The sequence below is a fragment of the Pezoporus wallicus genome, unplaced genomic scaffold, assembly GCF_028554395.1.
Source record: "Pezoporus wallicus isolate ANWC-B61680 ecotype Strahan unplaced genomic scaffold, APGP_CSIRO_Pwel_v1 contig_9073, whole genome shotgun sequence".
In the NCBI taxonomy this organism is placed as follows: Eukaryota; Metazoa; Chordata; class Aves; order Psittaciformes; family Psittacidae; genus Pezoporus; species Pezoporus wallicus.
Genome location: NW_026642829.1, coordinates 65,416 through 130,045, shown reverse-complemented (window position 1 = coordinate 130,045; position 64,630 = coordinate 65,416). Strand labels below are relative to the sequence as shown.

General features: G+C 54.2%; 3 protein-coding genes and 1 long non-coding RNA gene across 4 annotated transcripts; 2 read left to right on the top strand and 2 right to left on the bottom strand.

Moving 5' to 3' along the window:
- Positions 1-497: 497 nt before the first annotated feature.
- On the top strand, positions 498-1,299 carry LOC130611534 (feather keratin Cos1-1/Cos1-3/Cos2-1-like). The gene has a single exon (XM_057432322.1). It carries the CDS (start codon positions 694-696, stop codon positions 988-990), a length of 297 nt encoding a protein of 98 aa, XP_057288305.1. The 5' UTR covers positions 498-693; the 3' UTR covers positions 991-1,299.
- Positions 1,300-4,261: 2,962 nt separating this feature from the next.
- On the top strand, positions 4,262-8,030 carry DLX3 (distal-less homeobox 3). The gene is made up of 3 exons (XM_057432326.1): positions 4,262-4,743; positions 5,079-5,269; positions 6,902-8,030. Exons 1-3 carry the CDS (start codon positions 4,425-4,427, stop codon positions 7,241-7,243), a joined length of 852 nt encoding a protein of 283 aa, XP_057288309.1. The 5' UTR covers positions 4,262-4,424; the 3' UTR covers positions 7,244-8,030.
- A 4,960-nt stretch (positions 8,031-12,990) lies between these two features.
- On the bottom strand, positions 12,991-15,737 carry LOC130611536 (homeobox protein box-5-like). The gene is made up of 3 exons (XM_057432325.1): positions 15,320-15,737; positions 14,247-14,440; positions 12,991-13,380 (listed from the first exon to the last, which is right to left on the bottom strand). The coding sequence occupies exons 1-3, from the start codon at positions 15,609-15,611 to the stop codon at positions 13,129-13,131; spliced, it is 738 nt and encodes a 245-aa protein (XP_057288308.1). The 5' UTR covers positions 15,612-15,737; the 3' UTR covers positions 12,991-13,128.
- Positions 15,738-31,284: 15,547 nt separating this feature from the next.
- LOC130611537 (uncharacterized) lies at positions 31,285-52,686 on the bottom strand. The gene is made up of 3 exons (XR_008975255.1): positions 52,517-52,686; positions 32,620-32,736; positions 31,285-31,378 (listed from the first exon to the last, which is right to left on the bottom strand). It is a non-coding gene; the product is annotated as an uncharacterized LOC130611537 (long non-coding RNA).
- Between the last annotated feature and the right edge of the window lie 11,944 nt (positions 52,687-64,630).

The following is a 64,630-nucleotide window of genomic DNA, read 5'->3' as shown; positions in this document are numbered from 1 at the left end:
CAGTGTGGCCACAAGCAAGCCCAGAGGAATGAGCCAGGAGCACATCCCCTGCCTGCACGGGATGCACCAGCCCTTGATGGGAGGCTTCTGCTGCGCTTACGTGGTTCTGCCCCGGAAACCCTTGGGCTTCTCATCCCGGCACTGACAGAAGCCTTCCTATGGCAAAGCACATGAGCCGGGAAATGAAAAGGCAGCAGTGCCGGAAACCGGGACACGGCCCCTGCCATTACCTGGGAGGGTTTGCATTTGCCATGGGCTTGCCAGGAAATTCCTGCTGCCACAGAGGTGCCTGTGGGCCTGAGGCACTGCAGGACGACTATAAAAGGCAGCCCAGGTCTGTGCTCCTCATCCACTTCTCTGGCCTCCTTCTCCTGGCAATCAGGTGAGTGCGAAGCCTCTTGTGCTGCTGCTTCCAGAGCAGGTCGTTCCTCCCCGGGGCTCTCAGCTGATGGGGGCTGTGCTAGCGCAGGCCTGGGAGCTGCTTCTCGGGGGGCAGAGGGAAGGGGAGAGAAGGGCTTGTGCAGAGAGAGGCTGGGACTGAGCTGAGGCGGCTGCTGGGCTTGGAGGTGGTCAGCGTGTGCTGGGCCAGGAGGTGCCTTGGCTTGCCCAGGCTTGGGTGCAGAGCTGCTGCTGCCGTGTCCCATCCTCTGCTTGCCCCTGCCCTGTGTCCAGGTGAAGCTCCAGCATCCAGACATGTCCTGCTGCAACCCGTGCGTGCCCTGCCAGCCCTGCGGCCCGACCCCGCTGGCCAACAGCTGCAATGAGTGCTGTGTCAGGCAGTGCCAGAGCTCCACCGTCGTCATTGAGCCTTCCCCTGTGGTGGTGACCCTGCCCGGCCCCATCCTCAGCTCCTTCCCTCAGAACACCGTTGTGGGCTCCTCCACCTCCGCCGCCGTTGGCAGCATCCTCAGCTGTGAGGGAGTGCCCATCAACTCCGGGGGCTTCGACCTCTCCTGCATCACCAACCGCTACTGCTGCAGACCCTGCTAAAGCTGCTGCCAGCATCCTCGGGCAAGGACCTCCACGACCTCACACCATGGATCTGCACAGGAGATAGAGCTTCACGGCGCTGTTTCCTTCTCCCACTGTCCTCTCCATTCCTTTCCTGTCTCCACCTCCCGCACCAGCCCCGTGGGGACCTCTTGGCCTCCCTCCCTCCCTCCCTCCCTCCCTCCCAGTGAGGGACAGGCAGACGGACACCCTGCAGGAGCTGCACCGCCTCTTGGTGGCTGCCCCTGGTGCTCCCTGGGAGCCACCTCCTTTTCTTCTTTACCCTCATTAAAGTTGTGCTGCATCCAAGCCTGGGCCTCCGAGTCCTCCTTCCTTCCATGGGAACTCTTCCACTCTGCTCAGGGGAAAAGGTGGCAGCAGGGGGAGATCTCCATCCCTGCAGTGGATTTTGTCCCTTGGTATCCTGGTGCATGAAGTGGTTTGAAGCCGTCCTTGACAAACGTCCTTCATCCCTGACAGTGTTCAAAGCCAGGTTGGACACAGGAGCTTGGAGCAAGCTGCTCTAGTGGAAGGGGTCCCTGCCCATGGCAGGGATTGGAACTGGATGAGCTTTAAGGTGCCTTCAACCCAAACCAAGCTGTGATTCTATGTTGATTCATGATCCAATAAAAAAAGGAGAAACATATTGGCTAAAAGGGAATCCTATGTGGGGGAAAAAGAAAATAAAGACATAAAAAAGAAATCCACATGGAAAAGAAAAAAACATGGAAAAACCTGGGCTGTGGGGTACTAAATACATAGAAAGAACATGTAAAATGCTACATGTAATAGATAAAGAAGTGATATGGAAAAGAAACTAAAACAGAGACACAGAAAGGTCAATTAAAAAGCGAAGTCAACAACTAGAGAATTGAAAAATAAAGACAGTGAAGGAGAGAAAAGTAGAAAGTTCTAAAATCCCAGCGATTTAAAGAGAAAATAACTAAAAAATAACAGTGAAGGAAAGCGCAGACAAAGAAAAACGTTTTAGAAGCGCAGTGAGGAAAGAGAAGAAAGAATTAAAAGGTCAAGACAGGAAAGGGGATAAATGTAGGCAGAGAAAGAACGTTTAAAAAGCAATAGCCATTAAGGAAGTAAATGTAAAACAAGTTGAAATAAGGACAACAAATCAGCTACACAACTACATATGCGACTATTTTATAGGTTCATAGAATTCCACCCTGGTTTGGGTTGGAAGGGACCTTAAAGCTCCTCCAGCTCCAAGCCCTGCCACAGGCAGGGACCACTTCCACTGGAGCAGCTTGCTCCAAGCCCCTGTGCCTTGAACACTGCCAGGGATGGGGCAGCCACAGCTTCTCTGGGCACCCTGTGCCAGCGCCTCAGCACCCTCACAGGGAAGAGCTTCTGCCTCAGAGCTCATCTCCATCCCCAAGGCCGGCCCTGCCAGCGCTGCCCCTGCAGACACCCCCGGGTACCTCCATGCAGCGACTTCTTCCATCCCCACTGTCCTGGTCCCCTCACACTGTTCCCTCCTCACAAGCTGCCCTCATCCATGAGCTCCCCTTTTCGGGCCAGCCTTGCTGAATAACCTCCAGCAGCTGGAGGCACCAGTGCCTCCCAGTCCCAAACTGGTTCAGGACCGCATGGACCTGCTCCCTGTTTGTGTCCCATTCCCCGGGTGCGTTCCCCCAGCCTGCAGCTCCCGAACCAGCTTTTCCTGCTGGAGGAACCCTGTCCCAGCAGGAACCAGCCCTGGTGACAGTCCGGCTGCTCCTCCGAGACCTTGGGAAACCTCCCCACGGGGGGGCCCTGCAGAGCTCGGAGCAGGGCTGGGGCTGTCCCAGACATTTCTGTCCCCTCTGAAAGAACTCTTCAAATCTGGAATTGATCTCGAGTTATTTCTATTTCTATTTCTAATTCTATTATTTCTATTTCTATTTCTATTTCTAATTCTATTATTTCTATTTCTATTTCTTCTATTTGTGTTAGTTCTATTTCTGTATTTCTCTTTCTATTAGTTCTATTTATAGTTCTATATTTCTCTATTATATTTTTATTATTTCCATTTCTATATTTCTCTATTCTTTTTCTACTATTTCTATTTTTATATTTCTTTATTTTTCTTTCTATTTTACTTCCATCATTTCAAATTCTATTTCTCCTGTTCTTTTTCCCGCTCCCTTTCCATTCGTTCCATTTCCCTTCTATTCACCTTTCGGATTATTTCCCCCTTTGACCCGCGGCCCGTGCGGTGCCGGCAGGGCCGGGACTCGAACCCTCGACCCCCGTGGGCGCAGTTCCCCGTTCAGTCCGTCAGATGGCGCCATTGCACCGCGCGGTGCTGCTGCCGGGGCGGGGAGGAGCCGGGAGGGCGCAGAGATGGGACAAGGGGAGATGGGAGGAAAAAGCCCCTTCCAGAGTTAAGGATCCGCTCGCAGCCGCCCCCCAGCCCCTCCCAGGGATAAGGAGCTGCCAACAGAGCAGAGATCCCCCCCCCAAATAAGTCCCCAGAGTTGGGTATATGGGGGGGGGGTCTGGACACAGCCCAGGGGTGGCTTGGGGACCCCGGGCTGGGTGATGCTGCTGGGGGCTCTTAGGGCAGCGAGGGGGGTGTGGAGGGGGTGTGTGTCAGGACCATGACTGGGGATGCGAGAGGGGCACAGAGGAGGAGAAGTGTCCTCAGAATCAGGGCTTGTCACCACCCGAGGTCCCCACAGGGCAGGTGGAGAAGGGCAGGTTGGTGGAGTACCTGGGGGACCACTCCATGGGGCTGGCTTGAGCACGACATTAAACTGGGGGACACTGGGAGAAGGTGGGACTTGGGGGGGGGGGGGGTTGGTCCTAAAATGTACCCCCCCAGCCACCCAATCCCAAGCTTGGATCCATCCTACTCCCTATCCCCAACCCTTCCTCTGCTCTACCCCCCAGCAAACACCCCCCAGCTCTGCTCTCCCTGCAAATCCCCCCTCAGCACCAAAAGTCGCCTTGCCAGAAAGCACCCCCTTGGCTCACAGTGTCCCCAGAGCCCCCGCCAGTCCCGTCCCGTCCCCCCCCTCCACTTCCCTCCCCTGCTCCCGCAAACAGGAGCCTGCGGTCTCTATTTATCCCTTCTCCCTCCTTCACCCACTCTTTGTTGTTTCTTGAGAGAGGGAAAGAAGGGAAGGAGAGGAAAAAAAACACACACACACAGAGGCAGAGAGGAGGCCGGAGCCTATTTTGCCTCCCAGGCAATATTTCTGGAGCCAATCGGAATGCGCACCCACCCTGCCCTGCTCCCTAATTAAAGGCTTTAAGCAGGCGGCCGGGGCTGGAGGTTTGGGCACAGTCTCTTGGTTGCTCCTCGCAAGAGCTGGTGTGGAGGAGCCGGCTCTGGGCAAGCCAGGCCTGACGTGGGCAGCCGGAGCCGCCGGGTTGGGGGGTCCCCAGCCAGGCAGGCAGCTCCCCCCCCCCCCCCCCATTGCCCAGCTCCAGCAATGAGTGGCTCTTTCGACAAGAAGCTCTCCAGCATCCTCACCGACCTCTCGGGCTCCCTGAGCTGCCATGCCGCCTCCAAGGACTCTCCCACCTTACCGGAGTCCTCCGTCACCGACCTGGGCTACTACACCAGCCAGCACGACTACTACCCGGGCCAGTCCTACAGCCAGCCTGTGAGCCACTACCCCTACCACCAGTTCAACCTCAACGGCATCGGAACCGCCGGCACCTACTCGCCCAAATCTGACTATTCCTACAGCCCTTCCTACCGCCAGTACAGCCACTTCAGGGACCAGCAGCTCCCGGCCCAAGAAGCAGGTAGGATGCTTGGGGAAAAAAGGGGCTGTATCCATCCCGCAAGTCCCTTGGGACAAAGGCAGCGAAGTTGCACTCCTCCAAGTGTCCCCAAGCCGGGGATGGGGTTGTTGTTGTGGGATCAGCCCCCTCTGGCATCCCCAGTGCTGCTGGGGGGATGCAGCGGGATGGATCCATGCTGGATGTGGCCATCAGGGGATGCCCCTGGGGATGGGGGCACACGGAGTGCGATGACCCTGAGCTGAGGGATGGGGTGTGTGTGTGTGTGTGTGTGTGTGTGTGTGCGTGCTCAGCGCTGGGACCCCTTCACCAGCCTCACACCTCCGCTCTCTGCCCAGTGTCGGTGAAGGAGGAGCCGGAGCCGGAGGTGCGGATGGTCAATGGGAAACCCAAGAAGATCCGCAAGCCCCGCACCATCTACTCCAGTTACCAGCTGGCGGCTCTGCAGCGCCGATTCCAGAAAGCGCAGTACCTGGCGCTGCCCGAACGGGCTGAACTGGCCGCCCAGCTCGGGCTCACCCAGACCCAGGTAAGGGCTGAGCCCCCCGGCACCCCAGTTCCCAGCCACAGGCAGAAGGGATCGGCAGGGCAGGAGCCGGGAGCGCCCTCCTTGCATAGCCCGAACCGGTGGGGTTTAGGAGGGGGGCTCTGTTCACAGAGCAGGGGCTGGGGGTCCCTATGGATGGGTGCTGCCCCCTTGCTTATGGGCGCAGGGGTCCCTGCTGCCACGTTTCCCCGTGCGGAGCAGATCTGCTTTGCAGAGGAAAAGGTGGAGAGGAGGGAAGGAGCAGAGAGAAGGGAAGGATCCCAGCCAAGCCCGCTCCCAGGTTTCGGGGTTCATCCCCTTCCCTCTGGAGCAAGCCCTGTCCCAGACCTCGCTCTGCTCCGGCACCGGGCAGGGTCAGAGGCTGAATCCTGCCCCTGTGTCTGGGAGAGTCCTGGGTCACCAACACACCCGGCACGCCGGGAATGTGGGACACCAAATCCGGATGCAGGACGGGACGTTTGGGACAGGCTGCTTGAGACACCCCATCCCAGCAGCAGGTCCTGGCCCTCTGCCTCGTGGGAGCACCTGGGGGGCAGACCCTGCTCTTCCAGCTGGATTTTCCAAGGCTTCCCTTAGGGAGCTCCTCCCGGGGCTCCGGCTCCCCCGTGCTGCTTGGTCCGGGCAAAGAGAAGGGATTTTGGGATAGGATCCACATTCCCCCTCGGATCTCCGTGCTGGGGTGACAGTTTAGGCTGGACGGGAAGAGCAGGGACGGGTGCTATGGGCTCCCCCTTACGATGTGGGGCCAAAGCCTCGCTTTTGGGGTTTGCCTGGCACGGGGACAGATCCTCCCCCCCCCGGATCTGCTGGCGCGAGGACGAGCCGGGTGTCACCCCCCCCCCCCCCCCATCGCCGCAGCGCGGGGCTCCCCCCGCACCCCATCCCATCCCCAGCACCCTCCCTGCCTGCGGGCCGGCACCGGCGCCCTTGTGCCGCCCTTGGTGCGGCGCTCCCCAGCGCCTCCCGGCCTTCCTCCTCCTCCCTTGGGCGATGAAGCAATCGGGGACACTCGGCAAAGGGCTGACGGAGCGCGTCACCCGCTCCCAGAGGGACATCCTGTTTGGGTGACAGCCACCCACCCCTTCCCCAGGGGCCAAGGGCGTCCAGCGCCGCCTCACCCAGCTCCAGGGACGCTCCCAACGCCCGTGATGCTGCAGTGACGGGCTTCCCCCGACGCCCGTGTCCCCACCAGGGCACCCTGCGATGTTCCATGTCTCCAGGGTCCCCGTGACACCCGTACCGTGGTGCCTGCGTGGTGCGTCCGGGTGACACCCACAGCCCGGTGCCTTCCTGGGTGTTTGGGGTCTTCTGGCAGGCTTCCTGCAATGGGGTCCCTATGACGCCCATGGCCGTTGACACCTTCCCACCCAGCACTGTGTGGTCTGGGGTCCACATGGGTGCCATGCGGGTGCCAAGCTGGGGGGGCTTCCCGCAATGCACCATGTCTGTGAGTCCCCATGGTGTGCCAAGCTCCCCGGGGTGCCCATGTCCCTTATCCCTTCCCACTTCAGTGGGGTCCATCCCAGGTCCGTTCCCCCCCCGCCTCGCCGTGAGCATCCCATTCAACCCGCTTTCGGTGCCGGGGGAACTGACCCCCCTCTCCTTCCCTGCCAGGTGAAGATCTGGTTCCAGAACCGGCGCTCCAAGTTCAAGAAGCTGTACAAGAACGGCGAGGTGCCGCTGGAGCACAGCCCCAACAACAGCGACTCCATGGCCTGCAACTCCCCGCCTTCCCCGGCCGTCTGGGACAGTAACTCGCACGGCAGCGCGCCGGGCAGGACCCCCCTCCCGCAGCCGCTTCCTTACAGCTCTTCTCCTGGCTTCTTGGAGGAGCACAACCCCTGGTATCACCCCCAGACCCTCAGCGGACCCCACGGACCCCACCAGCCACCACCGGCCGCCGCGATGCATCACACCTCCCCGGGGCCGCCCCCAAACACGGGTGCCGTCTACTAAGAGCCCGGAGCTGAGACCAGGAATGAGGGACAGTGGCAGAACTCCTTTGCCTCCTTTTTTTCCCCCTACTTTTTGGGTTTTTTTCTTCTTTTTGTTTTTTTTTTCTACTTTTAAAGCAAAAAAGGACACCCATGTACACACACCCCTAAATATACTCTTAGATATCCTATCCTTTCCCAGCTCATCTCAGGAACAAGAGGACTCCAAAGGGTTAAACTCCATAGCTACCAGCCCAGGGCAGGCAAGGAAAAGGTGGCAGCGAATTCTTCTCATGCATTTTTATCCTTATTCCATCACCCCCTAATAAAAACCAGCCCCCGAGGAGCCGCATCCCGATGGGAATCTCTCACTGGAGCTTTGCCTCTTGGGGCCACCCTGGGCAGCTGCCTTTAGGGGGGGCTCCCTGAGCACGAGGGGCACCCAGAGCACCCGCACCCAGGTCCGGATGGAGCCCGTGGGGAGGAGGACGCGTGCGGGTGCCCATCGCTGATGCCAAAGGAGCGGGATGAGCTTCACCCTCACGGCATCGGATGAGAGGATGAGCTTCACCGCCGGGATGCGGGGGGGGACCGCGGATACCCCACGGGAGCCAAGCAGCACCCGCAGCCCATCCGTTTCAATGGCGGCTTCGCGGGATGAGGACCGGCTCCGACAATAAGGTGGTTATTTAAGAATAAATCGAAAGTGTAAGGGGAGGGGGAGAAAAAAAGAATCCTATTTTAATATTTAAACAGTTCAGGAACGGTTTAAGTTATTTTGTAGAGAGAAAAGCTGTGCTAAAGTCTGTTTCCCAGCAGTGACTCCATCCGTGTCAGTTCAGCTCCCAGCGAAGCGGGGTGCCTGTTTTCTAAGCGAATCGACAGCACGTTTTAGAGGGGAAAAAAAAACAACAAAAAAAAAAAGAAAAAAAAGAGAAAGAAAAAAGAAATTTTACTATTTTTTAAGAGGATGATGCTATTTTTTTAAAAGCAGCAAGTGCCGTTTGAAGAAGTGTTCATACACGTTGTACAGTGCCGAGGGTCTTATTTATGTTGCCTTATATATAAATAGGGGTGTATTGGGGGGAAAAAAAGAGAGTGTACATAAAGGTTCGTTTGTATAAAGTTGATCCAAACCAAACTGGTTTTGCTCTGGTTTTGTTGTTTGCTTTTTGGGTTGTTTTTTTTAAGGAAAAAAAAGGGGAAAACACCCAAAATTGGGTGCTGGGAGCCCCCTCTAAGGACAAAGAGGCTTCCTCCGAGCGACCTTTGCTGCTTTCCTAGTGACCAAAAGCTGATCTCGAAGTGTGAATAAAAGTGGTTTGAATTTGAAAGCTCCAAACGTCGTTTTTGGGGAGGGTTTTTGATGTGCAGGGAGGAACTCCTGAGTTTTCCGGCTTGGAAAACATGGAGTTAAAGCCGGTGTGCCCTGGTTTAGGAAGCAGTTGGGGGCTTAAGGGAGCGGGCACCCAAGGGTGCTGCTGGCTCATCCCGGGTCCCACTTTGCCCCGCTGAGAGGGAATCTGGAGGAAGGGAATTTTACTCCTGGTTGCAGAGTCAGCCCCACTGCAGCCGGGACCTGCTTCCCTCCCCTGCTGCTTACTGGGACCAGTACACTGCTGGCCATGCAACAAACTGGGAAGGTGCTGGGCTGCCCCGGTGTCCCTTTTGGGGATGCTCATGAGCAAGGGATGGGACACACCCCCCCCCCCCCCCCCCAAGGTACCAATCCCATGGGGACGACAGTCGCAGAGATGGTGACTTCACCCATCAGTGTTCTGGGGCTGGGAGGGCTCCAGTGACCGGTGATAGGGACGGTCCTTGGGGCTGAACCTTGCTGATCACCTTGCCCTGCTGTCCCCGCTGTCCCCGGCATCATTCTGTGCCTAGGAGTGCAGCAAAGGGTCGGGGCTTGAAGTCCCATTATCCATCCCAATGTTGTCCTCACTGAGCCATGCATCCCATCCCCAACGATCCTGGAGGGTCCCCCCTCATCCCCACATGGCACTCGGTCTCCATGGGGTGGCTCTGAGGATGGTCCCTCTGCACCATCCAGGGAACCCCAGCTCCGCTGAGTGCTGGACACAGCCAGGATGCATCCAGTGGTGTCCCCACATCCCCATATCCCATGGCCAAGACCACACGGGGCCAACCTCACTCTTTACACCCATGAAGGTTTCCCCCAATCCCCCCATGGCTGCACCCCCCAGCTTCCCACCTCATCCCATGCATCCAGCATCGGGATGCCTGGGTATCCCCATCCAGCTGCTTCGTGACCCGGCTGGTTGCAGCACACAAAGGGGTGCTGCCAGCCCCCCATATGCTTGGGGTTGGGGTTGGGGTTGGAGGCTGTGTGCAATGCGCCCCAGAGCCGGCGGCGGGCAGACAGGCTGGAGACATGGGGGTGATTAGGGGGAGCTGCCAGCAAGAGCAGGGAGGAGGCAGGTTGGGAAGGAGGAAACAGAGCGGCATTGCCTGGAGTGAGAGGCACGGCGCGAGCTGGCAATGGGGTTTTGTTGGGTTTTTAATCTAGGGAAGGGAAAGGCAGAAGGTTCTGTATCCACACATGATATAGGAATGCTGGGAGCATCCCTGCCTGTGGACCGAGGTTCATCCTGCTCCCCTCCAGCACTGCCTGTGAACTGGGGTCTGCTGGCAGCTTGTGCAGCAGGGATGGACGCAGGGGTTGTTGTTGTCCCCTTGTTCCCCCATGGAATGAGTTGGGTTGGAAGGGACCTTAAAGCTCCTCCAGCTCCAACCCCTGCCACGGGCAGGGACCCCTTCCACTGGAGCAGCTTGCTCCAAGCCCCTGTGTCCAGCCTGGCCTTGAACACTGCCAGGGATGGGGCAGCCATAAGCTCCTGGGGCTGCAGGACCCAGCCTTCCCTCCCTACTGCCAAGCTCCATCCTCCTGCGAGCAGCTGATACCCCAGAGTGCTCCCAAAAGCAGAATGAAGCCTGAGAGCCAAAGGCAGGACCCCCAACACACACACCAGGGTGGGAACATCACCCAGATCCTCCCAGCATCCCTCACCCGGCCCTGGCACAGGAATGGGATGACCATCCTTCATCATCCTAACACCAGGATGGGGATGCTGGGGACATCCAGCCCCTTGGAGGGGATGGTGCCAGCACCTCTTTCCCCATTGCGCCACGCTGCTTCCAGCCCCTTGCGTCACCCTGCTGCCAACACAAGGAGCGGGGGCAGCTGCTCACCCACAGCCTGGCCTGGCATCCACGGCGTCCTCATCCTTTCCCAATCCTCATCCTCTCCCAGCTCTTGGCTAACCCGGCACGCGGCAGCCGGAGTGACACGGGGCAACCACAGCATTGCCACGAGCCAGGGCCCTGGCTCCATTCACGGCTCTGGAAAACAGGATGGAAACGCTTCCAAGTGGCCTCAGGGATCTTTGTGTCTACCCCTGTCCATGTCCCATCACCCTGTCTGGGCTCGGGACAGCAAAGGGACACAAGGTTCCCCCCTCACTGCCCAAATCTGCCCCGGTGCTTTGGAGGGAGCTGGTTGGGTTTCCAGCCCGTGCGGGTGGAGGGAAGAGGGACCCAAAGAAGCCCATCCCCAAGACATCCCCTAATGGGTTTTCTCCCATCCAGTGGGTTAAACCCTACCAGAGAGGGATGCCTGGGAGCTCTGGGCCTTTTCTGAGTGGGGACACTTTTGGCTGGTGGAGAAGAGGCAAAAGCAGCTCCAGTGATGCTGTGCAGGCATCTCCTGGGGCACCCTCCGCTTCAGCTGCAGAAAGGGTAGAACAACCCTCAAAGCTCCTCCTCTGCTCTCCAGACCCCATCCCTGTCCCCATCCCAATCCCATAGGAGCATCCCGAGCACAGGCGGGTGGCAGCAGGGGCCAGGGGTGCCCAGAGATGGGCTGGAGCAGGATCTGGGGTCAGCCATGGTTCTCCCATGTATGTTTGGGTGCAGGGGGAGCTGCGGGTGTCCCCATTGCGGGGTCCAGGCGCCAGCCACTGTCCCAGTGTGGGGTGGGATGGATCCTGGCTCCTGGAACCCATGGCTGCTGCTTCCCTCCCGCTGCAAGCCGGGACCTGTGAGCGGCTCTGGCTGCAGGTCCTTGGCAGCACATCCATCGGGAAAGCCGAGCGGGCGCCGCAGCCTCTGCCTCCTGTTTTCCCCATCCCCTGCTCAGCACCCGCCAGCACCCAAGCCACCTTTTGGAGCCAGGACCACACCGCGTTCCAGCCCCTTCCCATGGCTGGAGAGTAATTCCTTGAGGAAAGCCGTCCCTTCCAGCCCAAACCCCTGTCCGGGATAAATCCCACCCACAAGGAGCTGGGTTTGCCCCAGTCTCTGGATGAGCAGCGCAAAGCAAATCCATCCACCTCCCTAAAGCCTCGGTGGGGGTGATGGGCTCCATCCCTCAGGGGAATAAAGCCAAGGTCTTGCCCTGCACAGACCCCTGCTTCTGCTGGACTCACCCCCTCAACCCCACTTGGGACATCATCCACCCAGGCACCATGTCTTGGCCTCGGTTGGTCCTGGGGGGTGCTGAGCCCACAGCCTCCACATCCTCCACATGCCATCGCTGCAATGTACCCATGGGCATCACGGGACGCAGCAGGGGCCAGCCATGCCTGTGGCTCGGTGGGATCACCAGCAGCACCCCAAACCTCTTGGCTGAGGGATCAAACCCACTCCTGGCTGGCCTCATGCGCTGCTGATGGTGCAAAGCAAACAGTGCCATGCAGAGCATCACAACATCCCTCCCTCCCAGGCTTTTCCAGCTGGGATGGGAAATGTGGTCCCTGGGGCAGGAAGGGACCCTTGGAGTGGGAGGAATGTAAAGTGGGAGCATCGGGAGCGCAGATCATGTTTGTGCAATGGAGGAAACCTCAGTACGGACTCAGTGCCCCAGCAAATCTCTGCTGGGGAAACCTCAGCGCAGGTCCCATCCCCATCATAGGGGACAAGCACTGGCTGGGACTGGGAAAAGTGGGAAATACCAAGCAGGCATTTTCCAGCCAGGTTCTGGCCTCTGGAAAGCACAAAAGGAGGTGGGAGATGCACTGCAGGAGGGAACCTGCAGCGGAAAAGTATCCCCCCATTCCCAAAACGCTGCCCCTGCCAGAGCCAGGTATCGACTCCAGGGGCTGCTGGAGATATGGGGCAGGAGCCCAGGGTCCCCCCACCTCCCTCTGCCACCCTTATTAAGGCCAACATCCTCACCAGCTCCAAATTGCCTGTCATTACCCCATGGAGGCATCGAGGAGCCCCTCACGAGGAGCCTGCCCCGCAATCACTGCGATCGTGCCTCAAATCAGGGCAGCGACCGCGTGTCTGGAAACAGCAGCAGGTCCCACACGGGTGTTTGGGGAGGGGGGACGCAGCCCCAGCCCCCTGCTTCAGCGCTCCCATCCCCATAGGGTTGTTTTCCCAAGGGATGGGAGCCTCCAAGGACAGGACTCATGTGTCTGCTCCCATAGCAGGGGCAGAGCCGCAGCAGGCAGTGGCAGGTATGGAGGAGCAGGCGTTACAAGTGTACAGGTATTTATAGGGGGGGCATACAATAATGGACGGTGTTTATAAATAAAGCCAGGCTGGGGGGGAGGTCTGGGGACCCCCCAGCCCCTCTCCAGGCCCCCCCCTGCCCCCTGTCTATGAACGGAGGGAGCCAGGGCTGCGACTGGAGGCCAAGTCCTGTCCCACCGGGATGGTGGCATCAAGGTGTTGTGCAGGGGCTGCCTCACTTCGGACCACGATGGAGCAATTCACAGGTTCCTGCAGGCTGCAGTCGCCTTCCTCCTCCTCTTCCTCCTTCTCCATTTGTGGAGGTCCCCAAGGCATCGCTGGGCTCCCCAGTCCCTTGGGGGTGGCTGCAGAGCATCCCCCTCACTGGTCCTCCCAGTGCTGGCAAGTGCTGGAGCCACAGCAGCATCACATCATGGGGGCCCGGGGGATGGTGTCCTGTGGGTGAGGCTGGTACCAGGCTCCAAAGCTGTTCATGTAGCTGCTGGAGGACAGGGGGGGTCCTTTTCCTGGCATGGGGATGTCCCAGAGAGGGGGGATGTTGGGGGAGCAGGGGGAGAGGGAGGCGGCGTTATGGAGGTGCTCCCCATCAGGCGCGCTGGAGCCCTGCTTCATGATCTTCTTGTACTTGGAGCGCTTGTTCTGGAACCAGATCTTGACCTGCGGTGGGGGGGGGGGAGAGGAGAGAGGTGTCAGTGGGGAGGATGGGGTCTGTGGCCAGCACCCCCCCGCCATAAACCCCCAGCATCAATAATTATGGGGACCAGTGGTCCCCATCTCCATCTGCGCCAGCCCTTTCCAGGGAGCACAGCCAATTGGGCATGGGGGTCTATGAGATAAACCGGGCTCTGAGCCCATTCCCTTACAAGCCACCAGAGACTCCACTAAGAGAAGCGTTTGGGAAGAGGCACGAGGAGCCCACACAAACATGTGATACATGGAGAGCAAGCCAGGAGGCCCCAGCCATGCACATCCCCACGGCCCCCGCTCCGGGTCGGACTGTGGCCACCCAAACCCAACCGGGTGCTGGTGCTGGGGTGCGGCACGGTGGGGTGGTGGCCCCCGCTCATTCCTCCCCGCAGTCCCCCCCGCGCTGCCGGCAGGTTCCCACTTGTCTCCTCCTTCCCCAGCTTTATTAGCTCGCTTCGCCCCTGGCTCCGGGCTGCACCGCTGCCGCCTGCCTGTCTCTCCCCATCGCCTTCAAAAACCCACTCGCCCCATCCCACGGCCCAGGGCCGCCCAGCGCCGGGCACGGCCGGGCCGGCAGCCAGGCTGCGGGGCTGGGAAAGTCCCAGTGCCGCTGGGAGGTGCGAGCAGGAGCACCCCGAACCCGAGCCCCGGGGGCCCACCGGCGCCAGCTCCCCCGCCGCAGCACGGCCCGGCTCGGCAGCGTTCCAGCTGCACCCCGGCATCGTGACGCAGCCTCAGTGCAGAGTCGCTCCTGGAGCAGCAATGGGTGCGAGGCTCCCGTGGGGTGCACGGCCATGGGGCTGCGAGCATCCCCTCACCCCTCGCTGCGGCCGTACCTGGGTCTGGGTGAGCCCCAGCTGAGCCGCCAGCTCGGCTCGCTCCGGCAGCGCCAGGTACTGGGTCTGCTGGAAGCGCTGGTTGAGGGCTTGGAGCTGCAGGCTGGAGTAGATGGTGCGCGGCTTGCGCAGCTTCTTGCCCTTGCTGCTGATGCGCAGCTCCCCGTTGGCCACGGCCAGGGGCTTCTCGTGCTCTTGGGGTGGGAGAGGAGCCGAGTTAAACCAACACGCCGGGAGGTGAAAGAAAATAACCCAACAACCAACCCCAAACCGTCGCTGTCCCCGTCCCGTCCCCCCCCCAAGGCCCTGGGCTGCTGTGGGGTTTGCTTTTTGGAGGTTAGGTTTGGAAGGGGAAGAAAAAAAGTGGGACCTGCTTTTGCTTTGCTGGTGTGTTTTAAGCCACAGGTAAAGCAAAGGGGGAAGAGGAGGAGAAAGGGAGGGATGGGATTATCTGGACAATATAACTATGTAAGTCCAAAAGTGGGCAGGCCACAGGCCCCTCTGCCATGCACCCAACTTGGGGGGCAGGCAAAATGGGGCAACAAATGGTGCAACAGGAGAGTCCCCTACCCCAGTGGGTCCCTTCTGTGGGGATGGTGGTGGCCCCTAGATCAGCAGTACATGGCTAAGGTGGGTGAGCACAGGGCACGGAAGCATTTTGCATTACTTTGGGGAGAAAACAGTGGGGAATGGGAATGCAAGGGGGCAGGGAGCTGAGATTGCAGCATGTTGGTAGTGGGGCAGAAGGGGAGAGTCTGCCTGGGCCGGGAGGTCTCAGAGGCAGGACAAGAGCAGCCGCGGGCTCTGAGGCAGGATGCGGGCAGCCGGGGGTCTGATGCTCCCCATCCCCAGTGTTTCTTGCCACCACGCAGCCGCCCTTCCCCATGCGGCTCCAGCTCAGGGAGGGATGGACGCAGCCCCCTGCCCCGTCAGGCCGAGCCCCGCATCGCCGCTGCCCCGACGGCGCTTCCGACAGCTCCGTCCCGGCGCTTCCTGATAAACGCCCGTGGCCCCACGCCGGGTGGGTGCCCGGGAGCGGGTGCGCAGCGCCGAGCACCCCGCGCCCTCCTTACCTGCATCCTGCAGCCTGGCGCCGTGGGCCAGCTGGGCCGGGGGGTGCTGGGCGCCGGGGGGCGGGTAGGGCAGGTAGGGCCCTCCGTGGGGGAGCGGGGGGGCACCGCCGGGGTAGGGGTAAGGCCCGGGCCGGCCGTAGGAGGCGAAGGGCGCTGGGTCGTGCTGGGGGTGGCTGGCGGGGTGGAGGCCGTGCAGCGGGTAGTGCGGCGGCGATGGGTGGCCGAGCTCCAGGAAAGCGGCTTTGGACGGGTCGGACCCCAGCAAGCTCTCGGCTACGGAGCTCATGGTCATGGTGGGCAGGGCCGGGCCGGGCCGGGGCGCGCAGCCCCGGGGAGCCCGAGGAGCCGCACCGAGCCCCACCGCCCCCCGACGGGCTCCACGCTGCCGAGCGCGGCCCCGCGCCCGGGGGATCCCCCGCCCGCCCCGTCCCGCCCCCCTCGGGTGGAAGGCCACGCCCCCTCGTGACGTCATCCACCGGGCACCCCTCTGGTTGCCCCCCACCTCGGGGGCAGCCCCCTCTGTGTCCCCATCCTGCTCGCAACCCTCCCCGTCGGTTCCTTGGCCGGGAGCAATGCACCCGCCCCGAGGGGACACCCGGGGGGACCCCCGTGTCCTGGCTGGGTCTCCCCAGGGAGGTTGCCCCTTGTTGCTCCCCATATTGGGGTGCTCCGTGCTGGGGGGTAACCCCGTTCTCAGGGACCTTCCGGGATGGACGGCTACGTCCCCGCACATCGCCCTTGGGGGGACGGATCCCCTCGAAGGGGGACACGGGGCACCCCGGCGCTTGGGGGACAAGACACGGTGGAGCTGAGGCTGCTCGCACTCAGCTCACCTGTGCGGGGACATGGGACACGCGAGGGATGGAGACGGGAGGGACGGACACCGCATGGAGGGATGGAGGCTTGAGGAGGCCCTGCGCCTCCGCAGTGCTCGTGGGTGCTGGGGGAGGACCCCCGCGGGGGTGGGAACCCCAGAGCCACCCAGTCGGCGCCTGCCCCGGCAGACGGGAGGCCCCTTCCCCGGCGTCGGCAGCGCCCGGTCCCCGCGGGGCCCCGCTCCCGGCGGCAGGCGCCGACCTGCCCGGCCGCTCCCTCCCAGCGCCCCGGGGAGCCCTGACCCTGGCGGGGTGCGTGGGGCCCCGAGGAGTCCCGTGGCCTCCACCTTGGCTCCCAACCGGAGCATCGTTCCCCCCCCGGACCCATCGGGCTGGTTGTGCCATCAGCGCCTTTGGGGACAGCCAGCAGGAGCCTGGGTGCTGTTGGCAGGGGGGGGATTTGCACCTCCTCCCGTCCCAGATCTTATGCAAAGCCCTGGAGGGGGTCTGTGAGCCCCGGCTGCAGCGCAGGGATGGGTTGGGGGAACCAGCCCCAGCTGCCAGGTCTCCAAGAGCAGGGTTTGCCCGGGTGGAGCAGCCCCGAGGGAGCCGGTGCCAGGCGGATGGGGATGCTGGCAGGGAGGGTCCCCGTCCCCACCCTCCCTGGAGATTAAACCATCCCCAAAACATGCTTCCATCCGGCCATCGTGCCAGGGCTGAGTCACTCCAAGCAGGGGCCAGGAGCTCCGATGTTAACCGCCAAGCTCTGGGCTAACCCCAGGACACTTGGGGCTCATGTCCTGCCCCACATGTCCCAGTACAACAACCCTGACCCCCCTCTGACCCCCTGTAACTGGTGCCTTCTGCTCTCTCTCCCCATCCCAACCTCCATAAGGATCATTTCCAGCATAGCCAGACCCACAGACTGGCCCCTCGGTGCTGGGCGCAGGCTCTGGGATGCCCACGTCCCTTCATCCCAGCAGGGAGCTGGGCAAAGCACCAGTGTCTGTCCTCAGGGCTCAAAATCCAATGTAAACCCTAAATGTGGCCGTGGAGAGAAGCCCAAAGTGCCCAGGGCACCAAACTGCAGGGGCCAAAGTGAAAACTTCCCCAACCCCACCCAGGAAAAACAGGGGCAAAGCATCAAATAGAGGCAACAGGGAGAAATCCGGATGCTCTCCAGCACTGGCCAAGGCATCCCCAGGGAGCCCGGCTTGGCTGGCACCAAGGCCAAAGCACGGCTGCTGGAGTATCAAAGGAAACCTCCACTGATCTGCTTTTATCCCGGCTCCTCACTTTCCCTGCCGGGGTGACTCAGCTCTCCCCTGCTTCAGGACGGGTGCTGGCTTGCAGGGATGAGCTCCCGGCACCTCTGCTCCCTCCGGTGCTCCTCACCCCGGTGCTGAGGGTGGGAGGGAGATACTGGGACTGAGGGCTGCATCCCCGCCACTGCAGTGGCTGCCAGTGGTGGCACCAGATCCCGGGCTGGATCTGATGGGTTCAAATGCTCCCAGCCCTTTGCTATGTGATGGATGTAATAAATACCCATAATTACACGTAAATAGAAGTATCCCAAATATCCACCATGTACCAGAGGAGCCAGGGTCCCTGCGGCGGATGCTGGAGTCCCCATGGGTGGTTTAGGTTTGACTTCTGGCAAGGAGAAGGAGGATTCTCAGGGTCAAATCCCCTCTCATTGGGCAAGGTGTCACAGCTCTGTGTCATTGGTGATGCCGAGGGGATCCCACCCCTCCATACTGTGGGGCTAGAGAGGGAGTGGATACCCCTATGTGGGAATTTCCAAGCAAGCCCCATGGGGCAGCCCATAGCAAGCAGCGATGACACCAGATGAAAGGGATCCCATCTCCTCCTCCTCAGCTCCGTACAAGCCGAGTTTTGGGTCGGGGGTCTGCAGGTGCCACCCTCAGCATCCCTGTGCCAAGGGGACGCCCCATCCCTGATCCCACTACGGCAGCACAGGGACCGCTCCACCTGCTCTGCATCCCCTTGGGAGCCGGGGTAAGAAACTGGCACCAACCCTTCAGGCTGTGGAAAACCTCCCAGCTCCCAGGCACCGCTCACCCGGGGGCGGGGGAAGGGGGGGGTCTGGTTCCCAGCGGCTTCAGCAGCTCCAGGGCAGGAATTGATGCCGCCCAGGCACGGGGTCAGGTCCCAGCCCTCGTGTTTGTGTCGGCGTGGGCTGGCAGGGACGGAACGCGCTGTTGGAGCAGGGTTTGGGGTTTGGGGGGGGGGGAACCTGCTGCCAAAGCAAACACCTCGAGCCGAGTCATTAAATTAAACAAATAAATCACGGCCGCGCTTGGAGCCGACTCAAAAGTCTCCGTCTCGGGGCTGGAAGGTGCTGACAACACGCCGAGACCCACACGGTGGCAGGGAGCTTCCAGCCGGGACGTGCGGGATGCGTTCACCCGCCCGGTGATGCTCGGGATGCAGGAGCTCGGGATGCGGCTTCATCAATGCAGAGCTGCTCAATGCAGAGAAGCTCCGGATCCTTCCCCTGCCCGCTTGCACTGGGCGAGGCGGATGGAAGCAGGAAGGGGAGCAGGGAAGGCTGTGTTGGGGAGGGTACAGGGAAGCATGTGCCAGGTAACAAACCTCCAAGATGCAAGATAAAGGGAGATCCCAACAGCTGTAATTACACGCTGGAGATAGAGCCGGCGCGGGGAAAGCCTGAAGCCAAGTACAGGAATTCTGGGTTAATGGCAGCCCAAGGAGAAGTTAATAACAAGCCCAACAAAGTGGGAGCAGACAGCCTGGCGTCTGCCCTCCCACACGCCACCGCTGCCACACTAACGAACATCCCTGCTATCTCCAGCCCGTCAGGAATCTCGCCGGAGCGCAGGGAGCGGGATGCTGCGGTGCTGGCTGCTCCCTGCGCTTCTCCCCTGGGAATTCCGGCTGGTTGGCAGGAGCAAAAACCATCCCTAGGGAAAAAAGGATGAGGGGCTGTCGGGAGCATCGCCTGGGAGGGGGCTGGAGACCTGCCAGAGAAGGTAACAGTGCAGGGGAAAGGCTTTGCTCCATTGCACCCTCTTTCCCAATCCTACCCTATAGGGGAGCACCACCACGAGTGGGAGCAGGATTTGTCCCCTGGATGGTGTCAGACACCCCCGGAGCACTCAGGACCTGTTCCCCCGTGGCATGAATCACAGCATGAGCAAGGCAAGACAGGAGCTACTGATGGGGAGGTGACCTGAAGGTGCAGAGGTGGCCCAGGGGACACGCAGACATGGGTGGCTGTCATGGGGGGGGGGGGGTGTCTTGGATCTGGCTTCGACAGGGACCTTTTAGAGGGACACAAGGGAAGGGAAGGTTCACATCAGTATTGGTTCCTCCCCTTTAGCTTTGCAGAGCTCCAGCTTCTCCGGGAGGGATTTGAAAGGGGGGCTCTGCAAAAAGGATGCTCAAAAAGGGTTTGTCCCAAGCGCTGCAGCCTCAGCAGGAAGCCTGGTTGAAGCCCAGCTCCCTGGCCTGGGCTCGGGTGGGTTTCGTGGGTATAGCTGACACTGGTGCCATTAGATCAGCATCTCTTCCCTCCAGCATGGCTGTGCTCAGAGCCCCTGGGTCGCCCAGGCTCTGTGCCCTGCTTCATCACCGCTTTGAGTTGAAATCACAGGGACATTAAAATCCTTACAACCAGTGATCATCCCCCCTGCCCTCCCCACTTCATCCCCCCCTCAATAAAGCAAATAGTTTGTTTTAGACCTTACAATATTCCCCAGGACACCGAGCTGCTCCGGGTTTGGTTTTCACGGGGACTGGGGACTGTCAGCTGGAAATCCAAGGAATAAAAGGACCCTGATGTACATTAGCAGTGATCCACTGAGGGGCACATAGACCACCCCTGGTTTACATCACTAGGACAAGGGGAATGGCTTGACCCTGCCAGAGGGGAGACTGAGATGAGCTCTTAGGCAGAAGCTCTTCCCTGTGAGGGTGCTGAGGCACTGGCACAGGGTGCCCAGAGAAGCTGTGGCTGCCCCATCCCTGGCAGTGTTCAAGGACACAGGGGCTTGGAGCAAGCTGCTCCCGTGGCAGAGGTTGGAGCTGGATGCGCTTTAAGGTCCCTTCCAACCCAAACCATGATTCTATGATTCAACCCTTGAACCCTACTGAGGCAGAGGAGAGGAGAAAGCTCCCCTTTGTGCCATCTTGCTTTGGAGAGAAGCAAAACCGGTGCCGCCTTTGCTTCCCCACCGATGCACAGAGGCGAAAACTTCCACCAGCATCACCAAAACGTGACCAAAATCCTCAGGGGGTCTCTCCCCATCCCTGCTGTTCTTTGGTGAGTTTATTAAGTGCCTGGGATTAATTGTGGCAGTAATTTTCTGCCCTCTAAATTCCCCTCGTCACCGTTCCTCCCCTCGTTTGGGGATAATTATGCCCCATCTGGAAACCTTTGGGGAAGGTGTGAACCTGCTCGCCTGAAACCTGACATATTTCATCAATTATTCCATTCATTAGCCCCAGCCTCAGCGCCTTGCCCTGCTAATTTGACAGGAGCACCAGTTAAAGAGGCTTTTTAACCCTCATTCACTTCCCATCACCCTGAATGCAGAGAGCTGGAGAGCAGTGCAGCTGGAAGTAAGCTGAGACCTGTCCTGCAGGGATGGTGGCATGTCACAGCCCCAGACCCTTCATCTTCCCTTCGGTCATCACTAATAAAGCTCTGCCCTAGCCAGTAAGGATGCTGGCTCAGTGAAAGCATTGGGTTTGCTGTTTGCAAGCCCAGAAAATCCTTTGGGGTATTCCAAAAAGGTATTAAAACCTGAGTGAAATTCCATCTCTTTCTGTTCACATGAAGCTCTGTGGATTTCATGCTGGGATTTCACTTGATGCCTGCCCCTTCTTTGCTGGAGTGGTGCAAAATTGCCTGTTTCTGATAGAAAATTGTGCAGGAAATGGGGCAGTTCAATAATGGGGAATAGCGGTCTGGATTCTTCCTTTTTCTTCAGATAACTTGAATCCATTGTGCATTTAAATAATGACCAGTATTGGTTTGGATTGGGTGTTGCAGATAACACTTTGGAGGCTGATTTTCCCTTCAGGGCGAGCCTGAGATCTCACCCAGGTTTCCTGCATGGTTTCCTTGTGTAAATGGTCTTTTCCCTTCCTGTTGCAGGCTCTTCATTTGGGAAGCTGTTATTTGCCTTTTGGAGAGACCCATTAAGGGCTTGCAACTTTAATAACATAACAAGGTGATTGGTAATGGTTAGATGCAGCACTTAAACAAAGAGAACATCAAGTACTGGCCTCTCAGTGAAGCATTTGATTCAATAAAGCTGATTATTTTGGCTTAAAGCAACCTCTTGCAGGCACACATTGTGAAGGGAGAAACTTGATGAACTTTGGGATTACGACTGAAATGAGCAGCATCTCTTTTACCAGCTGAATAACTGCCCCAGTGCCAAACCAGGGTGGGGAATGGGGGTTTAATGCTTCCAACCATGCCTGCTCCCCATGAAGGCGCTTCCTACCCCTCATCCTCCTCATGTCAGCTGCTTGCAGGGGTTTATGTGCCTGGAGCACCTCCTGGATGAGCTTTCAGCTCCCTTCAACCCAAACGCGTCTGGGCTCCTCTGATCCCCCCATTCAGGAGCATGTGGGATCCCCCAGGTCACCCCCAGCCTCTCCAAGCACTGAGCAGCTGCATTTGCAGTTGGACACATGCATGGGAAGGGGAGAGCGTGGACAACCCCACATCCTCCGCATGGGATGCACGGTGCCCGTCTCGTGCCGCAGGGACCTGTCAGGGCTTGCAGGTTGGGGGAGGAATTTGCCAAGCCTCTAAAGAGCCGACAGGAAGGGCTTGAGCTTGCAGCTGACTGCACGTTCTGTCCTTGCCAGGGAGCCCTTTGCCCCATTGATGGCAAAAAAATGGCTTTGCTGCCCAGGTTGTGACCATTGAGAGATGGGAATTCCGTGCTCCCATTGGCAAAGAAGGAGGGGGAGCCCGGGCCTCCCCTGCACCTCCTCTTTGCCAAACATAGATGTGATTTCGTCATGAATATTCATCAGGAAGTGCTTTTGGGGAAGCCCTGTGTCAGAGCAAGCTCCGGACGGACGCATCGGGGATGCTGTGGGTGAGCCAAGTGTGGCTCGCAAGGGCCCACATCAGAGTCTCATGGCAAAAGCCCGTGAGCAGGTGAACAGAAGGTGGGGAGGGAGGAAATCACTGCGATGTTTCCCTGATGGAACAGTTTTCATCAAGCACTCGGAGAGAAACTGTTGGCATCTCCCACGTGGGGTGAAATCCCAAACCCCCAACACGTGCACAGCATCCCGCTAACAGAAAGCAGCATCCCAAAGAGTCCTTTCCTCTGGGAAAAAAACCACCATATTTCAGGAGCAATAAACTGGAAAAGCTTCAACATCTCTGGAGAAACAGGTGTTTTCCAGCTCATCCCAGTGACTTGCTCCTATGGGTTTGCTGCTGGAAGGTGCCAAGGACAGTGGCTGCGTGTGCACTTGGGGGAATGAAGGTTGCCAGCTTGTTCCTTGGTCCAGGCACAGCGTTAGGGGAGCGGGGAGAAGATCCCTGCATTGGATCCACCACTTTCTCCCTATTCCAGCTCTGATGAAACCCTCTGTGATGGCAGTCCCAGGCCTGGCTCCTCCTTTGCAGCCAACAATGAGTTCCAGAGAGAGCAGAATCAGATTAAGCCTTGGACAATGGTACCATCTGAAAGCCCTCTATCTAGAAGGGGTAGCAGCCCCAGGTATCCATGTCGGATTCCCAGGGAAGGCTTCCTCCTGCCCCTCGTGATTCCAGGGAACACAGGGAGGCTCAGCACCGTGTGGTCACTTGCTGTTCCCAGCTGGGCTGCGAGGGTTTGGCGAGGTGTTAAAGAGCATTATAATCAGTGACCCCACATTCCTGCTCATTAACAGAGAGAAAATTAGTGGTCTTACATGGCTGGGTCTGGTTTGGGTTGCTTTTGTTCTTGGCATGTACCATGCACAAAGAGTTATTTAAGCCTCGAGGGCCCAATTCCCAGGCTCAACTTAAGCAAAATCCTCAGTGTGAGTTTTTGCCTGAACGAAGGAGTCAGGGGCTTGCCCAGAAGCAGGAAAAGGCAGGAGCCAACCCTTTGCTTCGCTTTAAAGCACTGAGCCCGTGATACCCACTCACGGAGCAGAGCGGTCCAAGGCGATGCGATGCTCAGCTCAGCCCAGCCTCTCCCCTCTGCAAAGGAGGATCCAGTCCCTGCCAAATCGCGCTCGTCTCTGCACAGGGCTCCAAGGGAAAGCCTTTGAAAAGCAGCCTGACGGCACCGTGGGCATCAGACACTGTCTGAGGCAGGCAGGATGGCTCAGGGATGCCACAAGGTTGGATGCTGGCAGAGCTGTCGGTGGGACACGTGGAGCTCTGATCCCCCCCGAGGTGCCTGCCCCCATCTAATGCCTGGGGCTAACAGCCCCTTGGTAGCATCGTCCTGCTGCACGAAGCGACCATGGGAGCAACGCTGCATCCTGATCCCCTTGCAGGACCTCAGCCTTCCTCTTCTGACCTGCAACAACCCCGAATCCCAATGTGTTCCTTCCCTCCACAGCTGGAGGCAGAGGGGGACCCAAGGGACACCCCTACCGAGCCGGGGGGGGGTGGCATTGCCAAGCCAGTCAGGGTGGTGTCACCTACCATGTCCCCACGCCGCTGCCCTCCCACCCCAGCACGCTCATAGGTGGTCATTAGTGGAGCTGACAATCCCCGCAGCACGCGCCGGGGATTTACATCTTTGGGGAAGCTGAACTGGAGAGGGAAGGAGGGAGGGCAAAATGGGGCTGGTGAATGTATAATTAAAGTCCTATTAGGAGGCGCCGGGGAGTCTCCCGGGGAGCAGGGTGTATGAGAGCGCTGCCTCCCCAACGGCTCTTGGGTGCAGGAGGCTCCCCAGACACAGCCAGGAGGGCTGAGGGGGACCTGCCCTGGGGATGGGGCATCATCGGGGGCTCTATGGCACTGGGGTATCCCATCGCTAGGTCAGGCGGTGGTGTGGCTGGAGCATCCCATCCCAACCTGTCCCAGCCCATTCCATCCCCTGCAGCCTTGTTCTGGCTTCAGAGCAAGCGTCGGCCCCATTGCTAGCTCCCGTAACAGCCACGCATCCCCATACCGGTGGGCTGGGTGCAGGGTGCTCCTTAAATGCAAACCCCCCTTGGATTGGGCTGGAATAAGGGGACCTCAGACAAACAGAGCCCAGTCTGCACCCTGGGCTTAGCAGGGTGATACCTGGAGCCACGTGGCTCAGCAGATGTGTTGCAGGAGACAGGCATTTTAATAGGCAAAAAGAGGGAGTTGCTATCGCCTGATTCACGTTAGCACCATCACGGCCTCAGGGTTGCACCATCTCCTACACCCTGGTGACTCTCTCTCCATCTCTCAGCCTTTTTGGTGTTATCAGGTCCTCACTGGGAGGTCCTTGTCACCCTCAGAGACCTGCCCACGTCCCACCATGCTCCCTGGCACCGTGTTCCCTTCACTCAGGCTCTGTGCCCGTGTCCGGGATGCAGCCTGGCTCTGACCCACCCGCGCTGGGTGATGGGTTTTCCTCTCCCTAGAAGCATCCCCATTACGGAGGTGACACCTGAACCTCCACTGCCACCCTCACCCCTTGATGCCCCCATTCAAAGGCAAAACCAAGCAGGTTGTGGCCAGTAAATCACCCTGTTTCCTCACCGCCTGCCGAATTCCATCACCCTCCCTAGCAGGTGCCTTTCCCATTCAACGCCTCCCACCTTGCCTGCCCCTGCTCTTTACAGCTCCCATATTAGTTGTGCTTCACTGGGCACTGAATGGGGACTGGAATTCCTTAATCCACCTGCGACCTGGGGAGGAGCTTTCCCAGCCCCAGCCCCGTAACCCAATCCCACTCGGCACAAAGCCGGGGAGGCATCGCCTACGTGAAGCACCAGTTGGATCTCAGCTCCTCCTGGTCCCGGCAGGGTGAGCAGCTCCACTCCCTTTGAACATCCCCCAGTAGAGATTTGCTGGTGCAGGGATTGGCCGAGCTTTTGTCTCTCCATCCGCTTGGAAAATTCCACCTGGTTGCGGTCAGGCTTTTCCAGGGGTCCCATTTCAGCCACTTTGTATTCCCAAATGTGCCTGTGGGGTTTGGTCCAGCTGCCACCTCGCCCTGAGCAGTAAAAGCGGCTGAGGGAGGGATTGGAAGAAGTTTGGGTTTGTTTTGAATGGGAAAATGCTGATTCATTGGAAATAACGAGTTTTGCCAGGAATGCATCTGCTCATCAAAACACTGCAGAGGTGTCTCTGGTCCTTCCCGGTGGGCTCTATGGATGTCCTCATGGAACCTCAGCTTAGGCAGGAAAACCTGGCAAAGAAGGACTTTTGAATACGAACAATAATCAAGTCGAATGCTCCAGAAAGCCTTTGAGGTGGGAAGTGAGTCTTCCTGCAGCCCACAGGAGCTACAGTGTGAAGTAATTCCAAAGCGTGGCAAGACAACCTGAGAATTCGCCTTTACAATCCAGCCATCACGCCAGAAACCCTCTCTGTTGGGAAATATGGATAAATATGGATAATCATCCCAATTTCAGGAAGCTCGGAGTGGGTGCCCATCACTGTGGGCTATGGGTGGCCGTGTGGCCGGTGTCTGTGTGCTCGCTCCCACCTCTGTGTCCCCCTGTCCCAGCTCAGGCCAGAGATGCTGATGGCTGAGCATCGTGTCCCTTCGCCAGCCGCCCGCCACCCGTGGCCTCAGTCCTGGCTGAGCTCAGCTCCAGCTGCAGCGCTGGGAGGACGAGGACAGAGCCAAGCGCCCGCTTTCCATTGACTTCAACTTTCCACCCCTGCATCCCCCCCCACCCCGCATCATCCCCATGAGTAATTGGGAGCGGCCGTTCCCATCTGGACCAGCGGGAGATGGGGCCACCCAGGGCCACCCCTTGGACCGGGCAAGGTGGTTGGCAGGCAGCGAGGAGGAGGAGGAAGGAGACTCTGGGCTTTCCTGCTCCTCTTGGTTGCTTGGGGTCCCGCACTGACACCCCTGGGTGCTGGCCAGATCCGTTGGTCACACAGGGAGGCAGAGACAACCTGCAGCCCTGCCAGGGCACTGGAGAGGGCAGAGCAGGACCTCGTGGATGAGCACCATCGCTCTCTACTGCAAAGGAGCCGTGAGGAGGAACCTGGGACTTGAGACCTCTCAGCCTCTGCTCCTTCCCCTTGGGCCAATCTCACCTTTCCCATGCTGTGGTGGTGGCATCTGTCGTGGGGCTGGCTCAGCGCAGGGCTATGGATAGAGACCAAGAAAAGCTCTAAATAAGAGGAGGAAAAAGTAATACTGAGCACCCGGAGGCACTGCAACAGAGAGTGGAGGAGTGAAGGAGTGAGGAAGGGCAGAGCTATTGGCAGGACTGTACTCCTGCCTCCATCCCCATCCCCATCCATCATGATCCACTCTCCAGCCTCACAAGGGAAAGACACAGTGATGCCTCTTGTTTATAATATTACCTGTTGTATCACTATAAGCTCCAGCTTGGAGCTCCCATAAGTCCTTCCCTGGGTGAACAGCACATCCCTTCTCTGTTCAGGGCTGTAGTTTCATTTCCTCATGCACTGTGGCCCCAGTGGGATGGAGAGTTAATTAACATCTCCATTCAGGCCAGCTGACTGCCTTGGAGAAGTGTGCCACCATGCTTCTCCATCCCACTCCTCTGCCTTGTATTAGGGGAAGCAGGGAAGAATCAGCACCTGGGAAGCACTACAAAGTCGAGGTCAGTAACTTCTCTGCTTGCAGGAACTCACCAGTCGGATGTAGCCCAGCAAGACACGAGCGCCATGCCCAAAGCACCACCAGCTCTCAGCAGCCTTTCTCCTGCCTTTCCAAGCCCAGATTAACAGGAGATGGCTTTTCACACCTGACCCATCCACCTCACCAGGACGAAAGCCCTTCGCACAACAAGGCTTGACTATGGCACTGATGTAACACGGGCAGTGAGGGGAGCAGGGGCAGACACGGGGTGTTTCCCGCAGGTTACACGCTCCTGTGCATTCCTGTGCTGGCCGGCTCCAAATCAGCTTGGTTTGGTCGTGCCTAAAAGGCCTCCCAGTGCTCTCAGCCGCAGCAATGCCCTCAGCACACACAGCTGAGGCGCAGCTAACCGGACCCACCGGGCTGAGCCCGGGCATCACTGCGGGGTCCCGGCCACCCCCGAGCATCCCCGACCCCAGGAGACGGGGCCTCACTGCAGGTAACGTTGCCATCTAGTGGCTTCCCCACCCCGAGCCGGGGGAAGGAAACAGCTTTGGGACTATTTGGGAAGAGGAGGGGGGAGTGAGGGAGCTCAGCTGCGCTGGTACCCAAGTGGTACCCGGTGACATCCCAGCGGTACCCAGCCTGTGGCACAGGGAGCAGCAAGGGCTTGGCTCATCTGAGGATGCAGTGAGCAAGTTTCACTCTCGTGTGATGTGCTCTTCACTCAGGCAGCAGCACAGAACCCCAGAGTGGTTTGGGTTGGAAAGGACCTTAAGACATCCAGTTCCAACCCCTGCCGTGGGCAGGGACACCTCGCTCTAGACCATGTCCCTCAAGGCCCCGTCTAACCTGTCCTTGAACACTGCCAGGGATGGAGCGTTCACAACTTCCTTGGGCAACCTGTTCCAGCGCCTCAGCACCCTCATAGGGAAGAACATCTTCCGTATATCTAACCTGAACTTCCCCTGTTTCAGTTTTAACCCATTACCCCTTGTCCTATCGCTGCAGTGCCTGATGAAGAGCTCCCCATCCTCTTCCTCAGCCACTTGGACCACGCAGCAGCTCCTACCCCCAGCAGGTCAGTGTCTGTACAGCGAGACCAAAGGCTCAGGGGGAAGGGAATCAGTGGCAGCTCCTCCAACCTGTGACAATGCCTGAAAGCTGCTGCCCCCCTGAATTCAGCAGGCACAGGAGCAGGGAGCTCTGAGCCTTTGCACAGCGCAGAAAGGAGCTGCCTCCAGCCCGAGGGCAGAAGGTGGAGGCTTGGCTTAAACTTGGCAACAGCTCAGCTCCTGGAGCTGTCAGGGCCTGGTCACAGCTGTGACATTGCAGCCGCCTATGGATGGTACTTGATGGGCAAGATTCCTGCCAAAGCATCTTTCTTGACAGAGCTTAAGATCAAAGGCGGATGGGGCTGAATACATGCGCGGCTCGGCTCTGCATGGGCTGCGTCGGAGCCAGATCCAGAATGGCTCCAGCCGGTCCCCAGCAGGGAACTGAGCACGGGGACGTGCACAGAGGTGTAAATGCTCCCATAACCCAGGGCACAACGAACTGCTCGCTCCTGATAAACACGGGAAGGTTTCCCCAGGCTCCTTGGCTGCACTTGGAGCCAGGGAAATAAAGAATCCTTCCCCCTGATTTAGGGTCCTGCCTGGGCCACCACCCAGCACTCCTTGGGGAGCTTCTCCTCCCCATCACCTCTCCCGTGCTGGCAGCACCCACTGCTCTGCTCATCCCTCCATCCCAGACCATAAGAGCAGGCCTTGTTTGATGCCAGGAGAGGAAAGCTCCAGCTCCAAAGCTCCTGTCTGGGAGGAACGGGGCCGTCTCCTGCCCTCATGCCGCTGGCTCTGCAGGCTGGGGACACAACCAGTTTGTTAGCCTGGAATCTCATGTGTTCCCTCTGGCCTGCTCCCTTGCAGGACCTGCAGGCTCGTCAGCCAGCCTCACCCTCAGCTGACAGGGGCTGACAACAAACTCCCTGCCATTGCCTTTTCCAGCCCCAGACGAAATCATTCTTGACCATGTTGGTACCAAGACTCGTTTCATCCTAGAGAAGCAGATAGATGGATCCTTACTCCAGATGAGTAAACCCAATATTAGCACAGGAAAACCTCACAAAGGAGGAGAACTGCTCTAGGATGAGACCTGGCATTCCTCCTTTTCCTCCTCTGGGAATCCTAAAGGAAGTGGTTTAGGGATTACCTGCTCTGGAATGGCTCCTGCCTGTCCCTTCATCTCTTGCACTGCTCAAGCGCCAGGATTTTATCTGTATCCCACCCCTTTATCTTTATACAACTGTTTTAAAATCCTCACGGTTCTCCCTATCCCAACACCTCTCCAAAAGCTTGATTCACCCTGCTCCGCCATCAGTAGCCATAGTGGCTGGTGGCACTGAGGTTTGTACCACTTTCACGTTACTTCATTCTGGATGGAGGTGCTGAGACCGACCCTTCCTCTTGCCTTTCAGGAGCCGGTGCCCTCGCTGTGATGGCAAAAGCCTTTCGCAGCTGCCCCTCTATCTCTTCTCCACATCTCCCATATGCACAGAGCCTGTGCCTGCATTCCTCACAATGTAGTCACCTTGTTTGGCTGGTGCCTGAGCTGTCTTGGTTTCTGTCCTGCTCTGGAAAACACACCCACAGGAAGGCAGCCACCTCCTCTTTCCCCCATCAGCGATCTCCCTCTTCCCCATGGCGCACGCAGGGAGAGGCATCCCTCCGTGCCTGGTTTGGTTGTGGAAGAGGATGCAATGGCAGGGTGTTCACCCTTGGGTGCCCAGGATCTTGATCTTGTCAAGGGCGAGAGGAAGCCCAGAGGATTTAAATTGGGAGCTGGAAATTAGCTAGGGAACAGGATCATCCCACACAGCTTCCAGTGGCCAAAGGTATCACTTCATCTGCCATAATCCTCCCCTGCCTGCATCCTACAGGAGCTCTCCTGATCCTGCCTGGCGGTACCCAGGCATCCTCCTGGGGATGCTGCAGACACCTCAGACTACGCTGCTCCAAAGCCACATCCCTGTAAGAGATCCAGGAGTTTCATGTCCCCCAGCACCACTGCATAGTCCCCGAGTTTTGGGCTCAAGGAATGCGTGCCACACATCCCTCAGGCTTTGCAAGCTGACTGCTCCAGCTCCCCAGCACAGCAGGCAGGCTGGAAATGATCAGCTCTGCCCAGTCCCTGCTACAAGCAGGTCTTCTCCATCCTCAGACTGCCTTGAGCCACTGGAGATCATCCCATCTGCTCAGCCTCACATCCATGGCATCTTCATTTCCTACTGGCAACCTGAGCCCCCAGAAGCAGCACAGGTCAGAGCTTGGTGTTAAGCAGCCAGGAGGACACTGGGGCCCCATGTGTAGGCTGCTGGCTGGGGCCATGGGGAGTGTGCTGCAATCCCAGCCCTGCTCTGGGGTGTTGACTTCCCCTCCCAGGTTTTTTGCAAGCTCCTTGGGGCAGTGCCTGTTTCTCAATACAGGGCCCTGCTCTCTCTTGGGGTTTATTTCTGCAACTGTGAGCTAATGTTTTTAGCCAGAGATGATGCCCAAGATTAAAATAACCAGGCTGTAACGCCACGCAAACCAGGATGCTCCTGCTGATCTCCCTGAGCTGCTCTGCATGGGCAGGGGCAACCTCCAGGAAAACCCTGACCAAGTTGCACACCCTGGGTGAGCTCCAGCTTCCTCCACCCTGTAGCACTGCTGCTGTCACAGGCAGCTGCAGAAAAGGCCACTTGGTTTAGGGGGGAAGGCAGAGCAAGGCAAGCAAAGCAGAGCAGACTCCTTGCCTCCTTCCCATAGCTCAATGCCAGCCCATACCCAGGCAGCAGCTGAAGCTCATGAAAGGATCCTTGCTCCCATCCAGCTGCAGTTTTGCCTCCCGATTCCCATTCTCTAAGGGTACAAACACAGCCCCTGTGAACCTGTGGCAGTGCAGGGATGTCACCAGCACACAGGCAACTCCCAGGTGTCATCTCCAGGTTGCCAGCACTCTCCACAGAGGCTTTGCTTCTCCAAATGCTGCTTTAGACCTCCTTATGGTGGCCAAAAAGCCTCTGACAGCTCCTGTTCGGTGGGTGTATGGATGCAGACACTGACCATTCAACCAGCAATGTTTTCTCAGGCTCCCTAGGAGGAAGCTACAGAGCTCTAGGGGCAGAAATCACTTCCTTTCACTAGGTTTGCACCAAGGGCTCCTGGCTGCTACAGCAACGCAAATCAAGGATGTTCATTAACTCTATGTAACAGCATCTTCTACTACACTCACATGGTACCCACAGCCAAACTTGGCTGCGGCTGGTAACCCAAAGACATCAAAATGGAAACAGCCCATCCATGAAGGCCAACAAGTTGGTTGGTGAGCAGGCAGCGCTGGAGTCACCATCCCTGGAAGCGTTCACACACCGTGTAGCCAAGGCCCTCAGTGCCATGGGTTAGTGGTGGCCTTGGCAGTGCTGGTTGGACTGGATGAGCTTCGAGGTCTTTTGCTTTGATTCCATGATTCTTTCCCTGCAAGATAACCAGGAGAGCTCCCATCCGAGACAAACAAGTGTGACACGGTCACGCTTTCCACGCAGGCCCGGGTGTGATTAATCCCTGAAGCCTGCCAGGGAAGCAGAGGCAGCCTTTGATGTGCAGCTTGGGGATGGCTGAAACTGAAGCACGTTTAGTGCAGCGTAGCTCTAGGGTGGCTGGAGGAGAGGAGCAGGAGGGAAGGGAGGAGCAGCGGGCAGATAGTCAACCCGTCTACGCAGTGTGTTCTACAGCTCACCCCGATGGACTCAGAGCAATGCCTAAGGTACATCACCGTAATAATAATACAAAAGAAAAGATGCTACAGAAATTTAATTTCATTTAATTAAATAATAATAATAAATAAAAAAAAAAAGCTGACAAGAAAAGAGTTGTCCCAGCAGTCTTCCCCTTGCCCAAGGGAGGTAGCGTGGCCCCGCGGGTGGCAAACTAAGCCTAGGGATTTGGGATCGACTCCAAGCAAGGCTGGTAGCCCCTGTGTGGTCTCTGTCAAGTCCTCTTCCCCTGTCCCACTGCTTCCACAAGGTCTTTGTGGCTGGATGTCAGCCCTCAGTGAGTCTGGCTGCAAAAGGGGAGCATGATGTATCATCAGGTGGGCTTTCGTCCTCATGGAGCTGGGGGTTACAGCAGGCAAGCTGAGGATGCTGCATTGCCTCACCACGTAGAGGAGCAGAGGCAAGGTAGGAAAGGGATGGAGCTAGGCAGGAAGAAGGCAAGAGGTCACCTTGCTCATCACACCCCCTGAAGAAGGGACAGCTCTGCCTGTGTCACCCTTGTCAGGGGTCTCTCCAAACCCTCCCACCTTGCCAGCGATGGAGTTGACACTCTCAAAACAAATCAGACCCAGGTTCCCAGCTGAAGTCAAATGCAGGGCTTGGAAGTTGTTAAACACAGTTCCTCACGAGGCAGAGGTGGGATGTGGAAACTCTGTCTGAAGTAACACAGACCTGGACATCTTTCTACCTTCACTGGCTTGCCATGCTTGAGGCAAGACAGAGGTCAACCCCCCCAGTGCTCTCACTCCAGCCTCCAGTTCAAATCCTGCTGCTGAGCCAAATCCACATCTTTCTGGGTTTAGCAAAGCACAGGATCAGAACTGAGGGCAGAGGATGGATGACCTGACCTGGGAATTTCCCTTGACTTAACCTGCTTGAAGGAATTGCAGCAACTCCGTGATTAAGACTTAGCAAAGATAAAACAGGGAAAGTAAACTATACCTGTGCCTCGTAGGGAGATGATGGTAAATCCCAGCCCAGCTCTGTGGTTTCAACCCTTCCGTGCCTCAGAACTCTCTTGCTGCCTGTCTAAATTTCTCTGGTGCGATGCTCTTTAATCTTGATAAAGAAAATCAGTTAGATTGTGAGGATTCACATCTGAAACAAGATACATCAAACCCAAGCACTGGCTCTTTCATGAGCCCCAAACTAAACCCAAGAATGCACTTGAAGGAACCAAAGCAATGTGGCTGGATGTCTCAATGGACACAGTTCACCTCTTATGGTAGGAGCAAGGCTTGGTGGGCCCTTCGTTTGCCTTTTCCCAGCCCAAAGCTGCTTTCTCATGCTCCAGTCTGCAACCAGGACAATGGAGAAGAACTCTCCAAGGGCTTTTGAGACCAAGGGGCGATCTGGGCTTTTCTCTTGGCTGTTTTTCTTGTGCTTTGATTTCATTCGATGACAAATGTCCGTCACGACAAAAACGATCCCAGGAAGATGCAGCAAACCCAAGCTTGCGTTGGAATAAACCCTGCTTGTTCTCTGACAAACTCTTTGATGAAACCATTTTCAACTGTCTTCCCCTTTCCCCAGGTGAAATAATTCCCTGTAGCTCCCTCCCCACCACCACGCACACAAGTTTCCAGCCAGCTCTGCCCATGGCCCTTTCGTTTCCCACAGCCCAACGGCCTCTGATGAAAGAGACAGACAAAACCTCCCTGGAAACAGTGGCCGGTGTGAGAGCACCACGGAGGACGTTCCCTCCACAGCACTGTTATTCCATCCTCACACCCACCTCTGACCCTCTGCGGGCTCCAAGATTACCCATTGCACAAGGCTGCTCCATCTGAATCTCCTGAAGCATCCGGGGATGCTCCCATCGCATTAGAGCCCTGCAGGACCTTGACTCATTTCTCCATAAGATAGAATTAACTCTACTGGCTTTTTTGGGGGGGGGACACATCCATCCTGGCTCAAGAAAATAAACTCACTCCTTACCAACAGCCAGGGCGCCTGTGCCTGTTTCCAAAACAGAGCCTTTGTGGCTCTACAAAGGCTACATGTCCTCTTAATTTCAAATGTTCTTCCAGGACCAACAGGAAATGTGCTGAAACACCGTGAGAAAGCTTGTTCTTGTGGTTATGTCTGGCCCTAACCAGAAACAGAAGCGCCAGGAGGTGGGATGAGAGTGCTTGAAATCTCTCCAACTTCCCGTTACAAATGCTAAAGGTCTGCATGCTTCAGATGAACTTTTGGATGCTCCCATTGAGCTTTTGATGTCTTGCCCTTCCCTACGCGCGAGGCACTGAGAACAGCAAAGCGTCAAGTGAAAGAGTCTAGAGGTCTAGAGCACCAGTCCCCAAGGAGACAGTGGAAGGCTCTTGTCCGTGTGTGTGATGTAGAGCCCATCAGTCCCCAGAAACAGCTGCAACTGGTTTGATTCAAGTTCTGCTGCCAGCTCTGATGGCCCCAACTCCACTCCCTGCACACTGGCCCAAGAGGCAATGTCTTGGAAGAGCTCCTAGGATTGTTGCATCATGTCTCAACCTGAGTGTTTTCAGCAGCTATTCACATCTGAGGGAATCTCACCACGCTCCAGCAGAGATGGAATTCAAAATACAACTCATCTTTCCACTGCTGGGGTCTAGAATAGGTCCTCCTCTTAGATCCAAGTGCTCCAAGAGGTTCAGTCTAGAGTTCACCTCTTTAATCAGAAGAGGACGGAAACCCAAACAGAGAAGAGAACCCCAGAGAGGGCAGTCTGAGCAGACGTTGGCTTCTCTTTAATGCCGTCAGTTACCTTATCTAACCCTCTGCACCAGCATCACGAGGTGCTGCAAGAGCCGCATGGCAAGGAGAGACCAAAGGCCTCATGGGTGGCTCCAAAAATCCCAAGCCATACAGGTATTTCGGCATCCCACTCTTATGTAAGCACCGAGGACAGATTTCGTGCCAGGTGATTCAAAGCACCATCAGCTCCCTCTATGGGCTGCAGCAAGAAAAGAGAGGTGGCCTCCCCCAAAGAGGGTGGTTCAGAGCCTCAATGACTCACGGTTTGGAATGGGTGCTCTCTCCATCTACTCAAGAGGAAAGCTCTGGTTGACATTCCTCCTTCCTTTGGCACCTCCAAGGGTGCTCCTAGGGTGAGCCCTGGCCCCAAATCCTGTGGGGTTCCTGAGAGCAAGGAAGGTCAGCACCTTTGTGGACTTAACCCCAAAAACCTCAAGCAATGACGCTGCCCCTAAAGCAAAAGGACCATCAACGCTCTTGGAATTTCTCGTTCAAAACAATGCGTCACTGCCGGAGCCGGAGCTGGAGCCGGAGCAGCTCTAAGTGACTCGTCACCTGCCCAACACCCCTGGGCAAAGGTGGAGTGGCTCTCAGTGGTCCATCCCTCAGCTTCCTGTTTGCTCTGCCCACAGCACACTCCTGGAGCACCCGGAATGGCCGGCAGTGCCCTTTCCTGCACACCAAGGTGTCTTATTTGATTAGGAACAGGTTACCTGGATACGACGCTTCATCAAAGGGAATCCTGCGTTGATGGCATCCCAGAGATGCTTGGCTAATTGTAGGTTCCTACTGGTTGGAGCCAGTTCAACCCCTGGCCTTGGCTTTGCTGGGAATTGTTATGCTGGAGAGGAGCAACGTATGCAAAACACAGTGAGGGGGAAGAGCTGTGAGCTTCCCTGGGCTCCCCCAAAGAGATGCTATCATAAATATAGCATGAATAGGAGGCCCCAAGAACCACTTTTATTCTGGAATCCCAGCAGTTGCCCGGCCAAGGGAACAGGCAGCAGGGCAGAAAAGGCAGCTCCTGGAGCCAGGTCTGAGGACAACCCATAGCTTCCCACTGATCTGCTGCACAGCTCTGCTCAAACATCCCCCTTGCGAATAGGACTTGGGACCTTTTGGCTCTCAAAGCTTGCGTGTCCCCTGCTTGTATTGTACCTTATGGAATGGGGCTGTGACATGCTGGGTGTTTTAGCCTACTGGCTCCAATTCACCAGTCACAGACCTTCCCGGGTGACCCCTCCTGCTCCTCCTCCTGAATATTACTGGACACGTTACAAGAACAGAAAGTGAAATCAATCAGAGTTCACGCTTTGGAACAGCTCACACTGCCCTGTCTAATTTTACTCCTTCCCAGGCCAAACCTCCCCAGCTGAAGTACTTATTTAATTACCGTATTTTCTATAATCATCTGCTAGCAGCCCATAAATGCGAGGAAGGCACCAGGCTCCAGTTAGCAGTCACCAGGGAATTATGATGCGCTTGAAGTAAAGAATCACTTCAGACCGGGATGCCTGGCACCCTTGAGACATCAGCTATTATCTCATTCTCACCTCTTTGGTAATAACCTCAACCTTTTCTACAAATGCAGAGAAAGCCCCAATGCTTGAGGTGTGAGACACTAATAGCTTGATTCGGCTCTTATTTACAGCGGTGTGAATGAGAAACAACTGCCCCGAGGTCCATGCAGATAAAGAACTGTAGGGTCAGGAGCAGCTTTAGCAGCTGGCTCTGGGATGCTGCTGGCAACTGCACCTTTAAGTGGCTGAGCCAAAGGAATTGGGTGTTCTTTTCTGCAGGGACAGGTTTACCGACAGCAGGATTGAGCCCTACTTAGGGAGAAGCTGCTGGAAGTGGCCCTTTCCAGCACCTGGGGATCAGCGCGATCCCAGAATGTCACACCCTGTGTATAACTCATCGGGAGGGCGGAGGTAGGAACAGGAGGAGTTGGGCAATACCCAGCTCTTTCGTTTTGGGAAGAGTTTCAGGATTTTGAAATTTCTAACTGGTTCGGAAAGGAAAGAAAACAACAACAAAAAGTGATGTTGATGTCTCCCAAAATCCAAAGCTGAATAAACAGCAACGAACAAATCCCTTTCCCAGCCCCATGCAGAAACCCAGTTACTCAAGGGCTGTCAGAGTATTCTGTTTCAGCAAAGTCTGGCCAAATGCAGCGCCTGTTTCACTCTATAACAGTTTCTTTTCTGGACTTATTTCTTCTCATAAGTCACAGCTTTGAAAACTATTTTCTTCCCAGCCCTTTGTTTGCATCGGGAAGTTCTTGAAGACAGACCAGGAGCTGGCTCAATCCTGCTGGTTTTCCACAGGTCGTTGGGTAACCCTTGAGATAAGACTTTCCACTTGGTGATAAGTTGTCCGGGTATAACGCTTAGGTCAGAAAAAGACTGAACATTCCAGATTGAAGCAGACTGTAGTTGCTTCCAGAAGAAAGGAACATCCATGTGCATTAGTCAGCTTCGGGATGACCCTGAGTTGCCAATGTGGTGCAGCACACTGGGGTAATGTAATCCTGGGATCACCAGGCTCAATGTTTCCAGTGGAAATAGAGGAGAATTCCCTCAATATGGCCTTGAGGGATCTCATCTGGAATATAGTGTCCTCTTTTAATCACCCTTGATCAAGAAACCCGTGGTGGAAGAGAACTGATACGGCAATGAAGGGAATGGAGAGCCCTTCTTACAAGGAAAATGCTGGAGGACCTTGGCTTTCACAGGGAGATAAAAGGGAATGGTCTTGTTCTGCCAAAAGAGAGGCACAGCCCAAGTACCTACAGGGTGGAAAAGCAAGCATAAAGTTGCAGGACAATGTCGCTACAAGGACAGGGTTGTATAACTTGGACATTAAGGAATTCAGGCTAGAACGTAGCAGGCTCCTTATCAGCCTTTAATGTATGTGAGAAATGTGAAGGGTGGTGGCTGTTTCACCCAGCTTTAGATGTTCAGAGGAAGGATGTCTGCATCTGAGAGCAGAGCACCTGGGGCTCTGTCTACAGTCCACAGAGAAATGGGCTCTGGTAATGCACGCAGCCTAATGCAGGCGCCGCGCTCGGTGAGAGCCGAAATCCTGGAATTGCTGATCTCTCCCCGTTGACTACAAAGGCAGGCAGGAGACAGGGAGAGATGTGCAAAAGAAGAGAGGTGAATCCAGGCCTGATATCCCACACCACACATCTCCGGGCAATGCTACGTGCACACAAAGCAGAAGTGGGAAGCAGCATAAACTGCTGTGTCTGATTGCACATGGCTGGGATGTCCTTGGGAGACACCTCTGGCCCAGGACAAGCATCGCTTCGAGGTCCCAGCCTGGTGATGTTGAGCAGAAACAGAATGGGTTCTATTAGCTTTTTAAGGAGAAAAAGGAAGGGCTTGGAGTTGCAAGGACAAGAAATCTGAAGGCATATGGGTTGTTATAGCTCAGCAGACCCATCCCCATCCCATCTTCCTACCTGGAGAACTAGAAATATTGCAGACCCTTTATACACTGGGGAAAGTTTCTTCCAACCCTTTCCAGGAGAAATGGAAAAGGCCCCAAAACCTTATAGGGGCCGGCAGGACATCACCCCATGCTGCTTGGTGCCAGGCTGATGAACGAACCCCTCATCTCCCTTTTCCCAAGCCCACGGTGACCAGAGAGGTGCCACATTGCACACAGGCAGGTGTCACCCAGCCGCTTCCTCCTGTGCAGAACAAGTTTATGGGCCTGATGCAATCCCCAGCAGGCGATCAGTCCATGGCAGCATTCCTGGGCACAGAGTCACGGGGTGCTCATGCAAGGCCATTGGGAGAGGGCACTCGGCGTGGGTGCCTCGTGTGCTTGCAGGAGCAAGTGCCTGCAAGGGAGGGGGTTCTTGCATGTGCATCACACGCACCTGCAGTTGGATCCATAGCATCCTCCCTCTTGGGAGAAAGGGACTGGGAGGAAGGCTTCGGCTAGCGGGGAACAGCCTTGGTCTGGAATCCTTGGGAGAGCCCAAATGTGTGCACCTCATCTGGGAAGTGGGCCATGGGCTTGCTTGCCTGCTTCAAAACCCTTTCTATAGTCAATTATAGGAAATCAGAAAGCTATTTCATTGATCTCACAGGTTTTGAAAGAGCAGGAGGCATCCAGTTGATCTTAAAGCATCACTGTGTACATAAGAACCTGTATACAATCCCTAAATTCGTGCCAACTCAGGGATAACTCCCACAGATGTTATTGAAGCTGTACCCCCAGGTACCACTGCCAAAGAGCTGAAACCAATCCAACAGCTGCTTTTTTGGAGCACAACTCGATCTTCACTAATCACTTTCGTTAACAACAGCACACTTGATCCATCTAAAGCCATCTGCAGAGGGTAGGATGCTGAAAGCCCGCACAAGACTTCAAGGCCAGGTTGGACAGAGCCTTGGGTGCCATGGTTTAGTGTGTGATGTCCCTGCCCATGGCAGAGGGGTTGGAACTGGATGATCTTAAGGTCCTTTCCAACCCAAACCATTCTAGGATTCTATTCTAAGACAGAAAATAACTGGCTGTGGTGGAGCAGAGAGCTCATCACCAGCCTGTGAAGCCTGGTGGTGAGTGTTACATCCATGCACTTGCTCCCATCCCATTCATGACCCCCCAAGAGTGTGAACACTTGGCTCCCACCAAGGCTTTATAGAAGTAGCTGCAATTCATCCAGTGCCGTTTGAGAAACATGCTGGGAGTTGCCAGGACCCAAGCACTTTGGAAAACCTGGTCCCACCTTGAAAAACCAGCTCCCATCTCTGGAAAATCTGGTCCCCACAAAGCAACCATCGCTTCTCCCCCTTGCAAGGCGCTCAGTGGCGAAGCAGACTGTCTGGTCCCCACCGTCTCCCGGCCGGAATGAAGCGTTCAAAGTTGATCTAAAAAAGCAATTTCTAGGCTGACAGATAAGGAGTGTGAAAATGCCACGGGGAATGATTGGCACAGGCTCCGGTGGAGACAGCAGGCGAGGTGAGCTTTAATTACAGAGTGGCCTGGTGGCAGTACCTGTCAGATGACTCATTTCCATCACCTCCCGAGAGGTTTCTCCTCTTCTCTCTCTCCCCTTGCACCTCTCTTCGCTGGGCTCTTTCATCAGATGCTGGCTCGCTGGCTTCCTTACGAGCCTTGAGGCACTGAGTCACTTGTCATCAGGCAGGAACCTGGCAAAAAAGCACCTCATGGTCCACCTGACACCAGTGTCATGCAGCCATCCAGCTCCACGGGTGGAAGAGTCCTCGCTGAGGAAACAGACTCATAGGGAGGCAAAAGAAACCACTGCATGGGACTGGAAGGAGCATGCAATCCGTACCAAAGCAATCCAAGGGGTTTCTTGCCTGAAATAATACAATACACAGGTTACAAGAGGGCAGAACGTACCTGGGATTGATGAGGAACACCCAAGAAGCTTCCAGTTCATGGCATCCTCCTACTCCTATTTCTGTGTACCAAGTATGGCAAACCACTGCGGGTTTAATGCTTGTGTAGGATTCAGCAGAGTACCGAACCTTAGTGCTACCTTGGCTGCTTTAGGGTGGGTTTTTCGCTCAAACTCTTCTTATTACATTGGCCATGGCAGTCCAAACTGGTATTTTAGGAAGGGAGGGTCCTATCAATTGCATGGAAATGGAAGCAATGCATGGTTTGCAACTCATTTCAGAAAGAATAACATCCATTCGTGGAGGCAAATACTAGCCTACATTGTAAGAGTAATCCAAACCAGCATAGGAAATGGAAACTGGAATGAAATGCAGCAGGGGTAGATGGTGCCAGCCTTGCCAAAAAGCTCCTATGGAAGTCTCCAACTCCAGGCAAAGGAAACAGGGAATCATCTGGACGGCAATGAACACAGCAGTAATTGCCATTTGGCTCCGAGATGGGGATTAACACAGGAAACCTGCTGTGGGCCTGGAAGTGCCAAAAGTGAGGCAATAATGAGTGTTGGGGGGAAAGAGGTTGAAGAGGATTTGCCACTGAGCTCTGCAGGAAAACACCTCGAGACAAATGCTCTCCAATACAGTCGCTAATGGTACTGACAGAGATGGAAATGCAGCTTGCTGGTGGCATCATGGTATGCTCTAGGATGAGCTCAATGTGCCAGAGATCATCGCTCAGACCAGGGCAGGTAGAGAAGGACCACAGGGACTTCACTGCTGCCCTGGTTTCAGGACAAGGGAAGAACAGTGGGGTTTGCTGGCACAAATAAAGTGAAAGGCAGGTCAAAGATTCGGAGGGTGAAGGTGCTCAAAGAGGGGATTATTTAACGCAATGAGAAGAGGCAGGAGGTTAAGCCAAGCCAAGGTGCAAGTCACAGCTTCTCTGTTGTGGAAGTTTTGGAAACGAACATGGGGAAAGTCTCCATTACCCCAGAGACTTTCACGTGAGGCTGAAAAGGATGCGAAGGAGTGGTCAGGAAATAATGGCCTGAATGTAGGACAGAAAGAGTTGTTTTTTTTATTTCCTTTCAACACACTTCCTCATTTTTTCACTGTCCCACACGACATTCTTGTCTCTAAATTGGAGAGACATCAATTTGATGGATGGACCACTCGGTGGATAAAGAACTGGTTGGATGGCCGCACACAGAGTTGTGGTCAATGGCTCAATGTCCGGCTGGAGACCAGTAACGAGTGGGGTCCCTCAGGGATCGGGGTTGGGACCGGTCTTGTTCAACATCTTCATCGCTCCCATGGACAGTGGGTTTGAGTGTGCCCTCAGCAAGTTTGCCGATGACACCGAGCTGTGTGGTTCAGTTGATACCCTGGAGGGAAGGAATGCCATCCAGAGGGACCTTGACACACTTGTGAGGTGGGCTGATGCCAACCTTATGGAGTTTAACCATGCCAAGGGCAAGGTCCTGCACCTGGGTCGGAGCAATCCCAGGCACAGCTACAGGTTGGGCAGAGAAGAGATTCAGAGCAGCCCTGCGGAGAAGGACTTGGGGGTGTTGGTTGATGAGAAAGGGGTAACGGGTTCAAACTGAAACAGGGGAAGTTTAGATTGGATATAAGGAGGAAATTCTTCCCTGTTAGGGTGCTGAGGCACTGGAATGGGTTGCCCAGGGAGGTTGTGAATGCTCCATCCCTGGCAATGTTCAAGACCAGGTTGGATGAGGCCTTGGGTGAGATGGTTTAGTGTGAGGTGTCCCTGCCCACAGCACGGGGGTTGGAACTAGATGATCTTCAGGTCCTTTCCAACCCAAACTATTCTATGGTTCTATGATTTTCCCATTTAGAACGCTTTATAAAGGAGCAGCCCAAATGACACATTTCAAGTTTCTTGAATAAAAGCCACTTTCACAGAACCAAGCGTTGTTCTTCTCTGCACTTTTGTCTTACACCCCCCATCCCCCCCCAATTTCTAATCTTTGTTTTTCTTTTATCTAGGAATACGACTTGGACAACAAATCCATTTCCCACGGAGGTCCTCTCCAAGATCATGTCTGCTGTCCTCCGTACTACACACCCCCAAGAGAACTTCCCACCTTCGTAAAAGGCAGTTCCACATGGGCCTTGTTCACTACAGTCATAAGCTGGGAATTCGATGAGTTCCAGTGTTCCAGTCCAGCCAGTGTCCCAAACCAAGACAAGTGATTCTCTGCCTTTTTTGATTGTTCTATCTCAGAGAGCTTTGTTATTTCCTTCTCTAGGTTGAACCATGGTCCTGTTGAAGCTGGTGGGACTTTTGCCATGGACCTCAACAACTCTAGTCTGGCCAGCTCTTTCTCTTTTGTTTTTCCCCTTTGGAAGGGTCAAGAGTCAATGGGAAACAGATCCCCTTGGCACACAGCAGAAAGCAAAATTAGAAGCACATGTTTCCTGCTCCCAAAGAGGTACATATGGCAGTGGGTTGGAACTGGATGATCTTAAGCTCCCTTCCAACCCCAACTATTCTAAAGAGTGCATTTACTCTTTCAAAGAGTACATTTAGTCTCCTTTGCTCCTCCCAGTGCAGGAATGGCAAATGCCTTCATATCTGACCCTCCTTTACATGCTCCAATGCTTTCCTTAATCTCCGTTTCCATTCCTGCTTCCGTGTCCTGTCCCAGGATTGGAGCTTGAAGGTAGCTCAGCTCCAATTTGTGTCCTCAAGGGTGACCAGCTCTTCCAGAGAGCTCAGTTTTCATGTGGATCCAAAGTATTTTGGAAGAAGCTGGTGCTCCACCTCAAGGGATGGGTTTACAGGTTCCAAAGGGGGAATGGAGCCCTGTAAAGCTCCTTGCTTTTGAGTCCTAACGGTTAGCCCTGGCAATTGTGTCCTAATGCATCTCTTACACTGCCACAGTGAAAACTGGTTTCTGTGATGCTTTTAGAACCCTTGCTATGGAAAAAACCTCACAGCACTGCAAGTCCATGCGCTGGAAAACCATTGGGTTCTGCAGTTTATGAAGCACTTACTAATCCCCTTCCGACTGGAGCTGACAGCAAAACATCTACTGACAACAGCTGTAGAACCAAAGCCAAAGCATCGGATCTGAACGGAGATTAATCAATGTCTCTCCAATGGTTGCCTTGTCCAAGGCTAGGGAGACCCTGTGTGGAGACACGGGGCAGCACAAGCTCTACAGGTCCATGTGGGAGGAGAACCACAAGACTCACCTGATGAAGGACGCCCTGTGTGCTCAGCACAGCTGAACCAAGCTGGCTGGGATGTCTGGTTCAAAACCTTGGGATAAAGAAAAGCTGGGAAAAATAAAAAAATCATTACCATTTTTGGTTGAAATTTCTGCTGAATAAACCCAAAATTCTCATCACTCAACTTTGGCTCTCTTGTTCTAGTTCCATTTTATCATTGAAGTGGTGGCAAAGATGGGAAACAGGAGAGTAGGAACAGCAAAGAGGCATCAACCACCAGTAATAAAATATCCAGCTTCAATTTAAATAGCTAAGTTACATATATATATATATATTAAACAAATAAATTGCCTTTTTCTGTGGAAAATAATCAATTTTAAAGCCTTTTGGGTGCAAGGATCATATCCAAGGCACCATTCTTGTCTTCACTCCTAACACTAACATTGACTTGGTGGGGGAGAGGGGAGGGAAGGAGGATATTCCCACAGAACGTTATGATTCCCATGATGCCAAGAAGAAGAGGACTTCCAGCAAAGACAGAAACGCTGCCAGGATCCCAACAGCCCAGCGAGAGGCAAAACCACAGGGAATTAGAGCAAACTTCGGTGTCGTTTATCATTACAGCCCTGCAGCAGCTACTACAGCATCCCCTGGAAGGCAAATGCTTTCAAGGCAATGCTTTTCAAAGGCATTCTGCTTTCCTGCTGTCTCCTGCCTGTCCCTTCAGAAGCTGCATAAATGATTAAACCAGATTCCTAAAGAGGTGAGTCAGGCTCCCAGGGCTTCAGATGGATGTTATGGGATGAGCACAGTCCTTTTCCCCCATTTCCCTCCTCACCACCGAGCTCCTGCGTTGTTCTGCAGATAGAAAGCACAACCCATCTGGAGGAGAAGCCGGCAGTAGCGGCCGGTGATGGGTCAGCTCTCTGGCATCTCCTCACAGATTGCATTGAGGAATGTTTCAAGCCAACACAGTGACACAGATCTCCAAGTACCTGACCTATTTCCCCTTAGGCCCATTGTCACAAGCACCTTAAGAACCAATGAAAATGTTTAACCTGAATAGCTTTGGCAATACCCACAGGACACCTGATCTTAAGTGGGTCGCATCTTCAGCAGAAACATGGAATGGGTCTGTATAAGGACCTTCAACCCAGTTGCCTCGTTGCCAACACAAAATGAGATTCAAATTCCTCACATTTCCCATTGCCATAAACAAATCCCACTTCGGAAACCAAGGCAGTCAAGGAAGTTCCTTTATACCCAGCAGAGTATGAATGAAGAGGGGAAGGCAGTAATCCCCCAAATCAATCCAACCCTTACCTATGTTCCCAGGAGGGGCCGCAAAGCTCTAACCTAATACATTAAGATGGAAGAGGGAGACAAAAAGAGGGACCATTCTCCTTTCCACCTGTGCTGCTGAAGTGGAAATCCCAGCAGCTTGCGCTCTGTTAACGTCTGCCAGTCCTAAGGAATCAGAAGTGGCAACTTTCCCCCACTCCCCCTCACAAAGAGATTTGTCTGAATATAGCAAGAATCAAGAATAAGCTAAAGGATGCAGTGTTCATGCTGAATCACCACTTGCAGCATCTTTAGACGCTGGGATTTCCCTTTAAAGGAGCCTTTAATGAAAGCTGAGATCCTGATGGGTTTATCCCAATTCCAAGAACTGGGATTGTTTGTTTTTTTTTAAGAAAACAAACCCAACCCCCCCCAAGCCCAAGTGCAACACAGAACAAATGTGATGAGACAGAAGTAAACTCATGGAAGTTCACAACGCTGGTGTTGAAAGAGGAGCCCTTTGTATGTTAATGATCTTTTCCCCTTCTGTGCCCAACCGCTAAAGGGTGATTGAAACATTCCCTGGGCTGAGAATGGGAAACGAAACATGTCCAAGGACAGCCACATATTCTGGCACGTTGTTAAAACCTGCTCCACCCCAGGAGGCCACCACAAGGGAGCTGTGTTGCTCCAAGCCTCTTTCCTCTCCCCAGTCCCCAAAAGGAGAGGGAACAGCTACTTCGCAGCTATTCTAGAGGGCTGTGACACCAGAAGGACACCGAGATGCTTCAGGAGGGGTGGGTTTGGTTGCACACAGGCCGGGTGCAATAAGAAGGACCCCAAAGCAGTATCAGATGTGGAGACTGAAGTTGGGGAGCTGTTACTTGTCCTGGATGGCTCCTGTGCTTCCCTGACATGAAAGAGGCTGCGCACACATTCCAGCACACGTGGACACCACAATGAGAAGCCTTCATGGGTTGCAGTTCATGGTTTTTGCTCTGCTTTGCTGCTTAAAAGCACCACGACAGCAAAACCCAGAGGATTTTGCTCATGGTTAAAAGAACAAAACCAAACAATAGGCTGATGCGTTATTTTCCCAACTACAAAATACCATGATCTCATGCACTCGGAGGTGGGGAATATATTCAGCCCCAAGGTCTTATCCACATGGCTTCTAAGACAAGGGTCATCCCTGTGGTGGTGCTTCTTGCTGACAGATCACCTACTTTTTCTCCTGCTCCTGTGGATTTTGGTGTCAAGCAAGACCAGGCTCCCTCTACAACATATGAGTAACCTGCCTCGAGGAAGGATGGGGAGCCAGAGACCTGCGTGTTATGGCCAGCTCCTCCACGTTGTGCAATCTTGTGCAAGATGCTTCTTATTCCTCCGTTTCCTGCACGGATACAGATGCACGGGGCTCTTTACCCTGCTCTGTGCTGTGGGGGCACCTCAAGAGGCCAGGACTCAAGAGAGCTTTCACCAGCGAGCTTGGCTCCACTCTTCCCGGGCTGCAACGCCATCATCTCCACTTATTCCTCACTCCGGTGCCAGGGAAGTTGTAATCAGTCCCTGTGATAAAAGAAGTAGGACTCCACACCCACAGCGGTTACAGCAAGGCAGTGCCATGGAAGCAGAGCCTGGCACGTTCCCATGGGCACTGGAGACACCAGTGGTGCTCGTCTTGCCTTTGCCCACCGCAATCCCCGCAGGAGCAAGCATCAGCTCTGGCTCTAAACCTGCTTTTAATTTGCCCAGGAACGAGCCCCTTTCCTCTGGGCTTGTTTGGCAGAGCCCGCACGGTTCAGAGGGTGGTTTCTCCCCACCTCTGTAATTTTAGTGGGGACCAAAGAGTCCAAATGAGACTCGAGGCTTTTCAAACCACAAGCCCTACAGTAAATAAGGGTTAAAGGCATTTCCAGGCACGTCTATTAATTTTCTGGTGACTGTTTCATCCTTGATTTCTTTCTTTCTTTCTGTCAGACAAACTCTGCCCAGCTTCAAACACACAAAGAAGTCCCCATGCAAATTTTTCCCCAGGCTTTCAGCACCAACGTCTGTGCATTCCCCAAGCGCTCTCTTAGGCTGGGAGCTGGTAAAGGAAGAGATACAGCGGAGCTGATTTGGAAATAAGTGGCTTTGAGTTGCGTTTTACAGTGCTCCCTTATTATAAAGAAGAAACTAACACCCGAGAACTGATCCTTTGGGATGGTTCCAGTGCATTATTGGGGCAGTGAAGCACCATCCAAGCTTCTTTCAATCTCGGCAGTATAATTTCGGCTTATTTGATGGTAGAGAGTAAAACTCCTTTCCCCTAAAGTCAAGCTATTTGCAGAAGCCACATCTGTTGAGTGCCACAGCCCTGCAGAGAGCAGTGGCAAAGCTGGAACTAAAACCCAGCAGCCCTGAGCCCTTGGGCTCTGTCTTATCCATAGCATTTAGCTTTCTAAATGTTTAAATACACTCTTTCTGGAATTATTCACCCTCATTAGTGGTAGATCATTACCTGTAACTTTATACAGGTAATAATCACAGAATCACTTTTTAGACAACGCCAGGTCATGACACCACCCAAGGAAGACAAAATCCTTGCCCAGTTTATCCAGCCCGTGCTCTGGTGTCCAGGGCAGAGAGAGAACACCATTACCTGCAGAACGCAGGTATCACTGCAAGATGCTCCGACATCATCACGGTATTATCACTGAGGACCACTTCCATTCCCCCCTCGCATAGGAGGGATCATCCAGGGATGGCAGCAAGAGAGGAGTGACTTGATGCTCAGCACTAGGGGAACATGACAGAGAAGCACTTATAAGCTCCCTTATCTTAGTCCATTTGAGTTTCTCAAACTCCAAAAAGAAAGGGATAGCCACTCATTTAGCTCACTTCTCTCTTCAATGTGAGGTCTCCAGTGCCAAACCCACCTCCAGAGAGACATTAGTTGGTCTTCTGCAAACCCTGGTCCAATTTATTTTATAGGTAAGGCTTAGCACCACAGGACCTGAAAAATGACCAAGGAAACCAGCATTGCAGCCTGTCCTCACCAGGCTGATTAAGCTGAGCAGCATTTCTGAAGGCAAAAGAAGAGAGGAATGAGTGGCAGGCAAGAAGGGGAGAAATGAGCCTCTAATTAGATGCAAGACAAGTCTATACCACACAATGAGCCCCAAGCTAGCTCCAAGGAGGCTGGTACATCCACACAGCCCACACATGGAGGCACAGGTTCCTCATACTCAAAGTCAAACATCCCCCTCTTGAAAAAGATGTGAAAATGAGGGGCCATGGGTGAATGAAGTCATTGGGATCCTCGAAGCAGCCGAGGACACCGGGGTGGCTGAGTGACTGGGCATGGTGGTTGAAGCTGTGCTGGGACCACACCAAAGCAGAGAGCAGCTCCCAGACCTGGGGAACTTGATGTATCAGCAGAAAGCAGTGGTGCATGGCACACAGCTGCCAACACAAGGCAAGGCAGGTGAATAAAAACCCAGCTGAACCCTATTGAGTGTACAGAAAAACCCCAAGAGCCAATAAAGCCTGCTGCAAGAGCAGAACACCCATGTCCTCATTACTCCTCCTGGCAACCCAGGGGCCTTGTGAGGCTGCAGCTGGTGATCAGCTCTGCGCAGCACAAGGCAAGAGGAAAGCCCAGGCTGATGTTATGGTCCCTTGCTGACTGGAGGAGGCTGACGGGACGTGGTCACTCCTGCAGACGTGGGGTTTGTAGGTGGTCCACAGCTGGCCTCCCGTGGGATGAACGGGCTGCTTGTTCCTGAGGTAAATGGAACAAAAGGAAAGAGTGCAGAGAGGAGAAAGAGCTCCTTGTGATTACCTGAGCAGGACACGGATACCCCACGAAGTACAGTGGGAGCCATAGGCACTGGGATGCTCCCGGGAGCGGGTCTAAGCAGGGAGACTCATCCGACTGCCGTGACAAGGATGCGCAGCACCAAGCTGAGGGACCGAGCAGAGGCTCTTTGCCATGAAGAATCCCCAAGTCCCTTGACGCAAACATTCAGAGCTCTTTGGAGAACCCTTTGATGAGAGTCGGTGACCCCTGGAGATCTGCTTCAAGTTCCGCTTGATTCAGCATCAAGAACTGGGATTCCCTTGACACGAGCCTCAGGCTTGCAAACCAGGAGCAACAACAGAGCAAGTTGAAGGATGAGACAAAGCTGTCTATGATGGGACATGGAGAAGGACCAGAAGGATCAGCCAAAGCTGTCCATGATGGGACCACCACCAGTCAAGCAGTGGCAGAAGGCGCCAGGCTGGCCTCACCGCACGAGGAATCACTGAGCCTGAGCGAAGCTCCTGCCTGCAGAACCGCAAGTGATGCAAAGGACTCCTATTGAGCAAATTCAGCTGCCCTTGCTCCAGCCCCAGTAACAAGTGATAGGCAAGAGGAACCGGCCTCAAGCTGCACCAGGGCAGGTTTAGATGGAGCTGAGGAGCAATTCCTGCCCCAAAGGGTGCTCAGGCATTGGAACAGGCTGCCCAGGGCAGGGCTGGAGTCACCATCCCTGCAAGTGCTCACACACATCCTCAGTGCCTTGGCAGTGCTGGGGTAAAGGCTGAACTCCATCTCAAAGGTCTTTCCCTACCCATTTGATTCTGTGGTTCTACCCTGTAGCCAAACCCAGGCCTAAGCCCTCGACAAAGCTTCCAGGTTGTGAGGAATAAAAGCGAAACCCGAAGAGCAGCAGCACAAATCATCAGGCACTTGTCAAAGCGGTGCGTCAGCACCGAGCAAGCCGAAAGGCGCTGGTGATGCGAAGGCAGGCTTTGCTGCCCTGCATTGGCAGGACCTGGGGCTGACAGAGCGCTTCCAGCACAGGGCAGAGCCTTCATCCCAGCTGTGCCCAGCACATCCCGGTGCCCACGTGATGCCAAGCTGTGTCAGCACGAGCGTGTTGCAGCCTGAGACGACATTGCCATGTCCTCCATGACTTCACCCCCCGGGGCCGAGGGCTTGTGGCTGAGCCCACGGAGCAGGTCGTGCCGTGAGTTACAGGGGTTACAACATCACCACCAGCACTGGACCCGGGCCAGGGTCACCCTGACATGGCCACGGAAACAAGGGCAGCGGCAATAGGACGGTCCCCATCCAAACAGGGGCAGTGCCACCCAGCTCAGACATCCTTGGAGATGTTAAGGATCTATGGAGTGGGACAGACATCCCTGGTTCATTCCAAATTAACCCTTTACCCACACTGACCTCAGTAGCTTTTGTTCTTCCTTAAAACAGGAGCTCTCAGGCCCTGCTGGTGCTTGTGTCGGAGGCAGCACTGGAAAGCCAAGACAAAATTCCCTCCAACAACCCATCCATGGACTGGGACCTCCCCTTTTCTAATGGCCTGGATTTGGCCTGTTGTGCTGGGGTTTTGTTAGGCTTGATTTTTCTCACTGCAGCGTGCATCCTTGCAGATAAGCAGGCTGATAACACACTAGGAATGGAGGAAGCCTTGTCCTTATCCTCATTAAAGCTGCCTTGAACAAAAAGAGGGGGGTCTCTGCTAGGATTGTCCCTTGGGTCCTGAGCACAGCAGCTCAGCACGTGGTGAACATCCTCAGGACACCGATGGAAAGGCAACAGCGGACCAAAAGGGCCGAGATGCAGGAGAGCTGCAACCACATGTGAACTGAGACTCCATCACCTGCACCAGCCCCAAGGAAATCAATCTTGCCTGCACTGGGGCCCCGGTCCTCTGGCAGCAGACACTTGGATAAGCCAAACAGCAACCGTGCCACTGTACATTGTGCAGAGGTGAATTCCCCTTTGTCTCCAGTGGGCTTTCTTGACCTATAGACATTGACCCTGGGGCAACAGAGGGGTCAGCAAGGTGGGCACGGGGCTTTGAGCTTTGATTGCAAACTGAAGCAAGGAGCCCATTGCCCAGCTCTTCACCATCTCTTCAAGGTCAGGGACTCTCTGTAGGCCACTCGCTCGCAGGCACAAGGAGGGGATGTCAATGCATTGTGCTGTCTTCTGCAAGCAGGATACAGGCATCCCTTGGCTGGTGCTTTGTTTCGAGCAACACAGAAAACCCTCCAAAGGGCACCTTAGGATGCAGCACCAGGTTAAGACACACTGGAGCATCTCCCCAGGAGAAACGAGCCCCAGAATGTATGGCTGCAAATTCCTTAATAACATCATTTCCCCTTTCTGCATCACTTTGCTTCTACAGACTGCAAAATGCTCCATAAACACAAGCAGAAACAGCTTCACAACCCACATGAAGACCAGCTGATGTCCTACCTTCTCAGCAGGGGAGGGAGGATCAACAGGCAGGGGAGAACAAGCCCCTTTAGGGATGTGGCTTGTAAACTTGGCACGGGAGAAGCAAGGAACAAGCACGATCTGCAGCCTTCCCTTAAACATCCAGTGGTGTGCTTTTAAAGGTATTTATGTGCCATGGTCTAGACAGGATTCATCACCTCAGAGCACACAAGGCAGCTTCAAAGACCAATCACAACTCCTTAGCTGTACTGCATGGATTTAAATATTGCAGTGAGGATAGGTTAGCAAATACATAAGGAGAACAATGAGGGATACAGGCCAAGACCTGGAACTTGGCTCTCCAAATAGTCAGGATCTGCAGGGGGAAGAAACAAGCAGGACACCTGCCCTGCTTCCTGGTCAGGTTTATCTTCCCACATTCCTGAGCACACAGAAGCTACATGACAGGTAATGGGACTTGGATCCCAGTAAAGTCTCCGGGCCCTAGCTGAGGACTTGCTGTGTTATGACATTGGCTACAGCTTTGCATCTAAGGAGGACAGGCAAAAGCCATCCCTGTCGAGCTGAGGTTTAGTGACAGGAGCAACACACAGGCTCACACCAGCTTCAGACCCTGGCGTTGAAGTGGGAGTCATCCCCAGTGTCTGGAGCTGCACCCTGGCAGCCCTCCAGCCGCAGCCTTGCCCAGCAACAGGTTTCCTCTGGGTACCAGTGGGATGCTGTCATCACAAGGAAGGTGCAACTGAAACTCAGCGCTAGGGAAGCATCTGCTTGGTCAGACTTTCCAAAACTCCTGGGCAAGGACGCTCAGCCAGGAGGAAGGCACACATTGGGTTTGCCCATTTGATGGGCAACCAATGCCATTAAAATACAGAGCTCCAAGGTTAACCATCCGTGTTTTGGTTCCAAGCCTTCCAGGGAGACCTCAGCTGAACAATCAACACGAAACCCGAATGTTGAGGAAACAATAAAGCACAGACTGATGCTGTAGCACGCTACTGTTGTCTAGCATTCCGAGACAAATATAGCACAACCCCTTCCCCTAAACCCAAATCTCCATCTGGGAAACATCCCCTGGACCCAGGAAACAGAAAAGGGAGGACTGGATCCCTACTTATCACTGGCTTCCCATTAAGGATACCCCATCCAACAGCTGCTCCCATACCAGCCAGCACCCCAGCACAGGGCAAATACATGATACCAGCACCGCCTGGATGCTGTTACAGCCAGAAAGGAGAAAGCCAAAGGCAGGCAGGCAAAGGGTTAAGAACCAGATCAGTGCCTGTCATCAACCACCATGGATGCGCCCCAAGTCTCCGGTGTTGGTACCTGGGTGCCTACCACTGTCTCTGGGGTGGAGTCCTTCTAACCACAGGGCAGCCTCGCCTGCATTCCTGCTCCCTGAGTGACAGCTCCGGAGATGCTCGCTCCAACCTAAGCCTTGGCAGGAGAAAAGATGCCTCCTGCAGGGCCAAGTCAGACTCGCCCTGGAAATCTCCTTACTTAGTAGAAACAGGTTAAGGAGCCAGGAGCCAAGGGCTTGGCACCGGCTCCGGGTGTTTTGCTGGAGATGTTTAGGAGCGGATTGAAATTGCCAGCTTGCATCTCCTTAGATGTCTGAGCAATATCCTAGCGCAGAATTATGCAGGTAATAAGGGCTTGAAAGCAGGAACAACCACAGTTGGATTAAGATATAGACACTCTAGGCCTTTGCTCAGTTCCCTGGCTCGGAGAGACTTGAGATGACATCAGTCCTTGCTTTTGCTTAGTAAAAGCGTTTCTGGCACCGTTTGCAAAGAGGAGCTGGAAGGAGAACAGTGCGAGAGCTGCTGCTCCAGTGCCACTTGCCCAAGCTCAAAACAGGGTCCAGCAGAGGGAAGAGCAGCAGTTGGTACTGCTAGAGCCAGGAGAAGGACTCCTGCAGAACTTGGCAGGGTAAGCTCAAGATCCACAGGCACTTGCACATGTAGGAAACATCCCATACACATTCAGTTCCAGGTCAGGAGCATCTTACCTACACCCGGTGGAAGAAGAGGTGGATTTACACAGATGAGGAGCAGAAGTCCAGAGTATATTTCTTCTTCATGCCTTTTGTATTTTCTAGTTAAGCTTATAACACATTGAGAGTCAGAACAGAAAAGGCTGTCCTAATCTACCCTATTTGGTCCTCCAAACTAGCTTTTTCGTAACTGCTTCAACCCCAGAAGTGGTTTCTTCTTTGTCTGCCCCCAAAACCAGCAGAAGCATCTTTACAGAAACTCACATCTCATCCACAGAGCGCTAGTTTGCTCAGATCTTTGCAACTGCTTCCATAACAACAGTGCCAAGCTCTTTAACATGATGCAGTATCACTCCACCAGCTCCAGTGGCATTAGTTCTCCTTGTTACTGAGCATCATTTATCACAGAGAGAATGCTAGGGAGGACCAAAAGCAGGGCTGCTCCAGCAATAAGCTCAAGCCAAGGCTGAGGGTGACCACAGGAGGATCCATCAGCAACCCTGGAAATGGCAAAGCAATCAGTCAGGTCCCAGGTCCAACCAGGAGCAGCAGGAGATAGAGACCAACCCACAAGGTACAACTGAGAGGTTCATCTAGAAGAAAGGCTACCTCCAGCACAGGTCCCAGAGCCATCCAATAGACAAAGCCAGAGCCACAGACACCTGCAACATAACCCAGAGGAAAACTGCAAGCCCAGGGACTGGGTTTAAATGGAGCTCCTCAGCCTATATGGGCAGAAGGTGGAGACCCCAGGTGAGGCTACCCAGGGTCGTTAAGGTCTATTAGTGCACTTAGGGTCCTGACAGCAGGCTTTCTATATGAGGTGAATGTGTTTGTAGGTGGGTTTCTTCATGCTTGGTGGTCACAGGAGGAATAAAGAGGTTTTAAGGACGCCAGCAACTTCCCAACCCTCTCTGTTCCCTTGGACCAAGCTCCCATCACTTGGCGCAGAACAAACTCATGAACCTCAAAAGGAAAATTCAGTGTTCAAATAACCAGTCCCTGCCATTTATAGGACCTCACATACACAATAGATGTGAGCACATTTATGTCCTCACACACACAATAGAACCCCCTCCATGCTTCCAAGGCGATTCGACAGGTTTCCCTAATCCAAGCTGCCTGAGCTTGCCACCAGCAAGGAACCCTACCTGCTCCAGTCCTGGATCATGCAGTGTGGGTCTGGCCAGGACGATGCTGAGCCCTGGCCCTGTATCAGCCACGTAAGGATGTGTCTGGTACGGGAGCTTGCGGGAAGCTAGGCTCTTATGATCCCATCAGGCTTGTTTGCTCTGCCTCCATCCACCAGGGAATTAAGGAAGCAGTAGCCCCTCAAAGTGCTAAAGGCTGGCTGCGGATTCAGGGGGGTTCTAGGAAATGAAGATGGGGAGACCTGGGCTACTGGGATCCCAGACAGGAACAACTCTAGGGCTGCCCCAGAGGTTTGAGGTCAGGGCTGAAGAAAAGCCGTCCCAGAGAAGACTTGAGCCTTTAATACGTGACTTCCCTCACGCATCTTCTGCTCAAGAAGCGCTGCAGGACCCCCTGTAAGGAGCTGGGTTAGTGCCGTGGTTTAGTGCTGGACTGCTGGGGTAACGGCTGGACTTGATGGTCTTCAAGGTCTTTTCCAACCTGCTTGATTCTACGGCTCTGCCCATGCAGTGTCCTCTGCTTTAACCCCATCACAGATGGGGAAATCTGATGTACTTGGTCTCGCACCAAAGGCTTTCACCACTCTGAGCGCTGTGACCCCCCCCTCCAACACAGGACCAAATTCCTACCTTTATTCTATCTCAGGGCTGCACCCCGGACAGATGGAGAGAATCAGCTGAAATTGCTGGTTCCGGCTTTCGCAGCTAACACAGAAATGCTCATTCCTCCCGGCTCCCTTCGCTCCTCAGAGCTCGGTTCATTCATGTCCATAGGAAACACTTTGCCAAAGGGACTCCTGGGGACTATAGAGTAGTTTTATCCAATTACTTTTTAACTACACCTGTGATTCCTGGTGAGGTCTGGACACTGTCAAGGGAAGCAAGGCTGGCTTTGTGCTCCTAAATTAAACCATTTGCTGGGAAACAACCCAAAGAGCACGGGCTCTTCCCTTTCATGCCCCTGCTCCCCGTTGCAGATCAATGTGGACGTGACAAGAAAAATGGAAACATTCCAACACAAAATTTCACCTCCAAATGTGTTTCTGTTGAATCATGTCAAGACCTGGTATTACAGGAGTGCAGTCAAACAACTCTTTTCTTTCTGATTTAATGGAAAACAGTGAAACGAAAACTGAAGAAATAGATTTCCTAAATGGAATGAAGGCAAAAAACCTTTAGAATGTCCAACAGAATGGAATAAAAAGGGAAAGGGCTTCTTGCCCAACAAAATGCTTCATTCTAAGAGAGTCTGAGAATGACACTAGGTGCTTTTTTAAGCACTGCCCTAATAGTGAGGAGCTCCAGAAGGGACTCAGAAAACTCCATAAGTGGGTAAAAATCAGGCAAATTATCTAAGTACAAGGAGGACTAATTTCCTATCTAGGAAAAAGTAATCTAAACCATGCTGACACAGTGCTGCAGTCAGAACTGGTCGATACAGCTCAGAGAAGAGAGTCATCTTGAAGTCATCGTTGGCAAATGTCAATGTAGGGTGGCAGCCAAAAAAGCACCAGAACTGGGTATCAGCAGGCAGGTAGCATTGAGGATAACCCAGAGTGTGTTTTGCTGCTCTATTAAACCTTGATGGGCCCGCATTTGGAGAGCCACGTGTGGTTCTGGTTACCATGTCTCAAGACGTGGACTTAGAGAAGGTCCAGAGAAGGGCAAGCAACACGACCAAGGGCATGGAGAAGCTGCCTTACATGGAGAGGCAGGAAAGACCATTTCCTCAGAACTGACACGTCTTGCAAGCTGTAAAGAACATCTCACATTCTTTAACCAAAAACTGCTCCTGGTGACAGCCTCTCTGGGTGCTTGTTTGCTGTGCGCATCACCCTGGAAGGACACAGTGAATGCGGGACCTGCTGCTGAATCATACTTGCAAATCCAAGAGCTGATGAGTCTGGGCTAAAGGTAAGGCCACACTGCATCTTATGGCACTTTTGGCAGCAGGGGAAAAGAAGGCAGAAGGTGCCAAACAACGTTGCTCTGGTTAAGTGTATTTGCAAAGGGTGCAATGACAACACAAGAGGGCAGGAGAAAATCAGACACCCAGGTGAAATTTGGGCTCTTCTGAAATTAGCAGCACAAACCTGATGCCTCTGGTGCACTGGGGTTGCACTGCACCCATCAACCCCATGAGAAAGAACAGGGGACACTAAAGACTAAGACCCTGGCAGCGGGAAGAAATTATTGGGGTGATGTATACGTGGAAAGAGCTGAAGAAGAGGACAGACAGCTAGACCAGCCCTGCTTTTCTTACCAGCTGGAGGATCACCAGCAGTTCTGCCTCCTCAATGGCTTTGGATCAAAAGGAGGGCATGCATTCTAACTCCACTCCAGAGCAGAAATGGCATTTCAGAGCCTAACTCCCGTACGCAAACCCCTAAATCCACTTGTAGACCTGGAAAACCCTTTTGAGCCGCTGCAGGCTGGACGTGTCCAGCTTTACAGCAGATTTAATCTCAAAGTGGTCATGAAATTCCAGCCTGAAATCACTGAAATGTATTTACCAGCCTGGTAATTTGGGCAGAAACAACCAAGAGGGGATTTTGGGATGCCTGGGGTCAGGCTCTTAGCATCCACTGAGATTATTGCTGCATAAGCTATTAAGCAGATAGACTTGGGACCTTTTTTTTTCTCTCATTCTGCCTCTATCATTGTATTTAAACTCGCGTTGAATGGTGGTTTGTAACACTGCAAGCTCCAAGTTCATCTGTCCAGTGGGAATGGGAGAGGCCAGCCCTTCAGGTTGCCATCTGGCTCCGGTTCTCTGTGGAAGCAAGACAGGAGAAGGCTGGTTATAATTGACCCCAATTCCTCAAATAGCCCCAATTGCTGAGGAGATGGCTAAATAGCAGCCTCCAAATCCACTCAGAATGGACCCAGGTGTCCTGGTGCCCTATGGCCTGGGACAGAAACCTTTTAGCACCCCTGTCTTCCCTCCAAAGAGCACTGACAGTGCCTTACTTCAGAGAGTATCTGTCAGTCCAAGGAGTTTAAAAGCTCTGGATCAAATTCTTAATTACCCTGGACAGACACAATAGAGGCTGTCAGCGCACAACCGCCCAGAGGCTGGCACTGTCAAAGGGACCCAAGTGTTAAAATACCACTCGGCTTTGCCAGAGAAAGTTGACTACTGGGAAGGGGGATAGCATTGCTGGGGTTTCTTTTTTTCCTTTCTAAAAAGGTTAAAACCAGGTCACACTTCACAAGTGCCATTTTAAAGAAGACCTGTGCGCTGGTAGGAGGCAAAGAGATGGAGCAATGGGGAATTCTCATCAACCACAAGGCTTCACGGCGATTCCAGGTGGTTACTTTCAGCAGAAGAGACATTTAAAGAATGAAGATACTTGGTTTGTGATATGAAGGTCTTACACTTTCCTTCTGATCACAGATCATGTGCCATTCGAAGCTTGATTTTGATTGGACGGAGAAGCGAGATGCTCTTCCAAAGATTTGCTTTCCAAACTTTCACTTGGTTTTTCCTTTCGGTCGCACAGGAAATTCACTTTGGGTTAACCCAAAAGAGAGGGGGAACAACATCCCTCAGCTGCCAGAGCATGGAGACACCAAACACTTGCAAAGCTCCAATTAGAAGTGGTTTCTCCAGGCTGGCTCATTCTTCTTCGCACCGCATATTCCAGGTCTCTAAAACCAAACCTGTAAACTGCACTCGTGTTTAACCTGGAGCTGGATGTGTTTCTCAACCCTTTTGAGAGTTTGGAGCTCTGATACATGCCAGTTCCATTTTTTCCTCTGTGATTATGTACTTATAATCCTAGTCCGGTTATCAGTGTACTGGTGTAAACCCTAATGTATACCCAGCAGACCATTACTGGTACACAGGGACCATTGGCTTCAATTTTGTTCCTCTACCCAAGTCTCCATACACATACAGCACAAAGGGAGCTAGTTAAAACCCTGATGTGTCCACATTTGGAGTACCATGTGTGGCTCTGCCCATCATATCAAGGCCAGGACAGAGCCTTGGGTGACATGGTCCAGTGTGAGGCATCCCTGCCCATGGCAGGAGGCTTGGAACTGGATGATCTTTAGGTCCTTTCCAACCCAAACCAGTCTATGATTCTATGATTCTATGGCTCAAGATGCAGAGTTACCAATGGTCCTGAGAAGAGCAACCAACATGATCAAGCTGCCTTACATGGAGAGGCTGGAAAGATAACTTACATAGACAGCACAAGGGAGCAGTCTCTGTCTGCATCCCCAACCACATCATTATCACAGCACAGCTGTTGGTACCCAACAGCAGAGAAGGCCTCACATCCATGCCATGGTTGTGTGCTGTCACTGGTACCCAATGTGGAACCCCAAATGGCAATTCCTCTTCCTATTCCTTGGTAAGCCCCCACAGCCCTGCCTGGCAGGGCTCTCTGGGACATCCATCAGCTGGTGTCAGACTCGATGTGTGTCTCAACATTGCCCTCTTACCCCTGAGATGATGTCAGGGAGAGGTTGGCCCAGTGGCCAGCCAAAGATCTGTCACTGGCCCTGCCAGAACTAACAACAAAGACAAATGGGCCCATCACAGTAAATGGCTCTTAATGGGCTGCAGGAGGCAATTGGTCGCAGTGCTGGCTGGGTACCATATGTGAATTCTTCGCTAATCACGCCAAATTGGTCCAATTTGTTGGAGAGCTGTGGAGGGACTTCACCAGCAGCCCCAGAGCTTGAACATGAGCAGAGCCCTGCATGGAAATAATTTTGCACTTGTGTGGATGCTTCCTGGGGCTCCAGTAAAAAACTGGGGGGGGGAAGAAGCAGCAAAGAGGAAGCAGGAGCTTTCAGCTGTGTAACTGGGGCTTTTCATCATTTCTCACTTAATGCTCCTTGTCTTGAAGAGGAAAAAAAAGACACGGATCTAAAAAGATTGGATGTGAGTGAATGAGACGGTGAGGTTCCAGGTGATGGCTAATAGTAGCCTTGATCTAGCACTGGAAATACACTGTGCTTTGCTGCCAGCAGAATGAGACCCTACCCATGAGAGCTCCATGTCAAACTGGGGAGGCTGAGGCGAAGGGGAATAAGATGAGGAATGCTGGGGAAAACGATCCTTAAGGAAGAAAGTTCATGGGCGCAAGGAATCCAGTGAGGAATCCGTGCTGGGACAGTGATGTATGCGGCAGACTGTTGTATTGGGAGTCTTGTGCTGTCTCTTAGAGCTCCAGCTCCTGGAGATGCTTGTTGAGGGGAATTTCTCTTTCTGGCACCTCCAAAGCTTGGTTGCACACTCTGGGAACACACCTGAAAGAGGTGGGGTTTTAACAGATCTTGTCATTGTGGGGAGAGAGAAAGGATTTACAGGGTTTTGAATGCCTACTGCTGAAACTTGAGAAATTGGGGTTGAAATTCCCCTCTGTGTCAGGGCAATGGAGTGAAGCCTGGGCCAAGCAAGGAGGCCCCTTCTAAAACACAGCAGCTCAGCCGATGGAAAGGCTGCGCTCTCCTGCAGACCTCAGGAAGATGGTCCCAGAGCACCCATCTGCCCCAGCCAGGAGATTAAGTCACACCTGCAGCCTGAAAGGCACCAGGAAGATAACAGCCAGCTTCCTGCACCCTCTATTCAAAAATAAGCTACTTAACCCTCCTTTTAAACCCTGCACCTCTACCCCCTCCGCAGCCCCTCTGTGACCATCTCAACCGTCACACCCGCTATTGAAAAGCAGCATTGTTCTGCCCCTACCTTGCCTTCACCTCTCGCCTGTGATCAGATGTTATGGCTCTAATTATCTCGCTCCCTGCCTTCTGGACTATCAAGACATTCAATCAAAGGTCACCTGGGTCATCTTTCATTGGGAAGAAGAGACGTCACCAGGAAGGTAAAGTTTCGGAGCATCCTTTGATGCTAAGCTGGCAGGAATTACAGTCCAGCTCTCCTGGGATATTCGCCACTCGTGGCTGCTCCAAGGCACTGAAAGGTTTCTCTCTTGGATGATTTCCTTTTAACTTTCTTGTTGTCTCTCAAACCTTTGAGGACTCTGCAAGTCCTGCTGCAAACAAGAGCAAGGTAACATCATAGATAGCCACTGAGCCTCCTGGCCAACAAGCTGTCACCCCTCTGGGTCAAGTTCTGGGCAGAGGTACCAGTGCAGACCCAGCATCTTGCGTCCTTCTTTGCGATCAAGATGCTGAGTGTTGCCTTGATTTATAACCCTTGGCTTTTAAACTCCAGCCGTGGCCAGCTCAGGTCCTTTCAACTCAATGCTGTACTCAACGATCTCCCAGTAGATCACCATTCATGTGCTCCAGAGTCATTCTGCCAAAGCCATCACGCTTGCAACCGCGAGGGAGGTGACATCTCTCACCATGGCTGGCCAGAGCTTAGGAGGGAAAAAACAGCTCAAGAGCACCTAAAATGGGAAGTGAGTTTTCCGAAGAACTCAGTGCAGTGGGAGCTGAAAGCTTGGAGAAAGCAGGGCACACTTTTAATGACTACAGCGTGCAAAGCCTCAGGCTGGGTGCCCAGCAGTGAGTCAGTCTCTGAGGGCTCTGCAGTGAGGGTCTCTGTCTCACTCCTGCCCAACCTTCCTCACCCCAGAAACCTGAAACAAGTTAAGAAAGCAGCCAAGGTGCTTTAGGTTCTACAAGTGAAGGAGGAGATAGGGTTTCTCCTTGCTTGCGTGCGGATGAGATCCACAACAGAGGCACCCTCCGTACGGATAACTCCTGCCTCACTGCATGCAGGAAGATGTAAAGCCTGGAAGGCCTCACAGTTTGAAGGGAAGGACAGTCTGGCTCTGCTGCATCATCCTTCCTGAGGACTCTAGGGACTACAGGTTAAAGAACCTCCCCATCCTTGTGGAGTTTGAAGCCGAGGCTCATGGCTGGGAGGGCAGCTCTGCTGTGCCCTGTCTGCATCCAGGCTTGCAGTAGGCACTCTCTGGGACAAGGTCTATCATATGATATCTTCTTCTCTGCCAGATTCCTTCCTTTCCTTCCACCCTCATCCTCCTGCTCTTTCGAAATCCACAGCTTTTACATAGGGGCCAAGGCTTGGCACGTTCTCTGTGATGCTTCCCTATACTGTCTCCTTGCCCTTCAGATAAGCTTATTCCACCTTGAATAGGAGAGAAAAGAAAGAGCCAAGAGAGGAAAGAAAAACAGACCAAAATGTCCTGGAGGGACCTGGTTATGACCCACTACTCTTGCAGAGAAAATGCTTAGACATGGAAGTACCAGAAAACCAGAGAGTTGGTGAACGCTTTTTACCTGGAAAAGCTTCTCCAGGTGATGCATTTCCCTCAATACCAGCATCTTTCATCAACAAACATGGATTTCAAGAGAATGTTTGAATTCCAAAGATGGGGAACACTTACTTAAATCTCATTTTATCCTCTTCTGGGCACTGCACTTGAAGAGACTCCAGAAGTGAACCTGAAAAGACAACACAATAAAGAGGATTAAGAAAACACAATATCTGAGGACAGACTTTGTGTGTCCTCATGCCAGAAACTGCCATTTAGCCTTGGGCAAAGAGACTTGAAAGCACTATTGTTGCAGAGGTGCAAGAAAGTGAAGAATCTCCTGCCAAATGGAGAGGGCTGACATGGTCCAGCCTTACCAAGAAGGTTCAGAAGTGGTGGGACAGAAAAGCAGCCCTGAGTTAGCCTGCAGCCCCCAAGAGGATTAGAGAAAGAAGCCAAGAAGAGATGCCTAGAGAGAAGTGGTCCCTTTGCTCTAGCTTCATCTAACATCCAGTGGAGAGGATGTGAAGTGGGATGAGCCACTCTTCAAGGTCTCCTTTTGCATCCATGGGTGCTAGGAAAAGCCTACAGAAGTTGTGCTCCTAATTCAGTTATCTCAAATGGCAACGAGTCCAACCTGTGGTATAGAACTCCAGAGAGAGTATTTCCCCTCTTTCCCAATCCTTTGGCTTAGGGGAGGTTTCCACCTGTTTTGCAGAAGGGATGTGAGCCTCTGGTCCCATCCTGCTGTCAAACCAGGGCAGAGACAACCCAGCCCTGCAGCAGAGCTGGCTGCAGATGCTCCACACCAGCCTGCACACCCTTGCCCAGGGAGGGTCGTGTTGGACATCTCTTTGCTGACAAGAAGGACCACAGGCTCATGGCCCTTCATCCATGCAAATAATACTGGAAATTTTCAAGGAGAAGAGAGGGGTACTTTAAAAAGAGCAAAATCTCCCCATTAATAAGCCTGGATAGGGAGAAGAGCCAGACTTAATCTGATTGTGTGGGAGAACATAATCACAAGGGACTCGGCGCCAGGGAATCGATACCAACCGTGGCTGCAGGGGCCAGGATTTTGGTGCGGGCTGGAAAAGTTGTGGATGTGCTTAATTCCTGTTGTTCTAGGGAGGTGGGGAACAGGAGAGCAAAGGGAGGATGGGACGGGAGCCAGTCAGTGGGGCTGGGAGGAGGAAAGGCCGCCTGTGCCTTTAATTTCTGCAGCCCAGGTTTTAGAAACGCAGCTTTGCTTGGAATGCTGCTGAGTGTGTAGCCCTGGGACAACTGCGATCCCTTTGATTTGGCAGACTGGAGCCTCTGCAGGTTGCTTTGTGGGTGTATTTCATAAGAAAACAGAGGAGGCAGCAGTCCTGCCCTGTAACAGCCTCCAGACATTGTGGCCGGGTGCTGCCAAAGCAACAGCCAAGAAAGGCACCGCCTGGAAGAGTGGAGTTTCAAGAAAGCCTTCTCTGGTCGGGATGTTTGCCCAGCTTGCAGAAACCTTGGCTGCGTTCTGGTTTCTCCACTCAGTGCAGAGACAGAAAGGTTCCTGCAGGTAATTGCATCAATCCTGCCTCCCTCTCTTCCACCTTCGTTTGCTGCTCAGCGGGGCTGAGATGCAGCAGGAACATGCACGGTGTGGGAGCTGCAGCTGCCATTCAGATGTCCAGGACGGAGCCTCAGCTCCACCGCGAGGAGTGATGCCGGTGGTTGGGTAACGTGCGGCACTCGAGGGGCGAGCCCTGGTGTCCATCTCAACCGAGAAGCTGTGCAAGAGGTCTCCAAAAGGCTTTGAACACAAATGCCTTGGGAGAACCCCAAACCAAGGCCCTGAGATGGATAGATACAGAAACCGGGGTGTTTCTGATTGCATCAGGGCTGCAGAGCAGGATCTCACAGACTTACCTGAGGATGCACAGAGCCCAGCCTAGCACCAGAAAGGGATTCTCAGGCTCTTTTTGCCTTCTCCTTTGGTCTAGGCCATGAAGAAAGCACAATCAATGGCTCAACGCTTGCTGCATCGTGTCACATGAGGATGTAAAGCAGTGCCAGGCAAATTCCCCACGCAGCTCCCTGGCTGGTAAGGAGTAACAGCATGCCCTTGGGGTGACTCAGCTTTTCCTCTGAGCCCTTAATCATTGTTGTTCAACAGCACCTCTGGACTAATGCGCATCCTCAATAACCTAAAGAGACGAGTCTGTGCCTAAGTGTGTGTCCCAACACGCCTGTGATTCCCTCTTTCACTGGAAAATGTTCAGTCCTGGACACTGCAAAGTGGATCAGGCCATCGGGGCAGCCATGGATGCCATATCTGTTTGGATGCTGAGTGTTATGTGCCACCCCACACGTGTTTCCTGGAGGATGAAAGCCTGAGCTCAGCGCAGTGTGGATGGAGGGGTCTGTCTCCTGTGAATTGCTATCCCAGTGGCTCAGGCTGGAAGTGGAGCTGAAACAAAATACCATCTGCAAACCCCTGAACTAGCTGGAAAAGTTTGAGGCCAGCTCCAGAATCAAAGGCTTGGCCCAAAATGCATCAATGCTCATGGAAAAACTCCCATGGACTGCCCTGGCTTTTCCATTAGGTCTGCAAAGCTCAGGCCGAGCGCTGCATCGCTCACAACCAGGGAAGGTTCCTTGGCTCCGAGTCCTGGCTTGCCACCCTCCACTGCAGAGCCCCTGCTTTGGCAGCCCATGGACCAGGATGTGCTGCGTGTCACCCCAGGGCCTGATCCTGCAAGACCCTGAGCTAACTCAGCCCTTCACTGGCGTGGTCAGTGTGAGACTCAGGCACTTCTGTACCTGCAGAAAGACCTGAGCAGCTCCAGCAGGGCTGGCAGAGCTGCTGCTGGATGGGACATGTGCCAGACAGGGCCACTTTCACCCAGAGATGTGTGAGATCCGGTCACGTTAGTCATTGCTCTTGCTCATTCAGGCATCGAATACGGCCAAGAAAAGACTTTTCACATCAAAAACTGTTGCAGGCAGCTATGGGTAAGGCTGTATCAAAGGGAAAAGCCCAGTGCAGCAGTGGTCAAGGCAATTGTGCTGTTATTCCAGGAGCAGCCAGGCTGACCAGGTCAGCATGGTCCTCCAGCTCATGGATGTGTACTGGCGTCCCAGAGCAGCCCTCCATGGAGGTTTCCATGGGCCATTTCCACACCGTACAGGGAATTCCTTGATAAGACCTTTATCCCTGCTCGCACGTGGACCCTCATAAAGCAATGAAGCTTGAAGCTGACTCAAGCATCCCAGCTGCGGCGCTGGTGCCGGCAGTGCGGATGAGGAACAGGATCCGTGCAGGGCGGATGAAAGGAGGAGTCAGAGAACGTGTTTTACAAGAGAGTTACACAACCCTGCACCTGGTACAGAGGCTTCTGGCTCCCCAGAGTGTCCCCAGAGATTTTAATAGGGAGGAGGAAACATGCACATTGGGAATCTTGCCCTTCCCTGGCTAAAATGATCCGTACGTTACATCCAAGGGGAAAATGGGAAGACAGAGGTGGAGGTGAGTGTCCCATGAGAATAAGAGCAAAGCTGAAAGGTAGGAAACCAGCTGCCCCCCAGGCACATGAGAAGGGTGTATCTACAAGGTGTGTAGATACAGCACCTTGTTACCCTCTGTGTAATCCTTTTGGGGTTTCACTCCTTCCTATATGGACTTGGATGCTCCGATAGACCTCGGTGCTTGGAGGGTGAGCAACCCCACCATCAGCCATGATTTACTGCTGGCCAGCTCATCTCCCTGGCTTTGCAGAACCTCAGGAATGCGGGAA

Excerpts from the sequence above, each read along its gene's own strand:
- LOC130611534 (XM_057432322.1), top strand. The coding sequence starts at position 694 with ATGTCCTGCTGCAACCCGTGCGTGCCCTGCCAGCCCTGCGGCCCGACC.
- DLX3 (XM_057432326.1), top strand. The coding sequence starts at position 4,425 with ATGAGTGGCTCTTTCGACAAGAAGCTCTCCAGCATCCTCACCGACCTC. Across the intron at positions 4,744-5,078 it reads GCTCCCGGCCCAAGAAGCAG|TGTCGGTGAAGGAGGAGCCG; the intron begins GTAGGATGCTTG and ends CTCTCTGCCCAG. Across the intron at positions 5,270-6,901 it reads TCGGGCTCACCCAGACCCAG|GTGAAGATCTGGTTCCAGAA; the intron begins GTAAGGGCTGAG and ends CTTCCCTGCCAG.
- LOC130611536 (XM_057432325.1), bottom strand. The coding sequence starts at position 15,611 with ATGACCATGAGCTCCGTAGCCGAGAGCTTGCTGGGGTCCGACCCGTCC. Across the intron at positions 14,441-15,319 it reads CGCCAGGCTGCAGGATGCAG|AGCACGAGAAGCCCCTGGCC; the intron begins GTAAGGAGGGCG and ends TCCCACCCCAAG. Across the intron at positions 13,381-14,246 it reads TGGGGCTCACCCAGACCCAG|GTCAAGATCTGGTTCCAGAA; the intron begins GTACGGCCGCAG and ends CCCCCACCGCAG.